Genomic DNA, 66,549 nt, shown 5'->3' on the forward strand with positions numbered 1-66,549 from the left:
CAGACAACGATATACCATCAGAGGGAGACGTATACACATCAGACACCACGAGCACGGACGACGATAATTTCCAGCCATTCGCTCTGCCAGACATCGGAGTTCAGATACAGCCTGCTGATGGCATTCCTGCTGGGGATCTACCTCTTGCGGTGATCCATGCTCCCGTTCCGCTTGCTGCTTTTCCCGTGGCGGATGTACCACTCGATGTCGTATCCGACGTTGATCTGTTCGAGGAGGATCTGCCTGAGGACGACTATGAGGGTGGGGCCCCGATTGATGCTGACGTTATCCTTCCTATTGCTGAGGCACCTGTAGAGGAGGCTTCTCTTGGTTCACCTGTCCCAGATTCGTTGGAGTCTGTGGCATCTGTGTCTCTGCACGACAAGGGTGTGCAGCATCACTCTCCTGACGCCGACCCCGACATAGCGATGTCCGCTGCACCTGGTCCGTCACAAGAGTTTGAGTTTGACCACGAGATCGATGACGATTTTGATCCAGTTTTTCCCCCTGATTTCGATCCTTACCATGACATCGAGTTTATTCATATGGACCAGCCCTTAGAGGCGCCGGTGGCTCCCATTGATCCGTTGTTTGACATTCCTGCTGATTTTGATATGGATCTTGTTGACCCCGAGCCCCACGTTCTTGATGATGCCCCAGCCGTTGCACCACCTGATATGGGTGCACCGGCCATTGCACCTCTTGTTGATGATATGCCCATTGCTGACCTTCCCGTTGTTGCTCCACCATTGGTGGATGATCCTGTTGTTGATGCACCATTACCTGATCCCGTGCCGGCATTGGTTGACCGTGCACCTTTTGCTGCTCACATAGATCCTCGTTATGCTGACACCCGCAATGGGTGGATCGAGGATGATGATGATTACCCACCGTTTGTGCTACCTGTCACTCCTCTATTAGCACCGGTTTGTGCACCCACTGATATTCCATTGTTTCACCCACACACCACGTACGCCCATCGTACTGATCTCCCCATCACGTTCCTCTAGGATATACCGCCACCTCGTCCTGGAGAGGGGTCATCGAGGCAGCCGCCTGTTTCTATTCCACCCGTACTGTCATCACCATTTCCGTTTCTGTCACAGTTTCCTCACGTTGCACCACCTACTGCACCGTCTTTCATACCATCGAGCGAGCCATTTTTATGGACTACGCCCCCTGTTATGCCATTGTCTGACCCGTACCACCCATTTCACGTGGGGTACACTACGGAGGATATACTTGCGTCGCTGCAGCTACAACAGGACACCCTGAGCCGTCGTATTCAGGAGTTGGAGAGAGCTCCACGTCTGCCTTGTCACTGTCAGACCCCCTTTGCAGCACCGCACACCCCACGTCCGCTTTCCCCCAGTTTAGACGTTCGTTTCTTGACATCTGAGCAGCAGATTGCATATTTGCTGCGCGTCTGTCGTGCCTTAGAGGAGGACTGGTTACACATGCGTCGCTTTCTTTTCTCTCGTTATCCTCCTCCTTCTCCTCCGCCATCAGCATAGGTATTTTTGGTCTGATGCAGGTCGATCTTTTTGGTGAGAAAGTCGCGATTGAGCCAGTTTATGAAGACTTTTGAGAGATCCCACCTTTTTATATATGATATGTGTAGACAAACTTGTATTTTTAGGGGTGACGTAGCCCCATGATCTATTTGGATATGTGATGTACTATTAAACATGTAAAACAATATTGTGGTTGTGATTAATGAAGCTCAATGGCAACGTTCTCACTACATGCTTTGTTGAATTATATGTTTAATTTTATAACATGTGAAGTTATGTGATTGATGAATGTTATTACGTACGCATATTATTTATTTACTATGACCTGACCTACATGATCATCTTTTAGAAGATGCCTCCACGACGTGATCCGCGCATGCCTACCACTGAGGCGGAACTCCAAGGAATAATCGTCGCGGCTATAGCCCAGTATGCAGCCTCTCATGCAGAAACGAGTGGAAATGTCTCAAACAACAACGGCAATAACAATCCACCCAATGGTAATGTTAAGTCGTTTGAGATATACTACAATACATTTGGATATTGTTAGTGCATCACGTCTATTGACTTCGTCTTGTATCATGTAATAGAATAGGATAGGTTAGGATTATCAGTGCACGAGGTTCGAGAACTAGAGCTTAGAGGTTAACGTGCTGATTCCGCTCGAAAGGGCAGAATGTCAGTTCGATCAAAATCAAAAACTTCTGATTTCGCCCGAAACCTGATTCCGCTCGAAATCTGATTTCCCCCAAAAGTGTTTGATCATTTGGAGCGAAATCACCATACTATAAATAGTGCACTGTTCATTTCATTTGGTAACGACTTCCGGATTTGCAACGAAGTGCTGCCAAAATCTGTTCAGGTTGTAAACAGTGTTATAATCAATATATGTGACAGATATTATAGTATCAGGCTGTTTCCACGTCCGTTTCACTGATTCCGCCTTTGATACGGATATAAAGCTCTTCTGAACGACTCAGTTGGGTCAAACAACGATCCTACAAGTGGTATCAGAGCACAGGAAGAAGAGTTTAGCTTGATATCATCTTTATTCTGACTTTTACACCTTCTTTTTCAATTTGGACAAGTTCCTACGGTCAAAATGGAATGAAAATTTCACCGAACGTATATAATAGTGTAATAACAAAGCCTTGAAAGTTTGAGACCAAAATACGGACTAAAAATGACAAAAATTGGACAGACACCTGATTTTGCTCGAACGAACATGTTTTAATTTCGCCCGAAATTAGTACTTGGTTCCGCTCCAAAATTTGATTCCGCTCAAATTGGCAATCATCTGATTTCGCTCCAAAGGATTGACATCTGATTTCGCTCGAGAATTAACCTGATTTCGCTCCTAAACATCAAGTTCTGATTTCGCTCCAACGTGTAAAAGACTGATTTCGCTCCAAGTTGCAAAATTTCTAATTTCGCTCCAAAAGTGAAATTTCGTGTCGAGATCATTTCACGTTCACCGAGTGTCAGTCTGTTTCAGTTTATTTGATATTGTCTATACTGATTGTGTTTGTCTGATTGTCTGTTCAGGTTATTTGCAATTTACATCATGGCTGAAGAATTCTACAACACGTTTTTCGATGCATTCACATCCGAATCGTCCGAGATTACAAATGTCACACCAAAGACCATCGCAAAAGCTATCAATGAGAACATCAAGCATGATAACTTTTATGGAACGCACTCAAAGCCACCAACTCTGGAAAGCATTGAGGATTATACATGGTGGAAAGAACGGTTTATTAACTGGGCGAAAGCATATGCGCATGAAAGCTGGTTCTGTTTAGAGTTTGGTTACGAACGACCAAAAAATGATAAAGGCGAAGAACTTCCATTCAAGAAGTTACCAAAAGATGACAAAGCAGAATACGCAGCTGAACTGAGAATGATTGCTTTGATCCAGACAGCAATCAGAAATGATATATTTGCCCTGCTTACTCATGATGGGTTGTCAAAATCAGTCGGGGAAGCTTTACGAGTTAAAGCTGGGGGGGTAAACAGATTAGAAAGAACAAAATTGCTTTACTTAAAAAAGAATTTGATCTCTTTGATAGTCTAAAAGGAGAGACAGTGAGACAAATGATTGAGAGATTCTGTCATCGTAAAATTGAACTTGAGAGATTTGAGATAGTGAAAACAAGAGAGGAACTTATAGACAAAGTGATTGAAGCGTTACCACAAGCTGATCAGTGGCAAACGTTTGTTTTTATTCTGAAAAATGATGCTTTGTATGAAACAATTTCTCTTGATAAATTGTTTGAAAAGATTGAAACTCATGAGCTTGAATTGCAGAAACAGAACAAGATGAGCAGTTCTTCACATCAACAAAATGTTAGCTTGTACTACAAAGGAAGTTTACCTTCAGAGAAAGGTGTGAGTTCACCCAAGACAGCATTTAGTGGTGAGAGAACAAAAGAACCTGAAAAGAGCTCATCAACTTATGATCCGGGTTATCATTCATCGGCTTCAAAAGCTAGTTCTGAAGATGCAGAAGAGATATTGTGTAACATTGCTCTCAAACTAAAGAATTCTCCCGCAATGAGCATTAATGCAGCTAAGCAGCAAATGAGTTTTCTAGCATCTGTTCTAGAATCGTATGAAGGTCTTGTAGCTGGTAAAATTGGAAACTCCGGATTGACCAAAGAAGACTACGACCAGATTTATCTCGAAGAGATGGAGCTCATAGACATCCGTTGGTGTTTAGCTAGTTGCATCCGAAGAGCGCAGAGGTATATGGAAATTACTGGGAAATAATCTCTTGGAGGAGCGTCAACGAAGCTTGGATTCGACAAATCCAAAGTGACCTGCTTCAGATGCAAGCAAAAGGGGCATTCTAAAAGAGAATGCAGAAATTCTGAAGTTGTTGAAGGAAATGAACGTCCTTTCAACGATGACTATTATCGAAAGGCGATATACCACCGAAGCAGAGAAGAGCCAAAGTTGATTGAAGATAAACCAAGAGAAAAATCAAGAGCTTATGCTGTAATTCATGATGATGAAGGTTTTGATTGGTCCGAAATTTGTCCAGAAGAAGATCGTTTGGAGAATGTTCGAAAAACAGCTCATGGGAGAGCTATGACAGAGGAAAGAAAGTTTGTTTTTGTTGCTGAAATTAAAGAGGAAAACAAAGACAAAGATACAGTTGAAAACAAAGAAGAAAATGTTGTTGTTGAAATCAAAGAGAAAACTCGAGAAGAGATTTTGAGTGAGAAGACTTACAGAGAAAGAAACGTGGTTTACAACAGAATGGATGACATGCAGGAAGAGTATGAGAGTGCTGTCAGTAACAGAAGATGGGATAAGAAGAGAGAGTGTTACTACAACAGAGAAGGAGAACCAGTTGTTCCAAAGAAAGACATAATCTTTGATGATGTTCTTCTCATCATTCCTTTGAGAGCTGAATACTATAGTAATGTGATGAAAGATGACACATGTGCTAAAAGGCATGAAAAGGAGATAAGATATGCCATGACATCATGTCTAAGAAAACGGGATAAATAGAGAATGAAGAAGAGTGTTGAAGAGATGGTGAACAATCTAAAGAAGATTGCTGAAGAGGTTAACACAGAAGCTGTTGAAGTGGAGGTTGTGAAGGAAATCAAAAATGAAGAAGTAGAGAAAGCTGTTACTGAAGAACAGCAGATTGGAGAAGATGTGAAGAAAGAAGAAGATGAAGAAAAGAATGAGAATTTGGTAGCTGGTGATGCTGGTGATGAAGTCAGTGTTGAAGAAAAGCTGAATGATGCTGATCAGAAGCAGACAGAGGCAACTGAAAACACCGAAGTGCCAATCACCGAGGTAAATTCTGATTCTGAAAACTTAAAACTGATTGATCAGTGCAAGAAATGCATGGAACCGTGCAGAGCTTGTACTAAAAAAGATGAGCAATTCAGAACAAGAGATCTTGAATTCACTAAAATTGAAAACATTTTCAAAGAGAAATGCAAAGAAATACTAGAAAAAGAAAAAGTTTTTAAAGAAAATGATGAAAAACTATCCGAAAAATGTAAAAAGATAGAAAAAGAAAATGAAGTTTTGAAAGAAAATGTTTCTAAAATGACAGAAGAGTGTTCTCAAAAGGAAATTGCTTGTCAAGAAATGAAAAAGGAATATGCCTCTATGAAATTAGCATATCATATTACAAAAGAGTCATATGAGAAAGTGAAAGATAAAATGAAATATGCTCAATCAAGAATGAATTATCTTTCTGAAACAACTAAAGAGCTTAAACGAATGTATGCTATAAAACAAGATGTTGTTAATTCCTATATTGAGGATGTTGCTAATTTAAAGCGACAGATTGCTGATTTAGAACAGGATAACAACAAGTTAAAAAGTTACCATGTGTCGTCATATGTGCTTGAATGAATTTTCAATATAAAACCGGGAGATGGTGAGTCTAAGCAAAACAAGAAAGGCATTGGCTCAGAGTTTCATCAAGTTCCACCACCAGAAAAGTTTGCATTTTATGATGAGGAAAAGGTCGAAAAAGCTTTCAACATGGTAGACCAATTGCCAGACAATATTGACATAACCTATTCCAAATCTGATGATTCTCATGATTCAGAGGTGGTAGGTAAAGTCGTTGAAAGTGTGTTGAAAGAAGAGTCGGTTGATACATATAAATCTGAATCACAGGATGAAGATGAAGGAAATCTTCATGATGGATATCTGAAGAACACAAAATTCAAGAAAAATTTGAATGATGATTCAAAGGGATTGGTTTATACCATGATTGGATCAGACAAATTATTCTTAGATGTTGTATTCCCGATTCAGAATGTGATTTCAGAAAAGGTTGACAAAGTTTTCAAAATGGTTGAGATTGAGAAGTCTGAGATTTCAAAGTTTGCTGGTAAAGGTCACAAAGTTTCTTATAACAAACCTGGTTTCAAAAAGAAAAATATGAAGGCTGGGTTGGGTTATAAGAAGAAACAGAATCGAAAAAAAAATGAAACGCCAAATTATCAGGCAAAAATGAGTTTTGTTCAGGGAAACAGTTTAGCAGAAGAAAAAGAACTCAAAATGAGACAGTCCAATGATGAGTTCTTTGCTAAAAAGAAAAAGCAACAACCACAGGTCAAAGATGTGTCCATGAGAACATGTTTCAAATGTGATCAAAAAGGACATCTTGCACGCAAGTGTCCAAATCTAAAACTTGTGGATGTTGACAAAAAGAAGATTGATGCTGAGAAACAAAAATCTGAGAATGTGAGACAAAGGTCAACCAGATTTGATTCGAAACAAACTTGGAGGTACAATACAAACAAGTTTGCTTCAAATCAAAAGTGGAAATCAAACCCGAACAGGTTTGATTCAAGACAGACCTGGAATTGTCACACACCCAGATTCAGAACAACACAGAGTTGGAAAACATCAGTTGATATGACAAAACCCCAAGAGTTTTGGAAACCAAAATTTGTTGTTCAAAATCAAAAGGTTCAAAAAGAATCACATTTTTACAAACGTGGCACTCCAAAAGGACAGACATGGAGTGTTAAAAAACATGTGACTTCGGCAAAAGATGAGAAAGTTGAAGTTAAAAATGATGTGAAAGATGACAAAGAGTTTCCAACATTAAATGAGAATTATTGTGTTGAAATGCCTAAGGTCCAACAGACCTGGGCCAAATTGTTCAAGTAATTGAGTTAGTTGAATGTGCAGGTGCTCAACAAATACAAAGACTGTGAGAATGGAAGTAGGAGCAGCCTGGCACAACAAGAAGAGGAGGTTGCTGCTGGACCCTGGTTTGGTTGAACAGGGAGTTTATTTGTTTTTCTGTACATAAATAAACATTATTTTCAAAACCCTAAAAATTTGAAAAATTAAAAACCAAAAATATGTTTTAGTTTGTTAAAATTTGAAAAACCAAAAATATGTTTGTTTTTAATTTTTGTCAAAAATAGAAAATTACAAAAATTTATGTTGATTGAATACGCCGAAACCCTCACGGCTGAACAAACATGATTACTTTCACCAGATTGAAAAACGGTTTTCAAACTGTAAAAATCAATGTATTGTAAATCATGGGGGTAATTACTGCTTTTAGTGTAATTCAGTACACGAGAAGCTGAAAATGGATGGCGAGAGAAAGCTATCAGTATCAGTTTGTTAAAATTTTCTTTTAATGATTTTGCATTTTAGGGGGAGAAAAATTGTCAGAAAATACAAAAACATTAGAAAATTTGAAAAATGCAAAAACATGATAAAATTAAAAAATTTGAGTTTTGCGTAAAATCAGTAGACAGTTACAGTATGCTAAAGAAATGTAATGATTAAATAGTGTTAAACAGTGTCACTGATGATATGCCGATAGGTTTTTATACATTTAGTAAACTTTTTCGGGTTATAAACCTAAGCAAGTTTGAATTTTACTTATTTCGTGGGGAACACTACTTGGATATATAGGTAACCCCTGAAATCTCGTTTGAAAGGTCCCTCTTTCTGAGATACTAGGTCTTTATACTCAGTGATATCTGGGGTATTATTTCGGGACTTCTGCTGAATGGAAGTTCTGACCTAGTCCCCGAATAATACTTTCCGCATTGCTTGAAACATAGCATCGCCCTCAGCAAATTGATGAAACAATAAAATTGATAATCATTGCTGTTGTAAAAAAGATCCTCTAAAGGGGACACACCGAAAAGACGAAGCCGTCATCTCTCTGCGTATACGGAAGTATCGATCTGAGCTCTCACGGCCCCCGCATTTAACCCCTTACAGATATCATCTGTGGTATACTCACCTGTAAGACTGAATATTGGGATCTGGATACGGGAGTATATTCAAGAGGTGGGACACATGAATGAGTTTAAGTTCTTAAAACATCTAATTCGTATCCTGAATCAGTTGAAATTTGTGTGAAAATTTAAGAGGATCAGTATATCGACAATCTAAGTGAATTGTTTAATTCCTAATGTGTAACTAAGCTCAACGGTACTTGTGACTGCCAAAAACTGATATGATCCTCTGACGCATACTCAAACAAAAATATTGTCTGTAAATATGTTTGTAAATATTTCTTTACTGCTTTATATTTTCAGAAAATTCAAAAAGATTTTGATTTCTTCTTTATTTTCGATAAACCGATGTCTGAGTTGCTGAGTTTCAAAATCTAAGTAAGTTGATTGTGTTTCTGAAAATAAAACAAGTTCATTAATTTGAAACTTGAATTAAAATCAAAAATTTCAAAAACAGTTTGTGATATTTCCAAGGTCATTAATTTGGACTTGGATGATTAACTGTGAGGTATTTGGATACTTTTATGGTTAAAGAGTCAGTTTCCGATCCTGTTCGTTGAAACTGCAAATCCTATGTAGTTTGATTATAGGGGAAGTGATTAAATGGTTTAAACTGTCAGAATACGATTTCTGGAAGTTTAAAATGTTGTTACTTATAACTGTATGAGTGTTGCAAATAGTCCAGATTACGATCCCAAGAGCAGAGTCTAAGGGGGAGTCTGAAGACAAGCTTGAAGCAAGGGGGAGCTTGTAGATAAAAGGCTAGGTGTCGATCCCAAAGCACGGAAGATTGACGAAAGGGGGAGCCTAAAGAAGAATGATAAAGCAAGAGCCATGAAAAGATCCTGAAGATGCTGAAGAAGAGAAAGATTAATGGATGCTTACAATGTTACAACTTGAATGAGAAGGCAGAATGATCAAGACTGAAGATGTGTCATGATGAAGACTAGACATTGAAGACTTCGTCAATATCCGAGGGGGAGTCTGTTAGTGCATCACGTCTACTTCGTCTTGTATCATGTAATAGAATAGGATAGGTTAGGATTATCAGTGCACGAGGTTCGAGCACTAGAGCTTAGAGGTTAACGTGCTGATTTCGCCTGAAACCTGATTCAGCCCGAAATCTGATTTCGCCCAAAAGTGTTTGATCATTTGGAGCAAAATCACCATACTATAAATAGTGCACTGTTCATTTCATTTGGTAACGACTTCCGAATTTGTAACGAAGTGCTGCCAAAATCTGTTCAAGTTGTAAACAGTGTTATAATCAATATATGTGACAGATATTATAGTATCAAGCTGTTTCCACGTCCGTTTCACTGATTCCGCCTTTGATACGGATATAAAGCTCTTCTGAACGACTCAGTTGGGTCAAACAACGATCCTACAGATATTTATAGCATGACCGCTAATACCATTTGTAAATTCTAACGTATGTGCAGGGTGCACCTACAAGTAATTCCTCGACTGCAAGCCCGTAAATTTCGATGGCACTGGAGGTGCTGTTGCGTTTGTTAGGTGGGCTGAAAAGACAGACTCTGTCCTGAGGATGAGCAAATGTGCTCCTGAGCAACAAGTGACCTACATCTCTGGAAATTAATGGATCTGGCGATGTGTGCAATAGTGACAAGCTGCGTAGGAAATAATCATGTCATCCAGGTTTAGGAGGTGTGACCCTTGCCTAGACGGGTTACAAGTCTTAAACCGTATTTTTAGTCAAGTATTTTGTTATGTCGTATGAACATGTTTTCATTATGTCATGGTTGTATTTCTTTTTATGTGTCGACTTTTTAAAACAATGTTGTTGTTGTAACTTTTAAAACTTAATGAATGGATGACTATCATGTGTTTTATTTTCATATAGCATTGTTGTGATTACGCTATGATATTAAGAAGTTACACCAAATAAACCCACACTTCCGCAAAAGCCAGGGTGTGACATACATAGCTTAGAAATAGGCTTAGAGGTGTTTGGTGCGCAAAAATAAACTTATTTGATCAACAGGGACTAAAAGCGTCAAAAAGTGCATAAGTTTGCATTTTCGCGCATATCTTACATTCTGAATATATCCGGACATCCAAAAATTTATGAAAGCATTAAAATATTTTATTTTAGTGTTTGGCTTGATAAAATTCCATTCGTCGCGTAATTTGGATCGTTTTTCGCGTCCGTCCGTGTTTCGTCGTAATTATCCGAACAACGCGACCGTACGACCAAACGAACCGACATCCGGCATATTTTTGAGCATGTTTCATGTTCCCTATGTTTATGCATCATTGTAGAGCCTTGAAAATGGTTTAACGGGCCTTAAATATGTCGAAAATGCCATTTATCAAGTGCAGGGACCAAAAGTGACAACATTTGAAATTAATGGTGAGCTGGTGTTGTCCTTACAGACCGTATACATGGACCCATACAGTCCATATACCTTTGCCAGTATCAGGAAACTGAAAACCAGCTTTGGTTTTGCTTCCATACTCACATATCTCAATCTAGGGGCTTGCTACCTGATTTATAAAACCACTATACACTTGTTTTGATCTGGTTATGCATTCCGACACTTGTCACGATCCCGTGCAATCCCGAAAACTATAAATAGAGGTGGGTTTTCACCACTTTCACTCACACCATTTCTTGAATCCTTGCTCTCCTACTCAAATCTGAGGGTCCTGATCTTGGGAACCTCCTTTTGAGTAATCTTCTGTCCTAAGGACCCCTTGTAAGTGTTCCTTTCTTGCTTGGTTATTTTGTTTGGCTCTTAAAGCCGAAAAGTCAAGCGTTTTCGATAAACGCTTTGACTTTTTGCTAGACCTTGTATGGTCAAGCCATGGTTCGCAACGAACATGGCTACGTGATCGTAATTAGGTAGGTATTAAACCCTCTTAAGGGCACCTCCTAATTACCACGTTTACTTAGTTAATTGTCAGGTCAAAGTAATTAAAATAAAAGTCAAACGAGTCATTTTTAAACAAAATTCATAACTAACGTTTTAAAGGCAATAAAATCAGTTTTGTCACTTTAATAACTTGGTAATTATTAATTGAACATGTCTAGGCATGTTCAACCCGACAATTCTAAGTTTAGAATCGGTTCGGAACCGAAAGTCGCAAAAGTAGACTTTTGCTTTGACTTTCAGTTCTGACCCGAATTAGCGTAGTTTAATTATGCCTTAGGGTTCCTTTGTGACCATATTATATGTTAGTATAACCCCCTGAAGTTATACTACTTGGTCCTTTAGAATTAGAGTTCATATGCATGTTTCCGTTATATGCTTAAAGTTGACTATTATGCCATTTTGACCTTAAAACGAGATTTTTGAAAATATGAAAGGACAATAACCTTGTGACTAGGCCTTTTGTGCCACTTTAATATCTTTAATGTTTTATAACTAGGATAAATTATAATGAAAATACTAATTAAATATAACTAACAAATTAACCAATATGGTTTATATTACCATGGTTGATGAATCGTCAAAAATGATGATTCCATAATAACCTCTGAATAAATAATTGTCAATATGTATGTAGCAATCAAGCTACATGGTTGGATCAGATGAGGTTAACAGCCACCCGAGGGAGAATAATGATGCTACCAGAGTTAATATAACTGGTGCGGAACTGCAGGCATTAATAGATAATGCCGTTACACGAGCTCTCGATAGACAGTATGATGAATCAAGTGGTACACATCTATTACTCTATCTGTGGCTCGTAGTAAGCCCCCTTCTAAAATGCATGAGTCAAAGGAAGACGATGTTCATCACTTATCAAATCAAAGGAGTGTTCCGTCTAGACAGGTCGTGCTTCATCAAGAGGCACATGTTAAGACCTGCTCATATAAATATTTTGTCTCCTACAAGCCCAGAGACTTCACAGGAGAAAAAGGGGCCATCGATTGCATGACATGGCTCGATAAGATGTACACCGTTGTTGATATTAGCGGATGTGCAGAACAAGACATTGTGAAGTTTGTTTCGCAATCTTGTAAAGGAGAAGCCCTAGCTTGGTGGAGGTCACTGATCCAGGCTACAGGGAAAATCCCGTTATATAACCTGACATGGGATCAGTTCGTTGCTCTTATCAAAGAAAATTACTGTCCTCAACATGAAGTTGAGAAAATTGAGACTGACTTCTTGACATTGGTCATGAAGGACTTAGATTGCCAGGCATATCTTACAAGTTTCAATACTATGTCTCGATTGGTTCCTTACTTAATCACACCGGAACCAAAGCGTATAGCTCGCTTTATTGGAGGTCTAGCCCCAGAAATCAAGGCAAGCATGAAAGCATCGAGACCCATTACATTCAGGTCCGCGGCAGATCTGTCACTATCTCTCACACTCGATGTGGTCAGAAACAAGGCTGCCAAAGCTTCTGATGATGGAAAGCGTAAAAAGGAGGATGAGGATTCTCATCGCTTCGATAAGAAGAAAAAGGGGAACTCTGACCATAAGAAGAGTTCCGAGTTTAAAAAGGACAACCAGCGGTCATGCGAAAATACCAGGTGTAAAACCTGTAGGAAATACCACCTCGGGAAATGCAGATTTGAATCTCAGCCTCTACCTTGTGGAATCTGCAAGTTCAAGGAGCATAAGACCTTGGATTGCAAGAAGTTGAAAGATGCAACCTGTTATGGTTGCAACGAGAAGGGGCACATCAAGACTAACTGCCCTAGGAATCAGAAGAAGCCTGAAGAGGCCAAGGAAGCAAACGCGTGAGTCTTCCAGATGAACACCCAGGAGGCAGTACAGGAAGATGACATCATAAAAGGTACCTTTCCTTATCAATGATGTGAATGCGAGAATTGTTTGATCATAGCGCAGAAAAGTATATTGTGGACAATAAATGTTGTAAATAGTTGTTCCCGCCTGAATAAGACTCTAGACATATAATGCGGGGTAGAATTGGCCGATAGTACTTTAGAGACTGCTACAACAACTTTAGATAGATACTCTATATCCATCAGGAATCGCTCTTCTCCAATATCCTTATGACAAGCTTTCAAGCTATCCAAAATCATCAATATGATCAAGGCAGATGTGACATTTGATCCTCTGTCAAAAAGGTGATGGACTAGATCTAAACCTTAATTGCCATTGATGGTCTTTTATGGCCTAGGCTAAGTATAATTAATATGTAATTAAATAACATTCATTAAGAATGTTCGTACTGTATTAACCTGTATGGTTTAATGATGCCATGGTTAGTATATGTTAAGTCATCTGGATGGTGAATAGCGGTTGTTGGGTTGCAACTAAATAATTGTTTTACTTGGTGTTAGGAACCAATTATCGAGTATGACAAACTCGGATAAGACAGCCGTTGATCGTGTTATGGATGATACGATACATGCTAATGATGCTACAATTGTGAACCTTAGAATTTCCAAAGATGTTCTTCAGACTATGATAGACGCAGCTGTAGGAAAAGCTGTGAAGAAGGCCGTGAAAAAGCTCAAGGAGCCCAATGCTACTTGCTCCAAATCTCATCCAAGACCACCCTTCCTTACTCACGAGAAGGATCTCGTTCATGCCTCTAATGCAAAGGATGAACTAAAAAGGAAAAAGGGAGGAAGATAACTCCCAGAGTTCTAAGAAAAAGAACAAACAAAAGTCCAACCAGAAACTTGTATGCAAGACCTGCAAGAAGCGCCATTATTGGAGTGCAGGTTCGAACCAAAATCCCAATCACAGCCGAGGGCTTGTGGGATCTGCAAATCAAGGGAGCATAAAACATTGGATTGCAAGGACATGGAGAATGCAGTTTGTTTCGGCTGTGGTGAGAAAGGCCACATCAAGACTACATGCCCTACATCTGTCAAAGGAAGTGCGACTAGGGAAGGAAAGCCTAAGAATGATAGCGCTTAAACTCTCCTAAAGAGTGCCAGTAGTAGTTCACATCAATAATAACGTTAGGTACGTTCCTTAACATTTATTGGAATATAAATGCTAAGAATTCTATTTTAATTCGGATACCAATAAATCCTTCATAAATCGTAAGTATATTAGACTTTTAAAAATCTATCATAAGAATCCTAGATATTAAGTGTAAGGTAAAGCTTACAGATAGAAAATCATAGGAACCATTTCTTCTGTTCCTGTTAGAAATCTTCAATCGTGAAATTCTAATGTACCCTCTTTCCAGATAAAATGCATTCATATGTAATTGATATCTCTTTGATCCCTATTGATTACGAATACCAAATGGTATGACAAAAGCGCCATATGAGGATTGGTGTATCTTAATATGTTCCATAGATTGCTTCCATGCCTGATCAGTATGGAGGTTTAATTCATGGAACCACAAGGATATTCCAATGGTCATACGGTATTAAAGTCATCTAATGGTATTCAAAGAAGATATCTAGAATGGAATTATCCAAGTAAGTATCTCTGATAAAAGAATCTGTGGACTCGTAACATGAATGTGTCACTTATCTGACACAGGCAATGATAGATGAACAGGAGCCTGAAATTTGGAAAATCTTTGTAACCTCCTTGTGTCTTAGTTATCTTCTCCAAAGATTACCCTGTTTACCTCCTGAGAGGCAAGTAGAGTTAAGATTAACATCCCGCTTAGGGCTGCAGCATCGTAAGAACTCCATATTGATTATGGAATAATCGAATCCCTGATTAAGTGAGTTTTAAGATAAAGGTTCATAAAGCCTAATTCATTATTCTAAGAGTTCGGTTTAGTTAATTAAGAAAGACGAATCATCTTGCTTATGCATTGATTACCGCAACCCTAATTAGGCAACAATTAAGAATCGCCGTCAGCTGCCCAGGATTGTCGATTTGTTCGACTAGCTGTGAGGATTAGCTATTCCTTGAGATTAGTTTTAAGCATTGGTTGGAATAACCATCTCACCTTAATAAAGCTTTTCTATAATAGTTGATATGTAAGCATCAAGGTTGCTCCTTTGGGGACCTTGTATAGACGAAATAATAAACATTTTGTTAGACAGAAGATTGGTAAGTCTAATTGTCAGGATCTGAAAGTTGACTTTGAAACAACGAATAAGATAATACAAATCCATGCTCGACTGAAAGTTTCCAGTAATCGGCGGAAAATTTAGGACTGATGAAAGTCGCAACCCTCTTAAGTTCTTGTTAAGGAAAAAGATTCAACAGAAGGTATCACCCACGAAGGGTGTGCTAATTTGTTAATTATCAGGCTAGTTAGGCTCTGAATATATAGAATCATTCGAGGGAAGAGAATGTATCAAGATTAAGTAGCATATAAGCTAAAACCTATTTAAGGAACTTGGCGAAGCTCGCCATGCAGTCCACGCTAATGATTTAAGGATATGTTTTGCCAATAAGTCAAGAAGCATTATCACATAATGATGTGCAGATTTATGATATGATAAGAAACCTGTATCGATTAAGGATCGACAGGTTAAGAAGCTCCAAGAGGATACATGTACCTATAATAGAGGGCATCTTGGGTGCTTAGAGAAGCTTCAGATATGCTATAGAAGTAAAGTCCATTATGCGACAAAAAGTACTTCCAGCATTTTAGCAAATCTTGAGGTCAAGATTTCTTTTAAGGGGGTGAGGATGTAACACCTCGTAAAATCACGTCCAATAATGTATTGACACGTGTAATAAACCCTAATGAAGTCAAACATTGAATTTAAGGGACTAATTTTTCGAAAAATTGAAAACTTTGATTATGAAAGGACTGGAAGTTTTAATATACCTAAAATAAGTTTCTGAGTAACCTCTTACGGTATTTATATTCACAAAGAGCCAATTGTTGATCAAGTGTAGCCGTTTGCGTAATTAAATGAAAGCTTGCGCAATGGAGGGTTAAAAGCGTCAACATGTTAATTCTTACCTCTGAGTGACCTTATAACAAACCGGGAGCTACATGATATTTTATTTTACTCTCGGGAATGCCAATTATTGGCCGTCTAAGGCTTTTATGCCTATAAGTGAAGTTACGCGCAACTTTGCAAGTTAAAGGGACTAAAAGTGTCAATATGTTTAATTATACCTCTGAATGACCTTTCTACGAACCCAAAGCATCGTGATGTTTAATAATACTCTCATGAATGCCTGATATGGATTAGATAAGGCTTCGATGCTATTAAACGATGATATGCGCAAGCTTGCGCATTAAAGGGACTATTTGCGTCTAACTGCAAAAGTATACTGATTCGTATGGTATCGAACCTTCCGGAATATGATCATAAGTTAAACATGCCCTAAATATCCTTTACATAGCTTAGAAATAGGCTTAGAGGTGTTTGGTGCGCAAAAATAAACTTATTTGATCAACAGGGACTAAAAGCGTCAAAAAGTGCATAAGTTTGCATTTTCGCGCATATCTTACGTTCTGAATATATCCGGACATCCAAAAATTTATGTAAGCATTAAAATATTTTATTTTAGTGATTGGCTTGATAAAATTCCATTCGTCGCGTAATTTGGATCGTTTTTCGCGTCCGTCCGTGTTTCGTCGTAATTAGCCGAACAACGCGACCGTACGACCAAACGAACCGACATCCGGCATATTTTTTAGCATGTTTCATGTTCCCTATGTTTACACATCATTGTAGAGCCTTGAAAATGGTTTAACGGGCCTTAAATATGTCAAAAATGTCATTTATCAAGTGCAGAGACCAAAAGTGACAACATTTGAAATTAATGGTGAGCTGGTGTGGTCCTTACGGACCGTATACATGGTCCCATACGGTCCGTATACCTTTGCCAGTATCAAGAAACTGAAAACCAGCTTTGGTTTTGCTTCCATACTGACATATCTCAATCTAGGGGCTTGCTACCTGATTTATAAAACCACTATACAATTGTTTTGATCTGGTTATGCATTCCGACATTTGTCACGATCCCGTGCAATCCCGAAAACTATAAATAGAGGTGGGTTTTCACCACTTTCACTCACACCATTTCTTGAATCCTTGCTCTCCTACTCAAATCTGAGGGTCCTGATCTTGGGAACCTCCTTTTGAGTAATCTTCTGTCCTAAGGACCACTTGTAAGTGTTCCTTATTTTGTTTGGCTGTTAAAGCCGAAAAATCAAGCGTTTTCGATAAACGCTTTGACTTTTAGCTAGACCTTGTATGGTCAAGCCATGGTTCGCATCGAACATGGCTACGTGATCGTAATTAGGTAGGTATTAAACCCTCTTAAGGGCACCTCCTAATTACCACGTTTACTTAGTTAATTGTCGGGTCAAAGTAATTAAAATAAAAGTCAAACGAGTCGTTTTTAAAAAAAAGTTCATAACTAACGTTATAAAGGCAATAAAATCAGTTTTGTCACTTTAATAACTTGGTAATTATTAATTGAACATGTCTAGGCATGTTCAACCCGACAATTCTAAGTTTAGAATCGGTTCCGAACCGAAAGTCGCAAAAGTAGACTTTTGCTTTGACTTTCAGTTCTGACCCGAATTAGCTTAGTTTAATTATGCCTTAGGGTTCCTTTGTGACCATATTATATGTTAGTATAACCCCCTGAAGTTATACTACTTGGTCCTTTAGAATTAGAGTTCATATGCATGTTTCCGTTATATGCTTAAAGTTGACTATTATGCCCTTTTGACCTTAAAACGAGATTTTTGAAAATGTGAAAGGACAATAACCTTTGTTACTGATTTATAAACTTGTCCTAAAAATTTGACATCAGTTTGAGGTCTAGAATGGGAGTTATGCGCAATAGCATAAATTGAAAGCTTTTTATTAATTAAATGACATTTTTGGCATAAACCCTATTTAAACCCAAATTTTGACATCAAACCTTTTACCTACTGATGTAATATAATATTTTAGGATTTTTGGAAATTTTTATTAAATTTTGAGATAATCATAACATAGAGTTCTCGCATAGGCTCGGTAATTGACGATAACGCCCTTTTTGCTAATAAAGTGAGTTTGATACATCCTTTACATGTCAAACCTTTTTCTACTAATTTTATATGATAAATAAGTTATTTTAAACTGTAAAGGATGGTCAAAATCTCAGATTTCCATATTTAAACCGAATATCGTCATATACCGACTTTTATGCGATTTAGACGCATAGTATGGTTTAAAACCATATTAGGCACCTAAAGCTTAATACCTACTGATGTTATGAATAAATTTTTATACTGTAACAGCAAATAAAAGTTTTGAACTCAGATTTCCAAAGTTAACCCTTAAAGCATATATGAAATGACCAAAATACCCCTTCGGTGCATAGTTTGGTCATAAATGATAAATTTCACATATGTGAGATATCTTACTGATATAACTTGATAAAATAAATATTTTTACTGATCATTTTAGACCAGAACCTCAGATTGTCATTTAAACCTCTTTTATAATCATTAAAATGACCAAAATACCCCTACGGGGCATAGATTGGTTTTAAATTCATTTTGGGGCATAATAGAAGGTATCCTACTGATATCACAACATATATAAGGCATATTAACTTGTGAAACATGCTCATGACTCTTTTGGTTACCCGTTATGCATCTTTCGCGTTCGGTACGGTTTATGTAACTAGTTTGTATAAATTAACCGAAACGGGTCAAACCTTATCATTTTCACCTCAAAATCCAGAATGTGTTTAGTTTACCCATATTATACAAGTCTTCGTACTTGTCGGGTCTGAATCACATTCTGATCCGGTCTGCGCTTAATCCTGCGTTTTGAACCGTAAACCTTTCCTGAAAACTACCGGTCTAAGTTTCAACTTAAATAAGACCCGTTAGGAATCTAATAGGTTAATAAAACCTTCATTCCAGATTGAGAGCCCCAGTAGAGGTACTTATGCTTGCTGATTAGAATATACGGCTGAGTATAAATTGTATTTTAGCTCAGGTAAATACTCTTAACTTATTTTCCCTATACGGGCTTGGGATACGGTATTATAATAATACCGCTTGGTCGGATATTGAATGTTTAATCGTATTGTGATTAAATTATTGAGGTAACTCGTTTTAATCTGTATTGTTTGAAATAAAAGCCTTTAGGGGTTAATGACCATGTCCCGGATATCCTTGGCATCATTATAATATAATGGCCACATCTTAAGCACGGGGTGTAGGCATACACCTGACAGTTGCATAAGGGAAACGGTATCTCACTCTCTTGTGGGCCTATACTTGTGGCGTGTCTGTTAATCTTGACTCGGTTTCTACATCGGGCCCTGAATGTATAACGAACATTAAATCTGTATACAAGATTTTTTTTATATAATTGTCCCAAGTTATAAAAAGATATTTGTGCCTTGTGCATTCAAATCAATTTTCTAAAACATTTTCAAAATGAGTCAGTTAATTGTATTTACCAGTGTAAGCTGATGTATTTTCCAAAAAGATTAAGTGACAGGTACTGTACGTAATTGGCTGGGAGCTCAGGGCGTTAATAGGGAATCTTGCAAGTTCTAGATGCCTAAAGTCTGTTGAACTGTGTTATCTTTCTATTTTAGATCCGCCTGTGTATCCATCTTACATTCCGTTGTAATATTTGATATTACTTTTGAATCGGTTTGTAATATATTTATCTTTTGCTTCCGCTGTGCATTAAATTGTGTTGTTTGACTATGACGATATCAACTAGTCACGATACTCCCCACCGGGCCCACCGGTAATACGTGGAAATATCGGGGTGTGACAATGAAGAATCAAGTGTATCAATGCACCTACCTCAAGATGAGTGGGAGTAACTTTACTATACTTGTCCTTTATGTAGACGATATTCTATTGGCAAGTAAAAGTTTAGACATGTTGCATGAGTCGAAGCGGTTACTCTCGCATAACTTCGACATGAAGGATCTCGGAGATGTTTCTTACATCATTGGCATCGAAATTCACCGAGATAGACACAAAGGGATCTTAGGATTGTCCCAAAAGACTTACATAGATCGTGTCCTTACACGTTACAACATGCAACAGTGCAAACCCTCCATCGCTCCAGTAGTTAAGGGAGATGTTTTCGGTTCATTCCAGTGTCCGACAACAGAGGTTGAAAAGGAGCAAATGTGCCAGATACCTTACGCGTCAGTAGTCGGGAGCCTGATGTATGCTCAAGTCTGTACTCGCCTAGATATCGCTTATATTGCTGGAATGCTAGACCGTTATCAGACTAATCCTGGTCTAGATCACTGGAAAGCAGCTAAGAAGGTCCTTAGATATCTGCAAGGGACGAAAGACTATAAACTGACTTATAGAAGAAGTGATCACTTAGAAGTGGTAGGTTATTCTGATTCTGACTTTGCCAAATGCAAAGATGACAAGAAATCCACTTCAGGCTACATCTTTATGTTAGCAGGCGGACCTATCTCATGGAAGAGTCATAAGTAACAGTTAACCACAACTTCCACAATGATAGCAGAATACATTGCTGTTTACAACGCAACCTGTCATGGAATGTTGCTTAAAAATCTGATCACCGGACTCAAAATCGTTAATTCCATTTCTAGACCATTGAAGCTTTACTGTGATAACTCAGCTGTCGTTAGTTTCTCGAACAGTATCAGTTCGACTGGAGCTGGTTTATATCTCGATACAAAATATTTGTTCGTACGTGAACAAGTTGAGGAAAATAATCTTTGTATTGAGTATATTAGTACTAAAGATATGCTTGCGGATCCGATGACTAAAGGTCTCCCACCTAAAGTTTTCGAAGAACATGTATCGAATATGAGACTTACTAAAGACCTTATTTAATGGCATATTGTATTAGCTTATGTTTTAATTAATAAAATTTCCTCAGTTTGATTTTGTATGTCTCTAACATATGTTCTGCCGGTGTAATGACATATATACCAATATAAATACAAATCAGACGCTAAAGGGCTTATAAGTATTTTGATCATAACTATTAGGTTTTAAATTGGGGCTATAGTATGACTAATGGGGGTCCTGAGTCGAATGATAATTCAACGGCTGTATTTCTCTGCTATAGTTTTTGGTTTAAGGCTAAAATGAGTGTTAACTCCTGACCAGGCTGATCTAATACTCATGATAAATGATTACTCGGCTAAGTGGGAGAATGTGAGATTAAATATATTATTATTATAATATTTAATCTTGTAGCCATTATAATCATTTATATTATATAGATCAAAATATATTAATAACCTATTAATAATTAGAGAAAAATGCCCGGATAGTCCCTGTGGTTTCGCCTTTTTTCACCTATAGTCCCCAACTTTCTAAAACTACCTGAATAGTCCTCAAGTTTTCAATTTTTGTTCCCGGATAGTCCCTGGTCTAACTTCAGTTTGTTTTCCCTGTTAAGTGAGTGTGAAATGACCAATTTACCCTTAATGTAAAAACAAAACAATTAATATGTTAATTCAGGTGGGGCCCACATGGTTTATTATAAACATATCCCTTCTTTCTCTCTCTCTCGTTCACTATACCCACCAGCACCCACCACTACCCTCCACCGGAGAACCACCACCACCACCACCGCTGCCGCCTACCGCCTCCAATCATTGCCTCTTCAGCCAATCAACCACCACTTAATCATTGCCTCACCACCGCACTTCATCTTCAACCTCCACCCACCATCACCCTCCTCCACCCTCCACCATCACCACCCACTGTGTAAAACAGTAACACACTCCAAGCAAAACCCTTCCCGCCATACAAAGCAAAACCAGTTTCTTACGAAACCACCCAAACGACACCGTTCCATCTCCACTTCTTCTTCACTCTTTTCTTTTCCGTTTTGCTTTCATCATCATCCTTCATCCCCTTTCCCCTGTTTCACATCCTTTATAAATCACCACACATTTCCTCAATCTCCAAACATTCTCTCAACAATGGCCAAATCAATCTTCATTTTCCCTCTAATTCTCTTTCTTCTTGCACCGATTGGTTTAACGGAGACTGTTGGTTTCGAAAACCCTAGTTTTCCGTCAACTTTTGCGGAGAAGATGATCAGGGAGTTCAATTTGTTTCCGGAACGATCGGTTAATGTTGTGGAGGATGAATCTGATGTGGTGAGTGAGAAGAAACTGGTTGAGAAGCGGTTTGTGTTTCCGAATTTTGTTGATTCGAGTGGTGCGTCTGTTGAAGAGTTGGGGCATCATGCTGGTTATTATAAGATTGAACACTCGTATGCTGCTCGGTATGATCTGGAAACATTGAATTATGTGGTTTTGTTTTGTTTTGTTTGTTGATTTATTATGTTTTTGTGATTATGCTTGCTTGAAGTGTTTTTGATTTTGGATTAAGAGTTTATCTGTTAGTGATTGGGATCTGATATGTATAGGATGATACAATTGTGAATAGCAGGGAAGTTGTTGGGATTTTTATGAAAAAAACCAGTAGGTTAGAGGTGCACAAATCGGGTTTAAACCCTAGATTGGCGGCGGTGGTGGTGGTTCTCCGGTGGAGGGTAGTGGTGGGTGCTGGTGGGTATAGTGAACGAGAGAGAGAAAGAAGGGATATGTTTATAATAAACCATGTGGGCCCCACCTGAATTAACATATTAATTGTTTTGTTTTTACATTAATGGTAAATTGGTCATTTCACACTTACTTAACAGGGAAAACAAACTGAAGTTAGACCCAGGGACTATCCGGGAACAAAAATTGAAAACTTGGGGACTATTCAGGTAGTTTTAGAAAGTTGGGGACTATAGGTGAAAAAAGACGAAACCACAGGGACTATCCGGGCATTTTTCTCTAATAATTAGTTGGTAATTGTTGATGGACCATATTACCCTTATTAACTAATTAGGTTTCCTCTTGAGTGTATATATAAGGAGATTATTAGAGAGTTTATGGGGTTACACAAGTTATACAATTTCACAACCCTCATAACATCACAATCTCGGCTCTCTCTCCCAACCGAAACCCCCCTAGTTTCGGTTCATCACCATCATAATTTTACACCCTAAGGAGGAACCAGATCATCCTGACAAGTATGTCGAACTCAATGGTTGCATCTCTGACTGGATTCTCTGCTGGCCTGTCTGCTGTAACAGGTATGTTATTCATGTTTTCCATAATGTTTAAACAGAACTGATCAACATTAAACACTAAACAAAATCAGATGAGATTTTGTGAGGTTTTACTTAGAATGGAAGAAACTGTCAAGAGCTCAAATGGTTCTAATTTGGGATATCTCCTTAAAAACCAGTCTTGTAACTGGGTTACTGGTCGAATCGGTCGAATCGTTTTTAAAAACCGAATTAAATTATATAATATAGTAAATATAAAGATACAAAATACAAAAAAATATATAATTCACATATAATAATAAAGTTAACTAGCGTTAATAAGTATTGATTTAATGTAATATTACTAGTTTTACAATATGAAAGATAATGAAAGAATAAAAAATGCAAGTTATGTACAATTTGAGACTTGGAAAAGTAAATTTGTCTGCAAACCACTTTTATGATGACCATCCATACAAAAGCATGGCTCAAATCTCTGGGAAATAAAAATTATTGTATATATAATTAGCTGAGCGTTTAGCTACAGTTAATTTGACTTTTTTTAAATCTTACTTTCTCAAATTTTAACACTAACACTTACACCTCCTTCAACTTTTTAAAAACTTTATTAAATGAAATGTCATTTGACCCTCTCGAGTTTTACATGCTTAGTTTTATGTACATGTATCTAAGGGTGTTCAGAATTCGTTTCGAATTCGAAAAATTCAAAATTCGATTAATTCGATTCGATTATCAAGAATTTGTTTCAATTATAAGAATTCGAATTCGATTCAATTCGAGTCAAGTAAATCGAATACGAATACGAATTTATAAATTCAAATTCGATTCGAAATTCGAATAAAAATTATACATTTTTATTTATTATTTTTATATATATAATACATATATATTTTTATGGGCTATACTATAAATTGTTTTCAAAATTTATTTCAAGTATTAAAATTACCCATTACCAAACGCACTACATGAGCCATAACTAAAACCTAAGTAATAAATCTATCAATAGATTTCCAACCCTAAAAATATTAACTTGTAATGTGGAGTGTTTATTCCCGACTTCTCGTTTTCAATTTTAGACTTATGGTACTTTATTTGAAACTTTTTAATGTGATATCGTGTTTTATGGGTGCTTTACAATTTATGTTTCGTTTTGATAGTTTTTAACATGTTTTAAAAGAATCTAAATTAAATCGAATTTACTCGAATTCGTTCGAATTCGAATTTTTAATCGATTACAGATCGGGTTTTTTACGCGAATACGAATTCGAATCGAATTCGATAGATTTTAATCGAATTCGAATTCAAGGGAAAATAAAATTTATTTGGATAATTCGATTCGAATAATTTAACACTTCGATATTTGATTCGTTGAACACCCCTACCAGCTGTGTCAATGTAAATTCAGTTTGGTTTACATTTCGACATAATATTTTTATAGTACATAATACTTTACGTTTCATGAGTTATGTCATATATAACACGTTTTGGTACTTATTTATAAACATTTTGAGTAGTGTACGTTTTGACATTTATGAACGTGTCGATATAAATTCAAATTTGTTTACATTTCGATGTAATAACATTTTGACAACCTCGAGTTTTACGTGCTTAATTTTATATACGTGTTGGTATAAATTCAAGTTGTTTACATTTTGACTTTTTTTATAAAAATAAGCCATGTCAAATACAATACGTTTTTTGTGCTTATTTTTATAGACATTTCCGGTTGATCTGCTTGCTTTTGATCGATAAACCACTAAAAAAATCAGTAGACTCAAATCACGTTAAAAAACAACCCCGCAACGTGGGGCATCAATTCTATTCTGGTATATACAATTAAAGAGTTCCACTAAAAGAAGAAGATGAAGAGGCCATCTACCCTTCTTCTGTGTATCTCTGAGCTTTGAAGAAAAAGACACTATCCTTAATTTCCGACTAGAAATCTGAAAAATTTGAAGGTTTAAGCATCATTGTTGCCACATTCAAATCCCATTTTGGCCACCTCCACGAACCGTCGTTCAACCACCTATCATCCAACCAGATTGCTTTAGTCGATGTCACCGGCCCAACCGCCATACTTGTCGAAATTCCGGTTTGGCCGCCGGCCATATGTTGAAACGGTCTCACACCTCGTACCGGACCGCCTAGGCTGGCGGTCGCCGGTCCAGGATTTAAAACACTAACAATCTTAGTTATTTATAAGAACTTAGACGTAATTAATCACATCATCAATCATATAACATAAATAAACCCGAAGGTATATAAGATTTCGTAGGGGTATGAAGATAGTATATGTGCCAAATGAAATGTCTATGACACCTTCACGTAGTTACCTGGGGCGGGTCTAAGTGTCTGCGTGGGTGAGCGGGCGCACCTTTTGAAAAAAAAGTGTATTTTTTAGGCAAAATACTCAACCGCACGTCTTGAAAATATGTTTGAATTACTCATCCGCACCCCTAACAAATAAATCATGCGCTACTACTACATATATACTTAGATATAATAATATAAAGGATATTACAATCTTATGAGTAAATATAGCAATATAACAGTAACACACTATCCACACATACGACAATGTGTATAAGCAAAGTAAAACATATCTCAGGTAAAGGGGTACACATGTACTAATTTCAACCTTATCAATATCGGTGCTTAATAAAAGAAAAAGAAAAAAAAACTATACATCAAATGTTAAATTGAGCATACCAATTAGTCAGATAACACCAAAAAAACACCATGGGCATTGTGGTACCAGTTATTGAATAATGTGTCTATCCTTGTAACACCCCAAACTTTAAAATCTATAATAATAATAATAATAATAATAATAATAATAATAATAATAATAATAATAATAATAATAATAATAATAATAATAATAATAGTAATAGCAAACATTTAAACTAATATAAACTAGTTTTTTACAAGTCGCGCGTTGCGGCGAAACCGAACAAATGATAATATAAAACAAACATGATTTGAAAATAAAACATGTTGTTTAGAAAGCGAAACCATCAGAACGGTTTAGTTTATCATTGTAGCGTTTTATGATATCAAATAAATACTTTACTTCGAGTATAACTTCGTTTTTAACAAAACTTATAACGGAATGTCGAGGGAAAATCAAACACAGCTACGTACTTAAGTTTTTAGAAAAAAAGATAGAAACGTAAATTTCTAAAAAAGTATCAAATTATTTGATAAATTAAAATATTTTCTAAAAAAGAAATAAGAATTATTAAAAATGGTAAAGGAAATATATGGTTTTAAAAAAGAAAAAAATATGTTATGAAAATTAAATGTAATAATAAACTATTATAATATATTAAATAAAAATAATAAAAAGCTATATATTATTTTAAAAATAAAGTTACAATTATCAAATTATTTGATAAATTAATATATGTTCTAAAAAAAGAAAAAATAATTATTAAAAAATGGTAAAGGAAATATATGGTCCTAAAAAAGAAAAAAATAAAAATATGTTATTATTATATATATCATATTATAACATGCTATTGCGCTAGGAAAGTTTGTGGTTTTTCATTTTTGTTAAAATTAAATGTAATAATAAACTATTATAATATATTAAATAAAAAATAAAAAGCTATATATTATTTTAAAAATAAAATTACTATTCATCGTCCTTTGTTAACTATATATATATATAATATATAATATATAATATAATGGCTAATTATGTTTTTGGTTATATCACTTTAGTATACTTTTTAAGGTTAGGATATAATAGAAAATTTTTGCTAGGAAGGCTAGGAAGTAATATTGACAATCAATTCATTTAATTAAGGGTTAAGATTAAATGAGTGAAATTAAAGAGAGAAAAAGAGGTGCGTGAGTTTGTGTAAGGGCATTCTAGTCAATTCAGGACAATAGTTTCTCTCTCCTCCAATTCCCCACCCCCAATTTTTAAACGTTAATAACTTTTTATACGACATTTTTTTATAAAAATTGCACCAAAAAACGAGCGTTTTTTATCTTTAAAATGAGTATACTATTGCTATATTTTCGAAAAAAAATTTCGAAACCCAGTTGCGTAAAACGCAAAGGAAAAAAAACGTAAAAAGATGACTTTTTTTTTCTAAAACGCAATGCACCAAAAACACAAATAAATGTCTTATTTCTAAAACGCAATGGCCAGAAAACACTTAAAAATGTCTTATTTCTAAAACGCAATGGCCTAAAAACACAAAAGAAAATGGACTTTCTAAATCGCAATGGACTGAAAACACATAAAAACGTGTTTTACCTAAAACGCAATGCACAAAAAACACAAAGAAATATCTTATTTCTAAAACGCAATGGCCAGAAAACACTTAAAAATGTATTATTTCTAAAACGCAATGGCACATTTTCTAAAACGCAATGGCCTAAAAACACAAAAGAAAGTGTACTTTCTAAAATGGAATGGACTAAAAACACATAAAAATGTATTTTACCTAAAACGCAATGGACTAAAAACACTTCAAAATGTGTTTTTCAAAAACGCAATGGCCAGAAAACACATAAAAATGTCCTATTTCCAAAACGCAATGGCATAAAAACACAAAAGAAAGTGTTCTCTCTAAAATGCATTGAACCAGGGTATGTTTTGTCAGTGAATTGTCTGAACCAGTGTTCTCTCTAAAACTGCGACAACTCGTATTTCCAAATCGATCTTTGTACTTTGTGTAACGTATGTGAACGTGTTGTGATTATATGAGCTTTGATTTATTGAATGTTATTATGTGCATGTATGTACGTTATTGAATGTTTGTATTAAACGCACAATGTCACGTCCCCCGACCCCATCCTGGACGGAATCGGGAGCCGCGAGCAGTCCAGTGGTACCGGTGGGTTATTTTGAAAAATATTGCAGCGGAAATTTCATCAGGACCGTGAGTTAGGAAAACATCAGAGTTTAGAAACACCGGATTTTATTTAAATAGATGGAATAAATTCCATGTTTTACAAAGGTAGCTTTTAATAAAAACAATATTTCTTAATTTGATTTAATTAATAAAATAAGCCACTTCTTGAAGTCTTTCAGTGTCGGATCCACTCCTTACTCCAATCTACTGTAATTACCTGAAATGCGTTTTAAAAAGGTTTTGTCAGCGGGAAATACTGAGTGAATCATTCATTTTACTGAAAACGACACATTTGTTATAATTCACAGTGTTAAGATCTTTTACACATGTTTCTGATATCAACCAACTACCCACAGTATTTGTCACTCGACCGGATCTGTGACAGTGGTCATATCACCATTGGCTGCCCCAATGAATGACGTATCACTAAATTTTAGGTTCGCCCACCTAAAAGTGATAAAAACAGTAGTAATGTGCACAATACCCCACATACTGGCTGTAATTTGGTGATCACATAAACTTAATCACTGTATTTATAATTCTGAAAATAATTTGGAGTATTGTAAAACATTTGATAAAAAGAGAATGACTCACAAATCAGCATGCAGGATTGAGTTAACAAACTTCTTGATTCTATTTCTTCCGATAATTAAGCATGCACTTTATTATTCTGGATCTTCTGATGATTTAATAGTTTGTTTGATTGTAAGGGTGTAGTTGGGAGTATTCTTGGTAGTTAAATACATAGTTTAACAGAATGGAATACGTATTGGTGTAAAACCCAAATCAAACCTTAACGGTAGTCATGAGATTCGAACCTTAACGAATTTCACAAAAACCGGGTTAATGATCAATACAGCTTTTACGATAACTCACGAGATCAAATTCTCACAACGAACGACAAAGTGCGATACTTAAACATTCATCGAATTAACGACGAACGACAAAGTATAACCCTAATATGGGCGGCACTTAAACATCCATTGGATATATTGATCGGTCGGAAAATGAATCGTAATAGCGATTGAATGATTTAGAACACCAACCTATAGAGAGAAGAAGAAAGAAATGAGCAAAGAAAAATGAATCCTAAGCTTCCTATTTATAGGTAGATTTATTCCTTAGCTAGGAAATTTCCTTAACCATTAAGTTTCCTTGACTATTAAGTTTCCTTAACTATTAAGTTTCCTTAACTATTAAGTTTCCTTAACTATTAAGTTTCCTTAACTATTTAACTAAATAACTTACTTAGCTTAATTAATCTTGCTTAGCTTAATTAATATTGATTAACTGATTATACTAAACTTAATTAACAAATTAATTAATCTACTCAGTTAACTTAACTGCTAAGTTTGATATACTAGTTTAACAGCTTACTGATTATGAATTCTAATTTCTAGACACAAGAACTCGTATTAGTGTATTAACTCAATTCAACTTTAACGATAATCACGAGATAAAACCCTCACAACGATTTACAAGTGCAATACTTAATAATTCAACGGATTCACAATGAATGACAGAGTATAGTCCGAGTTTGGACAGCACTCAAACATTCAAGTTGAAATCACAATAAATAACAAAGTATAACTCAATTTGAGTAACACTTAGACAATCGTTGGATAGTTATAATCGATCGGATAAAGTATCGTACCAGTGATTAGAGTTATTACCCTAATAACGGGCAGAGTTTAGGGATTTTGAGGGTAAAATCCCGAGCTATAAAAGCTTGACGGAAAGAAAAGAATTGAACAGTGATTGAGTTAATACCCTGATTGCGGCAGCGTTTCGAGGTGTGTGTTTGAGTAGTAGAAGAGGTATAACTCGACGTCAATTTGGAATTTGAGAGTCGTTTTTGTGCCCAGAAGCAAGTCCCGAAGCCTGCTATTTATACACGAATTTGCTCCTGCTTACGGACCGTAAGCCATATCCCTTACGGTCCGTAAGGGACACCTATTTTTCATAAGTCGGCCACGGTTGGGACTAGGCCTGCTGAGTCAACAGTTTTGGCAAATAGAATTTAAACAACGATTTATTAAGATAATCGTAAACTAGGTTTTGCCCCCCTTGAGTTTTAGGGGCCCTGATCCTGATTCCGATTGCTCTGAAAATTTTAGGGTTTATGCAGAATCACTTGGGTGTCTTACTTTGGGTTTCCTTATTGGATAATTATCATACTAAGTATTAATTTTAGTGAGAGTTGTTACACACAACATGATTCGATCGCACAACACTACACCTGATCACACAAGCCCACTTGGGGCCGTATCCATTGTAATCGGACCATAAGGGCAGCCCATGTGTGGGTTCGGCCCATCCTCCTCTTACACGCATACAAGCAATCCCCCTTAGAGTTTTGGTTCTCACTTGTTACAACAACACCTTCACACACAAAACCCTAGTTCGGTTCCTCTCTCTCACAAACTTGACGGCAGCCATCGGAACTTGTGGTGTTCGGATCAATCCTTGCTCTCTCTCCTTCAATTGGTTAGTGTATCATCTTGTCCGTGTGATTATTGATATTATGTTTGCCATGATACGGTGTGTATGAATGTTATACTTGTGAATCGGATATGTATAATCGACTATGATATATTGTTTTCGGATTGATTACATGATAAGCTAATGATGTTATGTGGTTATGTTCATATGAATCGGCTGTTGTAATATTAACTAAAGAACCGAATAGATGCATGTAATCGGCTATGATATGAATCGGTTTGATGTAGATGTTGATCCACTGTTTTGTTTGATAGATTCGGATTGTTAACTTATTATTGTTCTAGTGAATCGGGTTATGATGAAGTAATCGGTTGCATGTTCATGTGAATCATTAGATTATTGTTCATGCCTTGATTAGGGTTCATATGGATTATGTGTCAAGAACTATGATTTGATCGATCATGAAAGAGATAGAAACTGTTGATGTTGTTGATTGACTTTGTGTAAATATGGAAACTGATAAGTGATTGTAACCGATTGCATAGAATTCGGAATGTTAAATTAATCGCACAAGAGTCCTTGGTCGCACAAGGACCCAATACGCACTAGTTGTTGATCGCACAAGATGATCCATACGCACAAGGAAACCTGGTTGCACAAGGTGTTCCTAGTTGCACAAGGCGTATTGGATCACACATGTTGTTAGTCTGATTGGGCCGATCAAGCCCAAACCGGATCGTACAACCCAATCCGGATCGCACAAGATATTTGTACGTTGTTAATTGGGACGTGTATGCTATTGGACCACTTATGTCGTTGGGCCGGGAATTGTTGGATCGCACAACATGTTGTTGGATCGCACAACATGTTGGGCCGGGTACATTTGGGCTTATATCTTAAAACGCACAAGTATGATTATGTTATGCTCTTGACTGTTAACGTGCAATACGTGTTTGCTATAATTTATACGTGCATTACTTGAAGTCAAAACCTGACTTGTGTGGTAACCCTGTTAGGACGTGGTTGACCACCCTTAGTTCAAGAACCTTTTGTGTATCTACCGAGCAAACCAAGGTGAGTTCACACAGCCAAGGCATGGGATTCCCGGGTGGGAATTGGGTTGAAGTTTTGAATTGGATGATTACTCGTACTTACGCTATTGCTAGACTATAGACCATCGTCCTCAGGATAGTCAGGACACTTACGTAAAACCTACGTAACCTAGTATCTACCAATGTCTCCCGGGTCGGGAGGACACTTACGTAAAACCTACGTAAACTAATACCTACTACTGTCTTCCGGGTCGGAAGGACACTTACGTAAATCCTACGTAAACCCCACACGTACCACTGTCCTCGGGGAAGGGCACTCACGTAAATCCTACGTGACCTTGTACGTATTCCTGTTCTCGGTTTAAGAAGAACACATGGTTGCAAATAGTCTAGTAAATACAAACATGGGAAGCCCCCATTAGTAAAGATAAACGAGGGAAACCCCCACTAGTAATACATATGACCACGGGAAACCCCCGCTATTAGTACATACCTGCATGGGAAGCCCCCACTAAATGAAATACGAATTACTGTTACGAACTTACTTTCTGTGAACTCGCTCAACTAGTTGTTGACTCTCTGCTGCATGCCTTGCAGGACCTTAGGTACTTATGGAGCTTGCACAAGGAGGAACAGGTCGTTGTGGGCATGGGTCATGAGCGCTTAATTAAACACTTATGACATTTCATACATTATTATTCATGTTGGGTTTACTTACATGCTTCCGCTACTTAAACAAAGTTTGGTTTTGAACATCAATCATGTCGTGATGAATTACATTATCTACTTTTATTATTAAACGCTATGTTCGATGTGATTGGTGGCTTGATCCTGGTCATGTCACGCCTCCAAGCGGTGGTACTCCGCGGGTGGATTTTTGGGGGTGTGACAGATTGGTATCAGAGCCATTGGTTATAGAGAACTAGGTTTTAATATGGGAAAACGTTTTATTAAAACCAGACTATAACCAGAACAGTGCTCTCAACGATCCACAACGATGCTTCGCTCCACGTGTAAGACTCGACATCCTAGGTAATATGGTTTATGTTTATATTGCCTGCATGCTAGAACTATATAGAACTTTGCTCGTATTACGCCTAGATACACCTGACACTATTGCCTGAGAACACTTACGTGCTTACACTTTTCTGTCATCGCACTACTCGCGAACCATTCTCACTTACGCTACTTTTACTTTGAAGAACATGTCTGGACGAATTAACATGACTCAAGCCCAGTTGACGGCTCTCATTAACGAACAAGTTGCTGCGGCACTTGCAGCCGCACAAGCAGGAGGTATATCATGTAGTCTTAGCACACACTAGGGTCTTTAGATCCTACACTCCTAAACCAACTCTCGTGTTTAAGCTTTGTCCTATTCGTACACAATAGGTCAACCCACACAGCAACCTGTCTGCACATTCAAGAACTTCATGGACTGTCGTCCAAGCACGTTCAGTGGCACGGAAGGAGCAGTGGGACTACTCCATTGGTTTGAGAAGCTCGAGTCAGTGTTCGAGATGTGTGAATGCCCTGAGGCTCGCAGGGTCAAGTATGCCACTGGTACTTTGGAAGGAATCGCGCTAACCTGGTGGAACGCGCAAGTACAGATCCTAGGGTTGGCAGCTGCTAACGCCACACCCTGGAACGATTTTAAGGAACTTATCAAAAGGGAATACTGCACGCGTGACGACATCCACAAGTTGGAAGTGGAGCTTTACCATTTGAAAATGACGGGGTCAGAGATTGAAGCTTATACGAAACGGTCGAACGAACTAGCCATCTTGTGTCCAACCATGGTAGACCCTCCGATCAAGCGTATCGAACTGTACCTCAAGGGTCTAGCCTCAGAAATTCAGAGCCATGTTACATCGGCTAACCTCGACAACATCCAAGACATTCAGCGTCTTGCTCATCGCCTCACGGATCAGGCGGTGGAACAGAACAAGTTGCCCAAACGCATCATTGCTACCACTTCAGCCGCTACTCCCACTACCCCCAGTGACAGCAAAAGAAAGTGGGATGGGGATTCTAGCAAAGGTTCAGCAACAGTTCAGTCTCAAGCTCAGCAGCAAAAGACTGACCACTACCAGAGTCCTAGCCAGCAACCTTCTGGTGGTCATAGACAGAGAAGATATCAGGGAAATCAACCAAAGTGCCACAACTGTAACAGGCACCATAGCGGCCAGTGCAACAAGGGTCGTTGCCAAAGGTGTCTCAAGATGGGTCACGAGGCCAAAGACTGTAGGAGCCCACGGCCTGCAAATCAGAATCAGCAATTCCCACTACCAGCTCCTCAGAACCAACAGCAGCAGCCACAGCGTGGAAACCGGGGGTGTTTCCAGTGTGGGGCAGAAGGTCATTTCAAACGTGATTGCCCTCAGTTGAACCAGAACCAGGATCGCAACAACAACAATCACCAGGGCAATGGTAACAACGGTGGGAACAACAATGGGAACGAAGCAAGGGGGCGTGCATTCGTGCTGGGACGAGGAGACGCAATGAACGATCCCAATGTGGTTATGGGTAAGTTTCTCCTCGACGATATTTATGTTACAGTTTTGTTTGATTCGGGTGCTGATACAAGTTATATATCATTGAAAGTCAGTAAATTGTTAAAACGTGCACCAACACTCTTAACCACCAAACATGTAATAGAATTAGCTAATGGTAAGAGTCTAGAGGCCACGCACATAGTTCAGGGTTGTAATCTTATCTTCGCGGGTCAGACTTTCTCCATCGATCTCATTCCCATAGTTTTGGGTAGTTTCGACATCGTCATTGGTATGGACTGGCTATCTCAACATCACGCAGAGATCTTGTGCAAGGAAAAGATAGTTCGCATTCCTCGTTCTGGTCAAGAACCTCTCGAAGTTCAAGGCGACAAGAGTGGTGTTGTGGTTGGCATCATCTCTTTCTTGAAGGCTCGGAAATGTTTGCGGAAGGGTCACACCGCTATCTTGGCACTCGTTACAGACGCATCAGCAAAGGAAAAGAAATTGGAAGACATTCCAGTTGTACGCGATTATCCTCAGGTGTTTCCTGAAGATTTGCCTGGTTTACCACCTCATCGCCAAGTCGAATTTCAGATCGAGCTCGCTCCGGGAGCAGCACCCATAGCTCGAGCACCGTATCGTTTAGCACCAACCGAACTGGAAGAACTGTCAAAGCAACTGCAAGAGCTCTTGGAAAAGGGCTTTATTCGTCCAAGCTCTTCGCCTTGGGGAGCTCCAGTGTTATTCGTGAAAAAGAAGGACGGTACCTTCAGGATGTGCATAGACTACCGGGAACTCAACAAGGTGACGGTGAAGAACCGTTATCCTCTTCCGCGCATAGACGACTTATTCGACCAGTTGCAAGGGTCGAGTTACTACTCCAAGATAGACTTGAGGTCGGGTTATCATCAGCTGAGAGTCCGGGATGAGGACGTCTCCAAGACCGCATTCAGAACTCGCTACGGCCACTACGAGTTTCTTGTCATGCCGTTCGGGTTAACGAACGCGCCTGCCGTATTTATGGACCTTATGAACAGGGTGTGCAAACCCTACTTAGACAAGTTTGTGATTGTTTTCATTGACGACGTCCTGATATACTCCAAGAGCCAGGAGGAGCACGAGCAGCATTTACGATTGATCTTGGAACTGCTACGAAAGGAACAGCTGTACGCCAAGTTTTCAAAATGCGACTTCTGGCTTCGTGAAGTCCACTTTCTAGGCCACGTAGTAAACAAGGATGGGATCCATGTTGATCCATCCAAGGTAGATTCGATCAGGAACTGGCCTGCACCGCGTACACCAACGGAAATCCGCCAATTCTTGGGTTTGGCAGGATACTACAGACGGTTTATCAAGGATTTCTCAAAGATTGCTCAGCCACTTACACTACTAACACAGAAGGGTGTCACCTACCGTTGGGGCAACACTCAGGAAACTGCTTTTCAGCACTTAAAGGATAGACTTTGCAGTGCACCTATCCTCTCTTTGCCAGAGGGCACGGACGATTTCGTGGTTTATTGTGATGCATCCATTCAGGGTCTTGGATGTGTGTTAATGCAGTGCGACAAGGTCATTGCTTACGCTTCGCGCCAGCTTAAGGTTCATGAATGGAACTACACAACGCACGATTTAGAGCTGGGAGCTGTTGTTTTCGCACTTAAGATATGGCGACACTACCTGTACGGTACCAGGTGCACAATTTACACCGATCACAGGAGTCTCGAGCATATCTTCAAGCAGAAGGAATTGAATATGTGTCAACGAAGATGGGTTGAACTTTTGAACGATTAAGAATGCGCTATTAAGTACCATCCAGGCAAAGCCAATGTTGTGGCTGACGCCCTCAGTCGGAAAGACACTACACCTAGACGCGTACGAGCTTTGCAGCTCACTATTCAGTCCAGTCTTCCTGCACAGATACGAACTGCTCAGATAGAAGCATTGAAACCAGAAAACGTCAGGGCTGAAGCCCTACGCGGCTCACCGCAACGGTTAGAACAGAAGGAAGACGACGCCTTTTATGTAACGGGACATATTTGGGTCCCACTTTATGGTGGTCTACGCGAACTTGTGATGGACGAAGCGCACAAGTCCCGCTACTCGGTACATCCAGGGTCGGATAAAATGTACCACGATCTCAAAACAACATATTGGTGGCCTAGCATGAAGGCCCACATCGCTACTTACGTCGGCAAGTGTTTGACATGTGCAAAAGTCAAAGTGGAGTATCAGAAACCAGCAGGCTTACTTCAACAACCAAAGATACCACAGTGGAAATGGGAGGAAATTTCCATGGATTTTGTTACAGGCCTACCCAGATCCCAGCGTGGGAATGATACTATATGGGTGATCGTGGATCGACTCACCAAGTCTGCACACTTCCTGGCTATAAAGGAAACGGATAAGTTCTCCACTCTCGCAGACGTTTATCATAAGGAAGTTGTTTCGAGGCACGGGGTGCCCACCTCTATCATTTCGGATCGGGATGCACGATTCACGTCAGAGCTATGGCAAGCACTGCACAAATCTTTTGGCTCACGGTTAGACATGAGCACAGCATATCATCCTCAGACGGATGGGCAGTCTGAGCGAACAATCCAGACTCTTGAAGACATGCTTCGGGCATGTGTCATTGATTTCGGCAACAGCTGGGAAAAGCATCTCCCTCTAGTGGAGTTCTCATACAATAACAGTTATCACACCAGCATTCAAGCCGCTCTATTCGAGGCATTGTACGGGCGTAAATGCCGGTCACCTCTCTGTTGGGCAGAGGTGGGGGATAGTCAGATCACGGGTCCAGAACTTATAGTGGACACCACGGAAAAGATTGCACAAATACGACAACGCATGGCGGCAGCACGCGACCGTCAGAAAGCCTACGCGGATAAGCGTAGGAAGCCATTGGAATTTCAAGCCGGGGACCGGGTTTTACTTAAAGTCTCACCCTGGAAGGGTGTGGTTCGTTTTGGCAAACGGGGCAAACTCAATCCGCGGTATGTCGGACCATTCGAGATCATAGAAAGAATAGGCAAAGTAGCCTATAGGTTGAACCTACCAGCTGAACTCGGGGCAGTTCACAATGTTTTTCACGTGTCGAATCTGAAGAAATGCCTGTCAGATGAAACTCTCATAATTCCTTTGAAAGAGCTCACTATCGACGAACAGTTGCACTTCGTCGAGGAACCAGTTGAAATCACGGACCGGGATGTTAAGGTCCTCAAACACAAGAGAATCCCTCTTGTTCGAGTTCGTTGGAACTCCAAACGTGGTCCAGAGTACACCTGGGAGCGCGAAGACCAGATGACAGAAAAGTATCCCCAGTTATTCGGAACCAATGCAACCACTACTGAGGCTGAAGCTACTACTGCGGAATTTCGGGACGAAATTCCAGATCAACGGGGGGAGGATGTGACACCCCAGGAAAACCAGTGAACGATATAACTTACCTAGCTTCCTCAGTGAGTGCATACCAAATTTCGGGACGAAATTTCTTTTTAGTTGGGGATAATGTGACAACTCGTATTTCCAAACCGATCTTTGTACTTTGTGTAACGTATGTGAACGTGTTGTGATTATATGAGCTTTGATTTATTGAATGTTATTATGTGCATGTATGTACGTTATTGAATGTTTGTATTAAACGCACAACATGATCCGATCGCACAACACTACACCTGATCACACAAGCCCACTTGGCGCCGTATCCATTGTAATCGGACCATAAGGGCAGCCCATGTGTGGGTTCGGCCCATCCTCCTCTTACACGCATACAAGCAATCCCCCTTAGAGTTTTGGTTCTCACTTGTTACAACAACACCTTCACACACAAAACCCTAGTTCGGTTCCTCTCTCTCACAAACTTGACGGCAGCCATCGGAACTTGTGGTGTTCGGATCAATCCTTGCTCTCTCCTTCAATTGGTTAGTGTATCATCTTGTCCGTGTGATTATTGATATTATGTTTGCCATGATACGGTGTGTATGAATGTTATACTTGTGAATCGGATATGTATAATCGGCTATGATATATTGTTTTCGGATTGATTACATGATAAGCTAATGATGTTATGTGGTTATGTTCATATGAATCGGCTGTTGTAATATTAACTAAAGAACCGAATAGATGCATGTAATCGGCTATGATATGAATCGGTTTGATGTAGATGTTGATCCACTGTTTTGTTTGATAGATTCGGATTGTTAACTTATTATTGTTCTAGTGAATCGGGTTATGATGAAGTAATCGGTTGCATGTTCATGTGAATCATTAGATTATTGTTCATGCCTTGATTAGGGTTCATATGGATTATTGTCACATTATTTTAACATCCCCACTTCATTCAGTTCTTCTAAACAGATCAACCAAACCCAATCTTTTACAAAAATTCTCATGATGGGCAACACTTAACCCTTTAGTAAACAAATCTGCAAGTTGATTATCTGAATCAACCTTTTCAGTACATATAAAACCAATCGACACTTTTTCTCTCAGAAAATATAAATAAATTTCAAAATATTTTGTTCTTTCGTGAAAAACAGGATTGACTGTTTTAGAAATAGCAGCACTACTATCACAAAAAAAGTTTTATTGGTAATTTACATTCCACTTTTAATTCATTTAACACATTTACAATCCAAACCAACTCACAAGAAGCTGAACACATCGCTCTGTATACAGCCTCTCCTGTAGACCTCGCAATAGTACTTTGTTTCTTACTTTTCCAAGAGAACAAATTTTCACCTAAGAAAACACAATATCCTGTTACAGATTTTCTAGTGACCAGACACTTAGCCCATCCTGAATCGGCAAAACAAGTTAATTCACAACTAACACCTTTCTTAAACATTAAACCTCTTCCCAGACTCAACTTTAAATACCTGAGTAACCTTAAAACAATTTTAAGATGTGAACTCAAAGGACTGTGCATAAACTGACTCAAGTATTGCACAACATAGCTAATATCTGGGCGAGTTAATGACAAGTAAATTAACTTCCCTATTAACTTTTGATAACTTGTAACATCAATTAACTTCTCTTCATTTATACTATTTTTAGAGTTCACCACATGACTTAATTCAATGGACGTTTTAGCAGGTTTACAAGCAAGGTAACCAAACTCATTTAACACTTCCAAATAATATTTTCTCTGGTTCAATCAAATTCCAGTTTTATCATATAACACTTCTAATCCCAGAAAATATTTAAGTATGCCCAAGTCTTTTATTTGAAATGTGTTACTAAGTAAACTTTTGATCTTCCCTATTTCTAACTCATCAGTCCCAGTAATAACAATGTCATCAACATATACCAACAATACAATTAACATGGAATTTTTAGATAAGATAAACAAGGAATGATCACAAGCACTTTGAACAAAACCTACATCAAGTAACACTTTAGTCAATTTTTCATTCCACTTCCTAGGAGCTTGTTTTAACCTATACAAAGACTTAACAAGTTTACACACTTTAGTCTCGTTTTTTGAGTAATAGCCCTCTAGAAGTGTCATGTAAACATCTTCAGATATTGACCCATATAAAAAACTATTGTTAACATCCAATTGAAACAATGACCAGCCATTCTTCAGATATTGACCCATATAAAAAACTATTGTTAACATCCAATTGACAATGACCAGCCATTATAAACAACAAGACTCAATACACATCTCACAGTAACCATTTTCACAACTGGTGAAAAAGTTTCACCAAAATCTAACCCCTCTCTTTGGTTGTACCCCTTTGCAACCAAACGAGCCTTATACCTTTCAATCTCCCCATTGGCTCTATACTTTATAAATCCACTTACATCCTATAGGCTTCCTACCAACAGGTAAATCCACCAATTCCCAAGTCGTATTCCTATGTAAGGCTTCCATTTCCAAGTTTATAGCTTCAATCCACTTGGGATCTTGAGAAGCCTCACTATAGGTACTTGGCTCAATAGATTTATTTAAACTACTAATAAAAAACATATTCTCAGCAGATAAACATGAATAATATATTTCACTAGGAACAGAAGTATTCCTAGTAGACCTCCTAACACTAGGTAAGTTTCCCTCAGACGGGTTGGTCTCAGCATCTAAAGTGTTAGTGTCCTCAACCCTGCCATGACCTTCATCACTACTACTCACTAACTGTAACACTCATCTTAAATCTCTATCATTTTAATCATAAAATACGAGTTTCTTTTTTTTTACAAGATGCATACTTATCAAAACTTAGTTAATAAGTTAAGTTACACATCGTTTAGTGAGTTAACATAAGTAACCATCAAGTCCAAAGTATTCATATCTAATAGAGTTTACAAAACATCATTGTTTAGACAAGTTTAAATTAGTGCGGAAGCTTCAAAAATGGTGTTCGGTTCTTGGTTTCACGCTTGATCGGCATCCGTAGCAAACGAGCATCGCCTATGGTCAAAACCACAATAATCGTTAGTTTTGATGTCTTAATATTAAGTAAAAACGAGTTCAATTGCTTAAATAATGAAAAACAAACAAATTAACTGCCAAACTGTGAGCCACGGTTCAGGACTGTGGCCCACGGTTCGCCCAGCTCAAAACAGAATTGCCAGACTGTGAGCCACGGTTCAGGACTGTGACCCACGGTTCGCCCAGCTCAAACCAGAATTGCCAGACTGTGAGCCACGGTTCAGGACTATGGCCCACGGTTCGCCCAGCTCAGCTTTCTTATGTTAATTAATTTTTTTTTTTGCTTAATTCCCCATAATTTTTTATTTACATATTCGTTTTAGCCGATTCTTTTTCCTATATGTCCGTATTAAAATTACGGATCTAACCATATAAATTTCACTTAACGAAACCCGGATTATGAACGAATGGCCCACAAAATCCTTGTTTCGATTATTCGACCCATTAACTACGTTGCAAATTGTTCGCCAATTTATTCTTTGGCATTCTAATCTTATTTACCCATTCCCCGGGCTTGAAATTGTTTTTGGCGAACCCATACCATTACATGGCTTTACGCTCGTATTTGAATTTCATGCTTGTTTTTCTATAAATTCAAGCATTGCCACTTTATGCAATTCTTGCAACTAGTTTCTACCATTCGACCCAATGACACGGATTCATAACCTTAACTTAGTATAACCATTCTTTGCTAAAATTGCTATCTAGCACCAGCGCAATATGAGATTTTCAAATCTTTATGCGCAAGAATCGATATAAGGACATAGTTTTGACCCGTTTGGTTGACGAGTGAAAATCCTCACTTTAATGTCAAGCCAAACTATTTCTAACCAATATTTTGACCCGTTTAAATGTCGAGTGGGCTTCACCACTTAAATGACACGTCAAACGCATATACTACATTATGACACTATTAACAAGCTAAAACCAAACGTTTATACGTAATGTAACGGGACCAAGGTCACGTACTTGCATAATTCATCAATGTTGATTTCTCACTATAATTACCCATTCCCGGGCTTGTCAACCTTAGCGTATCACTTCAATTCCATGGCTTACGCTTTATAACCCAATGTAACGAGTGATGTTTAAGTCGTTTCAAGCACTACCAATTCGACCATTATTTAACCCATTGGGTTTGTCGTGTGAGTTACATCACTTCATTGACGTTCCAACATGGCTATTTTAAACAATGACATCAACAAGCATATTTATTTAACTAGTTTGACCCGTTTGGTTGTCGAGTGAGTTACACCACTTCATTGATATACCAAACGTCATTATTTTCGCCATATCAATATTAAACATATCTACGACTAGGTTTATCTACATGAATGTAACGAGACGACAAGTCACGTACCTTTAAAGCACCCTCTTCAAACGCGTATCTCCACCGGCTTGTCCACTTGACGATCCGGATTCCTTATCTAAAGAGTTCAATTCAACATGTTTAGAACTCTTTTCTTAGCATATATCGCATAGTTTGCCGAAACTTTACAATTATGCGTTTTAGCTCAAATTTCAGTTTTTAAGCCTTCTTTGAGGCATTTTTACAAACACCTTAAGGGCGTAATTTCTCAAAACTTATAATCATGTTCATGGCTTGTTATTTAGCCAATATTAGCATCTACTAAGCATGTTCATATCAATTTTCACATTATCAATATCTGAATTTACTTCCTAGAATTCAAATTATACTAGAACAACAATCAAATTCTAGTGTTTTACATGCTCCTACAAAACCCACTTATCACCTTCAATGGTGATTATGGAATTCACTAGAATTAAGCATGATTTCAACATATAATTGTCTAGGGTTCACTCCTAGACACTATATTGTTCCTATCCCATCCATATAACATTCATGCAACAACAAATTTTGAATTCTCTAAATTCATCCAGAAATTTAAGTAGAGATTTCTTATAAAATTTGCAGACCTTATGATCCCTTTGATGAGGAGATCATGAAACTAGGCTCTGATTTCGCTTTGGAACTGATTTAATCCTTCAATTTGAATGATTTGTAAGAACTAGGGTTTGGGGAATGAACTCTTGGTCGCCCCCTTCTATTTGATCGACTAGACACACAAATTTTTGTGTGTTTGGTGTTTAAACTTTGTTTTTAATATTATTAGTTTTAGTTTTTAACACCTTTAGTCCCTCCATTATCATTAGGTTCTTTATTTAAGGTGTTTTAATCTTCTAGCAAGTAATTTACAAGTCTCATGACTAACTGGGTTATTTATTCCCAGTTAGCTTGTTCTTGTTTATTTTATACTTTATAATTCTAATACAAAGTTTTATATTTTCGGGGTGTTATACTAACCTAGGTTCTAAGGTCTGACCCTGCCTAGAAGTGGCAGCTGTTGAAGAATGATCAGGCTGCTCACTAAACACTTCATGAGAACCTAAATCCCTCTCTTCATCATTGGGAAGAGTAACTTTATTAGTTTTAGAATCATTGAATGTTAAAGTTTCATAACAGTCAAATAATTCAAATGATTCAACTCATAATTATTGAAAACTTCTTCTTCATTAACAACTTTGGACTTAAAAGGATATACATTTTCATAAAATTTAACATCTGTCTAATAGAATTCAACTTTATAATCTAAGTTCTACAACTTATACCCTTTCTTCAAATTCGAATATCCAATTAAAACACTCTTATTTGCTCTATAAGAAAGTTCATCTGAATCATTCAAGACTGTTCCAAAACACAAACATCCAAAATTCCTTAAGTGATTAAGAGAGGGACGAATTTGATCTTTCTTTACTTTTTCTTTCTGTAGTGGAGATAGGTTTAAAACCATGCAATAATTCATATGGACTTTTATCCTAGAAGCACAGAAGATGGGATCCTGTTAATTAAGTAAACAACTGTTAAAACACAATCTGACAAGAATTTTAAAGGTAATCCTCCTTGAAACAACAATGACCTAGCCATATTTAACAGATGCCGATGTTTCCTTTCCACAACACCATTATGTTGTGGTGTATAGGTACAAGTAGTTTGATGAAGAATACCTTTTTAATTTACAAAAACTATTCATTTGCGAATTAATAAACTCAGTTCTATTATCACTTCTAAAACATTTTATTCTTTTCTTAAACTGAGGTTGCAACAACTCATAAAAACTTGTAATATTTTCAAACATCTCAATTTTATTTTTTAACATGTAACACCAAACTATCCTAGAATAATCATCAACAACAGTTAAAAATTATTTAAACCCTTCTCTACTCAACACTTTATTTGGTCCCCGAACATCTAAATGAATTAACTCACCAACATTTTTGGTTTTATGTTCACTCAAAGGAAATGAAACTCTAACTTGTTTAGCCCTATGACAAATTTCACAAGTTAAATCTTCAACTACACCAATATCAGGATTATCTTTTAAAATGGCTAGGACCTGTTTTGAAGGATGGCCAAGTCTACTATGCCACAGATTAACATTATTCATACTATTAAAACACATATTAGCATAATTACTATTCCTATTGACAAAGAACAGACCATTATGTTGCCTACCAATCACCAGGACTTTCTTTGAACTTAAATCCTGAATACAACAAGTATTTTCATCAAACAAAACAGTCAACTTATTATCCCTTGCAAGTTTATGTACTGACACAAGATTAACAGTATAACTAGGAACAAAGAAAACATCAAACAAAATGACACCAATAGCCAGTTTTATATTTCCTATTTTAGTTACTTTAGCACTTGTTCCATTAGGATGTGACCCTTTAAGATCATACTCAGACACATCTACACAATCATACATATCCTTATCAGTCATTACCATGTGCTGATTAGCGCCAGAATCAATAACTCAATTGTAACTAAACTCATGATTAACAACACTAGAACAATTTACATAACTACTGCACACATTATTAACACATAATTGTTTTCAACACTTAAAGACTTACCTCCCATGTTAGACACAGAAGACTCGGATGCATTTTTCTGTTTCTCATTCACCGGACTAAGAAGCTTGGAAATCTGTTGAGAAGTAAAGGGCATAACAGCAATACTAGAAAATGCATTAGACTTTCCATTATTAAAACGATTATTACCAGTATTACCCTTATTCCCTTGATTTCCAACCCTTCTTTTAAAACCTTGTGGATAACCTATTATTTCAAAACATCTATCAACTGTATGTCCTAGCATGTTACAATGAGTACACTTTAAATTAGAATTAGGACTCGTAACCACTCTTCTTTTAGGATCAAAAGACTGATTTGTCTTTGACACAAAAGAAACATGTTGACCTTTTAATCCACTACTAGACAACCTATGAGACTCTTCTCTGGAAATGATTGAAAAACAACCTTGATAGAAGGAAATGATTCCCTAGTTAACAAATTTGTTCTAACAGGCTGATATACATCATCAAATCCCATAGAAATTGCATTAGTTTATCAAAGTAGTAAAATCATTATAATCTTTTGAAGGATGTACAAAATTTTTGATGAATGTATAGATACCATCACCCTTTGTATATTAGACGATTTATAACACTATCTATATTATAGCCATATGAATAGTCAAAATCTTGCTAATTAGTAATTTCTTTTACTAACAGAAGTCTTTAGTGAGCCCAAAATCTCTAAACATCACACACACTAGTAATCCTTCTACGTTCAATCATAGTCAGCTTTGCAATTGTGATCCATGCGACATTTTTTTTTTTTTGATAATTTAAATTTTGATAATCCTAACTTTGATTTATTTTATTCCAATCATCCTAAACTAACTAAAAGTTAACTCATTTAGTGTCTTTTAAAGTAGACTGCTTATGTGGGAAATTAGATTTTAATAATCTCAATGTTGTCACCACCCCTGCTATCAGTGGGGGACCCAGGAATTTTTCTATGGGGGTGCGAAACATTTTTTAAAATTTTAGACACCTAGGTATATAAGTATAAAAATTGGTTCGTATCGGATCGGTTCGGGCCGGGTCATGTAAAACAAAAGAACATCAAACTAAATTTATATAATCATCAAAAACACATCAAACCTTGTTACAAACATAATTAAAACATCGCCCTACGGGTTTTCATTTTTTGAAATATATCCAAAACATCATTTGAAGCTACTTTCTTAAGCAAGTTTTTCTCTATATAACATATACAACTATCAACTTTTTTCTTAAGAAATCGCGCCATAACGTCCCTACTCATGGTTCCTATCACAAACAAATTGATCCATAAGTTCATCGTTCCTTAACATAATGTTTCAATTTTAATTTTAAACTATTCAAGCCCTATAAATCGTGTATAATCACCCTAAAAATCATCTAACCAACATAATCATCCTAAAAAATCATTTAAACAACCATAAACAACGTCAAAATACACGAAGTTTCAAACCTATTTAAGAATTTTATTACCCTTTTTCTCCTATAATTAAATCATAAAAAAACATAAAACTTACCCTTTATCGGATTCCGGTTGGTTTGGTGTCGGACGGCGGTGGTTCGCAGCTACTGATGACGTGCTGTTGTGTATGCTAATCGCTGGCAGGAGACGACGCAAGAGAGGGAGGGCGAGAGGAATTCTAAGCGACTATTAGGCTTATTTTAATTATTATAGTTTGAACTTAGGTTGATTTTGGTTAATCGGCTAGGAATTAGTGGGCTAGTTATGTTTAATGAAATAGTAGGTTAAGGTATTGGGTATTTGGGTAGTATAAGTTTATATAATTTATGTAGTTTTTTTTTTTTTAAATTAGAGTTTACTAAAAAAATTTAAAATACAAATCGATAACATTTTTTACTTAAGGTGTGCGGATAAAAAATTCCAAGGGGTGCAGACAAAAAAATCCAAGGGGTGCGGACGAAAAAATGCAAGAGGTACGGACGAAAAATTCCAAAGGGTGCGGAAGGGAATTTTCGACGGAAAATAGCATTAAATATTTTTTTCCCGGGGGTGCGCCCGCCCACGTTTGGCTGGGGGTGGGTCCGCCCCTGCCTGCCACATCTGACATCTCTCTATATTTACAACGACGACTAGGATTTAGGTGGCGGTGACTGGTGTGGGGGTTACTCATAATAGGCGTCTATGCGTGTGCAAATGAAAAGGTGGGGATTTAAAAAAATATCAATGTTTTTTCACATAATCAGTCCATGTTATCAAAAAAACTAGCGGGGTTAACTTTCAGTTAATATGAGATCACTATCGTTAGAGGAAAATACATTCAAACTTATTGGGCCTCTCTGTACCCATTTCCTTAGTTAGGATTATTGAATCCAATTTCCTTTTTTAACGACAAACTATATGTAAATATTAGAGAAAACGGAGCCAACAAGAAGCTGAAAATCCTAAGAACACAACGACAATTACATGATTACATCTCTAATGTTAAAATCACATCATCTGTCCCAATTAATAATATGAAACGAGGGATTTTACTTTTAATACACGTTAGTTAACTCTCCATGATAATGGAAATGCACTGCTTATCTAAGTAAGCCCTTTATGATAATCAAAACGCACTAATAGGACAAATCAAATTCGCAAACACACTAAATTAAAGCCATGGATCTACTTCATACGGAGTTTTTAGGGCCAATTTTTAGGTTGATAACTAGAATAAAAAACGTTATTAATCATATAAATCTGACTATTATAACAGACATTTTAATATGATTGTAAATGAGCTCCTCTTTCCAACTTAACTAGACGTGCACAAAGCCTCCAAAGGGGGTGTCCCAGTGGTAATAAAGTTATAGTAAAGACCACCTCTCATCAAAATGATGAGGGTTCAAAGTTCAAACCTTGTGAACGTCCTTCATGAAAAAAAAGGGAAAAGAAAACAAGACGTACATATGTCACATAGATCAAGAGAATCATGTTATAATCATGATACAAATAGATATAAGAATAAAACTTATTTTTTACCTGAGAGCCACTCCAGTTTTAGATACTTTTAGATGGGTGGTAGATGCTCTAGCCTTTTGAAAAAAAAAAAAAAAAAAAAAAACAAACTAGGGTTCAAATCATGACATGAGATATAATCAATATTTATTGGTGTAGCTGAGGAACATGTACAATGTAATCTTTACCGTTCAAAAAAAAAAAAAAACTTAATAAATAAGTAACTAGTTAGTTCACGTAGCCCATTATCATCCCTAGCACTAGTTCACCTACCCAAGATTGACCTCGTCACGCGTGATGGAGGGAGTTGCGGCGCTATTCCCGTATAACCCATCCAACCCGATGTGTGAACCAGCTAACATGGCGGATATAGAGTGTAACAAGGGGTAACCCCCGTTGCCCCTTGATGTTCCAACGGTAGTGTAAATTTTGGAAAAATTTGATGTTTGATTTTTTTTTTTAGAAAATGTTGCTCCTATAATTATTTTCTAGATCTGTCACTGCGTCTGCCAGCTAACAACCCTATCCACCCTAACCTATTAGATAAGGGCAGGCGGGGTGGGAGGAGAATTCCTCCGTGATGGATTTCTTCACGCGTTATAACAACGAACACACCACCCCCACCCCTCAATTTCCACGCGTTAAACTTAATTTGCGTGATAAACTTCACGCATGATGTGATGACCGTTTGAAAAAGGTTGTGAGTGTTGTGAGTGATGGGTATTGTTGGTGTTGTGAGTGATGACCATTTCTACTAAAAAAAAAGTTGTGAGTGATGGAATAATGGTTGATAACATGGCGAAACTTGATTGAATGTTGTGAGTGATGAGTGATCACCACCCCCTCCCCCTAATAAAAATAAAAATAATACGTGGATATAAACAACACCAAAACCCAACAAACCAAATTTGTCTTTTTAGGCATGAGTGATACTTCGATAGTGTGTGTCGGCCAGGTTTTGCACTTATCTTAAAACCCGAAAACGATACTCACATTACCGGCTTGTGCCGACTCGACACCAGAAGCCGCCAACTCTCTCCATAAATACACAACAATCATTCATAACCCCCTCATCCCCAAAAACCCACCAATCACACCGTCACATATGGAGCCAGCCGCCACCACCGCCGCCACTTCATCAAACTCAAAACCCTACAGAGGAATCCGGATGCGCAAGTGGGGCAAATGGGTTGCCGAAATTCGTGAGCCAAATAAACGCTCACGAATCTGGCTCGGCTCCTACTCCTCGCCGATAGCCGCCGCACGCGCTTACGACACAGCTGTTTTCTACCTCCGCGGCCCATCGGCTCGGCTTAATTTTCCTGACTCAATTGGAGAATATGGCGGCTGCTCCGCCGGCGGCTTACACGACCTCTCAGCCGCAGCTATTCGGAAAAAGGCTACTGAAGTCGGCGCGAAAGTGGATGCGCTGGAAAACCAGAACGGCGCGAGCCGGCAGCGCGAGCCGGTGGGGGTTCAAAGGTGTTCGGGTCGGGTTTGTTTGAATACGGATTTGAATGAGTACCCGACTCCGGAAACGTCCGATGAGAATTAACGGTGACGACAAAGGGTGGTTGTTTATACGGGTATTGACGGCGTTAATTTCGGAGGGTGGGGTAGGGTTGTTCTTTTTTTATATACATATTTTATTTTAAATATTGTTTTTGGTAGTTTATGTAGAGAAGGATAGATGGAGAATCCGAAGGGATTATGTGTTTTTATTGTGTTAAAATATTGTTTTATTTTCTCCTTAATTACATAAGAATGAATTATTGAAAATGCTAATTCTGTAAAAAACAAAACTAGTTTTTGCCCCGCTAGCGTTGCAGCACAATAAGCCGAATATTTCTCTCTCATAACATGTATGTCTATGTTTCGGTTACTTGTACATACTACATATAACACGATCTTAAAATAAAATTACATCGAGTCAACCGATTAAAACAAAAACACGGCCATACTTTTACTAAAAAAACTAAAACGATGGAAATATTATAATTTTAAACTGGGAGCAAAATTGTAATTTTTCAGGACAAATGAGCATGTACCAGACATGTCTGGACGAATAAAAATTACACCTATGCCCGCCCGCATTGCGGGGCGTTAAATCAAATATTTCTTAGTTTCATAACATGTATGCATGTATTTAGGTTACTTGTACATGCTACTTATAACACGGTCTAAAAAAATACATCGAAACAACCAATTAAACGAAAACACTACCATAGTTTTGCTAAAAAATTAAAACAATAACAGTTCTGTAATTATGAGCTGGGGGTAAAATACTAATTTGTCAGGACCAATGAGCGAGTGTTAGAAAACTGCTTGACACAATAAAAGTTACATTGAGACAACAAAGCAAAATAAAACAGTACTATAGTTTTGCAAAAAAAAAAAAAAGTAAAACGATGGCAAGATCATAATTTTTAACTGGGGGAGAAATCGCAATTTTTGAAATGGGAGCAAAATCATAATTTTGAACAGAGGGCAAAATCTGTCACACCCCGATTTCCACGTGTTTCACCGGTGGGCCCGGTAGGGGATTACCGTGACGTAGTTGGCAACAATATAGTCAAACCACAATATTTAAATGCACAGCGGAAGCATAAAGATAGATTATATTTCAACCATCGATTGTAATATCCAAGTATCACGAATAGTCGAAATAAATCCACAGGGGATCAAAATAAAAATAGAAATATTGTTCAACAGATATTTGCATCCCAAGCTTGCGAGACTCTAACGATGCTAAGGAGTGGCCAGCCTATTTCGTACAGAACCTGCATTTAATCTTTTTGAGGAAAATACGTCAGTTTACACTGGTAAATACATTCAACCGACACTTTTGTAAAAGGTTTAATAAAATTGATTTGAATGCACAAGGCACAAACTCTTTGTAACTTGGGATAATTTATCAATTAAATCTTGTAAAAGAATTACATGTTCAGTATGCGTTCGGTCGCCCGGGTCGTGCCGGGTTTAAGGTTAATAGACACGCCACAAAGCATAAAGCCGTGGCGGGAAAACCAACGGTTATACCTTTAATAATATAGACACATTGTCGGGTTTACGCCTACACCCGCGTGTTGAGGTCGTGGCCATTTCGTGAAATGATGCCAGGGATATCCGGGACATGGTCATTAAGCTCCCAAAGGCGTAAAGCCAACAAAACAAATTTTTAAACGGGTCACATTGATAATACCAAACTACTAATGAGTTGGGGTCAATTGCCCGACCAAGCGGTATTTTTATATACCATAACCCAAGCCTGTATAACGAAAAATAAGTTAAGAGTATTTACCTGAGCAAGTAATAACCTCAATCAAACAAATGCAAGTATCTTTTACTGGTCTCCTATTCTGGAACGAAGGTTTATAACAACCTATTAGAATCCTAACGGGTCTTTAATTTAGCCTTAGCTTAGACCGGTCAGTTTCAAAGGATAAATACGGTTTAATCGCGTGAAAGGCGAAAACCGGGAATGGAATGTGGTTTGGACCCAACAAGTTTGAAGACTTGTTTTATATGGGTATAATAACCACACTCTGGATTTTGAAGTGAAAACGATAAGGTTTGACCCGTTTCGGCTAGTTTATGTAAACTAGTTATATAAACCGAACCGTGCGCTCAAAAGGCGTAACGGGTAACCGTAAGGGTCCTACACAGGTTTCCTAAGTTAATATGCTCTAAAGAGGTTGTGGTATCAGTAGGATACCTTCCATAATGCCCGTAACGAGTTTAAATCCAACATATGCCCCGTAGGGGTATTTTGGTCATTTTAAAGGTTATAAAAGAGGTTTCCGAGTTCTATAGGAAATCTGAGTTTTCCGAACAGTTTATAAAGTCCAAAATACTCTATTTATTATTTAAAATCAGTAACAACTGGAATCGGGTCAAAATACCATGTAGAACTCAAGTTATGTCCAAAAAGGGTATATTCGGTAATTACCGAACCGATGCCATAACCGCAGGTTATGAGCAGGTTAAAAATGATTAAAAATCTTTAAAAATCTCAAAATATTATTTTACATCAATGTGTAAAAGGTTTGGTGTCGAAATTTGGGTTTAGATAGGCTTTATGCTAATTGCGCCGTTTAATTACTAAAGTTTCCGTAATTGCGCTATTTAGCATAACTCCTATTCTAGACCTCGGATTGACGTGAAATTTTTGGGACATGCTTAGAAATCAGTAACTAAGGTTATTGTCCTTTCACATATCCAAAATTCTCGTTTTAAAGTAAAAAGTGCTAATTGCGCCGTTTAATTACTTTTAAGCATTTAACGGAAATGTGCAAAAGACTCGGACAAACGATGAACCGGTCACAGAGGGTTAAACCATCATGTAACCTGGTCCTAAGAGAGTCATAAGGCATATCTAAATCATACCATAACGGGTCAGAACTGAAGTCAAAGCAAAAGTCAAAGTTTTGCGACTTTCGGTTCCGAACCGGGTCAAAACAGTAAATGGTCGGATCAAACAAGCTTAGACCACTTATAATACTTATTATCATGTTGTATGAGTGTTAAAACAGGTTACACACCATCTACATTACTGATTATGCATTAAATCGAAAGTTAGCATTCTGTTGACTTTTTCTAAGCAAGTTTGACTCGACATTTGGACTAATTAGAGTGAGAATCAGAGGGTTCCCTTTTAAGGGTTTAAAGCCCACATAATTACCAACATATAACTACCTTTGATTCGGCTAATCACTGGACCATTTGTGATTAACCGTTAAGTCAACCGTTAATTACGACGGTTTGACTTTTAAGCTATAACTAAGCAAAAACTTAACTAAGAAAGGTTAAGGGTGCTTACCAAAGTCCTATGCACGACTAGGGATGGCTTGGTTCTGCTTTGGAGCTCCAGAAGTCTTCACAAATGTAGATTGAAGTTGTGAACATAATGTTGCACATGAAGGCCTTATATAGTGCTTATAAGTCACTAGATTGTTGACAACTAAGGCTACATTTGATCATTGATCATCAACAAGTGTCCCTAAGGGCTCCAAAGCATGTAGGGGGCGCCCATGCTGCAGCATTAATGGATCTAAGTCGGTTACAAGGGCTATGGCAAGCAAGAATCCAATAAAATCAGACCAGATAGGCCCTCGCGTGACACTAAGACCCCCCCCCCTTGGGCCTCGCGTCGCGCTAAGCCCTTCTGCACCAGATCTTCAATTTTCTGATTTTTACGCTTTGGTCCTTGGCTCTTCAAACTTTGAATAGGCATCATTTTCTTGCACTATGAGCCCTCCAAATTGATGTTTAGGGGCTTCAAGACATATACCCATTTTGTTAAGTCCCTGGTTAACTTTATTGTTACCCGAAAAGTCCTAACTTTCAACGTTGATGCTTTAATCCCTCGCATACGAATTTGATCACAACTTGCTCATACGATAACGAAACTCTATGAAATTTTTGTCAAGTATTCTAGTGAGCATAACTAACCGTTACAAAGCTTCGGGTTTGTCAAAAGGTCACTCAGAGGTATAACTTATACATGTTGACATATTTGACGCCTGTAGTTTGTAATTCCTCACTTTCTTCCACATTTCGTTCCGTATGATCCGTGATTCATTCGTTTGAAGGTATGAGCATCATTTAGGGTTAATGTACGATATATTTATCCCTCGTTGACATTTTGAACCCTCGGATTCACATACTTTCAATGTTTGTCAACTTTAGTCTTTTAATTAGTATTTATCACCACGTGTAAACCTACGACACGTGTCAATACATTATTGGACGCAAAATTTCGAGGTGTTACAAAATCATAAAAATATTTTGAATTGGGGCGAAATCATCATTTTAAACTGAGGGCAAAATCACAATTTTGAGCTATGTCACACCCTCAAAATCCACACGCGGAGTATTACCGCGAGGCGTGTGACGACCAGGATCTTAGCCACTAATTATTTTGAACGGATTAGTTATTGTTATAAACATTAGCATAACTAGTGACCTAATTAAAATTTTTTTTTTTTTCAAAACATAGTTTAAGTTCACAGCGGAAAGGGGAAGAAAACGCATCGTAATTGAAACCACAAGTTTATTAACATGTTACTTACGAACCACGCACTCCATCCGATTGCAACGTTCGTCCAAAGCTGTATCAAGCAACCTGCAAAGCATGCAGTAGAGTGTCAACATAACGTTGGCGAGTTCACGTGTTTGCAGTTTTCCAGTTTTAATTCCAAAAACTTGTTTTAACCAGTTAATTTACCCGTTTATACATGCCATGGGGAGCTACCCCATAAGTAAGCGACTAAACTGTTTTTCCAATACCGAACACTAGGTAACCGTTTGCGTTTCCGCAGGATGCCCCGATGTCAATGTTCTATCATCATTGACGGATGCCTGAGTACATTAGTTCACGACCGATCCCATACCATGGCACGGTGTGAGGTTGGTAAAACCTAAATAGCGCTATCAACTAATAACCCGTTCGCCTGGCCCCGGCGACTAATCGGTATTATGTAGTAGGGACTTGAGTGATAGAGTTTCGTTTAGTGTTGCTCGTTGCATTCCGTATAAACAGTAATTAACTAAGAGTTCCCAGTAACAAGGGAAGAAAAGTAGGTTTGTATCCCTCACAAGGGATAGTGTTGTTACCCGTATCCCACACCAGGAGATAGAAATACTGTATCCCGCACAAGGAGATAGCAAGCAATTCCAAACCAGGAATAGTTGTTTCGTTCCGTTTCCCAACCACCGGGAACGCATGCTTTAAGTAAAAAGTAGTGAACTCACCTTTGCTTTGCTCGGTAGTCAATTTACTTGTGTTACGTTGGTCAACCATACCCTATTATGGTTTATAAATATTTATTAGGTCCGTATGCAAGTAACATCACGCACAAACTACACGTATCTAGCACATAGCACGAAATTCATACTAGCATACACGTTATTGGGCCTATCCTAGCCTATAAATAGTTAAACAGTAACAGTTACACATTTACAACAGCACAAAGTTCAAAACATCATCTTATGCGGCCCAATAACTAAGCGAGACAGTCCAGTCGAAACCGGGTGGTCTCGACTCGAGATCATGAGGTCTCGAGTCGCAACCAAGAAGTCTCGGGTTGCAATGGAAGGTCTCGAGGGATGCATGCACGAGTCGAAACCTCGAGTCGAGACCAAGAGATCTCGAGTCACAACCTAATTGGTTTCGAGTCCCCTAATGTGCATGCTTGGTCTCGAGTAGTCGTTCACTGTTCTCGAGTCGCAACCGTAGGTTCCGACTTGCAACCCTCGCTGATGTTTCTAGGACCTTCATCCATATTGTACGAACCAATTAGATTACCTTATCATGTTTCATTTTACCGCACACTTATCAAAACAAATCAAATATAACACATTTCAAATATTTCAAGCATTGTTCAAACAGTTTATCATCGAGGTTTTTAACAATAAATCAACGCTGCTTCATCCTAAATTTTATAACATTATTTTCTTTCAAGTCAGGCAAGAATATTAAATCACAAGAAATCATATCTCAATATTATTTAAAGTCACCTATGTCCAAATATCATGTAGGAATGATTTGTTAACAAATCGATCCTTCAAATTACCCTTACAGTTAATATTATTCATCAAAAACTCAACATGTAATTTCCCACATCAAGTGTATGACAAATTTTTATAGTAATTTCATGATCAAAATCATATCAAAAGAACATACACTACTTCAGTGATTCCTAACGATAAAGCACAATTTATGATTAATATCTTCAACATATATATATATATATATATATATATATATTTTCTTTTTTTTAACTTTTATTCCTCGAACAAACAACCAAACAAACGAAAATTCCATCCGTTAACTCGACCACTAATTCATCATTAATGTCTCAACCATACTTTTACCGACTTTATTCACCCTACTTATGTCATAACCACAAGATGTAGCACTTAGTTTATAATCACAACTCCTTAATCATCAAGACAGTGAATAATATACCAAATCAAAGACCACATGAATCCCAAAATAATCAATGGGTCTGATATTATCACAGTAACATCTTCATCCATATAAAACCAAAAAAATCCACAATAACCACAATTGTTCAAACATAGCATATACTGACCGAGAGACCAAAGGGCGAAGGAGGGAAGCTGCCGCCGCTGCCGTGGTTGCTCCCGTCGCCGGCGTTGCTGGTCCGCCAGAGAACCACCACCACCGTCATCCACAATGTCTCGCCTTTCGTGGTTAACCAGAGCTCCGCCGGAAGCTCAGTCCGTCGCCACTGCTGTAACCAGCCATCGTCATCCCTCACTATCTCTTCTTGCCGCTTCCGTACGCCGCCACCAGAGAGGTGGTCGGCCAACCGTTTATCCGAGGAACAGGGAAGGTGTGGGTGTGTAGAGGGTGAAATCAGGGGTGGGGGTAGGTTTATAAGGTGAAGAGGAGGGTGTTTGCCGGAGGAGAAAGGGGCGCCGGAATTACTGCTCCGGTCATCGGGACAGTTGGTCGACAGAGAGAGGGGAGAAGGATGCGGAAGGTGGGTGTCGGCTGAGTTATGTAATGTTAGGGTTTTGGGTTTTAATTTATGTGGGGGTGGGGTGTTTAGGATTACTATGAAGGGTAGGGTTTTTAGATTTAGGGAGTGGGGTTGGGCCTGGCCCAAGTGCGTTGATCCATTTAAATGACTACTTGCCTTGCTCAAACAGATTGGCCCGATTATGATTAACTAACACGTAAATAATTAAAACTCTCATCGCGGACTATTATAATGACGATAATATCAATAATATATATATATATAATAGTGAATACGAGCATTAATAAAATGCTCGTTTCTCGACGATCAGAATCAAGGGTTCGAGTTGTCACATTCTCCCCATGTTACAGGAATTTCGTCCTCGAAATTTAAGCTAAGACATACCGTTCGCTCTAATAGACTCGCTGATAACCTAGTGTCGTACGTTCATACACGTAGTTCACAAAATTTCACAAAATAAACATATAAGCCACGTAGCACATAAGGTCACATAGCACGTACATAGCACGTAACATTCACGTAGCACAAGATCCACAGAGTTTGTACGTATTTCACATAGTATAGAATTTCACAAAATTAATTAATGCGCAAGAAAACCCGAAGTGTCACATTATCCCCAAGTTCAAGAAATTTCGTCCCGAAATTTTAGCACGCAGCCACTGACAAGCTAGTGTGTTTAAACGTTTTCGTAGGGCTTTACATCACCCCCTGTTGGTTTGGAATTTCTTCCCGAAATTTAGCGGTAGCCTCAGTGTTGGAAGTGATGTTTGTAAACAACTGGGGATACATGCGCATCAGCTGGTTTTCCCGTTCCCAGGTAAACTCTGGGCCACAGCGTGAGTTACAACGAACCCGTTCTGTTGGTTACACTACGCTCGAGGGTTTTGATTTCTTGATCCTTGATCTCAACCGGTTTCTCAACGAAGCGTAGTTTGTTGCTGATCACGAGTTCCTAAAAAGGAATAACGAATGTTTCATCTGACAGATACTTCTTCAGATTGGGCACATGAAAGATGTTGTATACCGCACTCGGCTCTTCAGGCAGGTTTAGTCTATCACAACCTTACCGATCCTCTCGGTAAATTTCAAACGGTCCAACATATCGCGGATTAAGTTTTGGCCTGCTTGTCAACACGTACCACACCCTTCCAGGGTGAAACTTTAAGTAGAACTCAGTCTCCGACTCGGAGTTCTAGAGGTTTCCTACGCTTATCCGCGTAGCCTTTCTGACGGTCTGGAGCTGCCGCCATGCGTTGTCTGTCCTGGGCAATCCTACCCGTTGTGTCAAGTGCAAGTTTTGGGCCAGAAATTTGGCTTCCGCCCAACATAGGGGTGAACGGCATCGGCATCCGTGCAATGCCTCAAATTGTGTTGCCTGAATGCTAGTGCGGTAGCAGGTTGTTGGAAGAGATTTCTACATAAGGGAGGTGTCACTCGTATCCCTGGTCAATACACATGTTCTCAACATGCCTTTGAATGTTTGGATGGTGCGTTTGGCCCGACCATCAGGTTGCGGGCGATAAACGGTGCTCATGCCTAACAGTGAGCCAAAAGTCTTTGTGCGCAGCCTGCGACGAATCGGATGCAAAATGTGTGTTTCGGTCAAAAGCGATAGAAGTCGGCACTCTGTGCCCAGCATCTACTTCTTATCAAGTAGATGTTTGCAAGCTCAAGGGCTTGTCGGTTTCTTTGGTCGCATGCCATTACTAGCAGACATTTCATCAATGTCTTGGGCAGGATAGAATAAAATAGGAGCACATCATAGATTATCTTTCAATTACCGGAGTTGCGGATCGCTGAGCATCTCTCTTAAAGCCAGATGATGCTCTTTCGAGTCAAACTCGTGAGGGGTTGCGTACGGTCGAGAAATGCGAGCGTTGCGACGTTTAAAAGTCGTGTGGGAAACTTAACGCAGGCGGTTGAGTTGTAGAGGTGCCAGGGTAGAGCCTAGGAGTCGTCCTGATTCCCACTGGTTCTCGGAATAGGTTCGGACGTCGTCAAAAGAAACAAGTGTCGAATTCTGACAGGATAGAATAAATTCGAGTGTCGTAACTAGGTATTAATCGTATCGAGTTCGATGAACAGTGCTTGCCATACCCGTTACCCCCGGGGTATCCTTGGCTCGTTGCTTCAACGGGTAACATTTGTAGAAAGTAATTTGTCCGAACGGAGATTTGTGCAGAATAGAGTAGGATAAGGATCATGGAATCCGTGTAACATGGAACGAGTAGCGAGATAATGCAAGAGGGGTAGTCAAAATTGGTGCGTCCAACTTGAGACAGAACACAAAAGGCTTTGAGGTCGGCAATAAGGATTTACCTGGTGTCGATGAGGTAGTTGGTCGTACACAAGCTGTGGGCGGTTTGGATTAAGGAACGTCGCTTGTCGATAAGGTGCATTACGTCGATGTGGTTAGCACCATAAGAAACGGCTATAGAGGGATGATCGTCGTGTGGGTTTGTAGGTTTAAGGGTCTACTGAGACATATGGCAAGAGGTGACTCTTCGAATCGGTAAGAATCCAAGTTCGAGTGGATTGTTCTAAGTCGCGCGAATGAGTTTGGAGTAGCGCTCGCGTCGTCGAGGGGGTTTCGATGTGAAATTGCAAAAACAGGTTTTCGAGAAGTACGATTGAAATAACACGTTGCTGAATTTCAAAGGCTAAAAGTTTGTCGACTGAAGGTCGAGGTTGTTGGATTCACCAACTGATGAGAGATCTGGTCAAGGTTTCTACACGAATAAACATGGATGTCGTGATAAAGAAACGATAGAAGCGGGGATACCATCTGAGCAATAAACGCGGGTTCGTACGAAAGCTAGCGAAAGGATTCACCGAATCAGAAAAGTCGTCAAGGAATACGGTTCTGGCAATTGGGGGATAAGGTAAGCATCGGGATCACCGTAATCGTTGGTGGGTTGACTGGCTCGTATCGTCGTCTAGCTACGCCTTTAAATACGCTGGTTTGTAAGAAAGATGTCACCTTGCTGGGCTTTGGAGCGTGTTGTGGTATAGGGTTCAACTTAAATAAAGAATAACCATGTAACGAGGAATTAGGGGAGATAACTTCGCAGTCGATGGAAAGGTGATACCATTGCGGGCACCACAATAAGAAGCATACACCATGCATGCTTTTCGTGTTCGAGACGTGCAAACAGAAACCCGAAAAGTGTAGACTCACTAGAATGCTTCTAGAATTCAGATAGTCAGTCGTGTGAGGGAACAAGTCCCACTACTTAAGTTGGGAAAAGAAATACGCAAGTAAAAAGGATGCGAATGACGTCGTCATTCCTACTAATATCCCCTGCTGTAGGGGTGGCTCCCCTTCGTCGATTCGTTTTTGTAACTTCTCTATGCGCCTCGTAGCAGGCCCGTCCTGGGCAGGTCTATCGAGTGGACGTCCCTCGCGTCGATTTGCTGTCCAGGGATGATATAAAGAAATACGTGGACGAGGGCTTGGAATAACTAGTTCCTTGCCCTTAGTGTGTCGTAGTTTCGAATTAGGTTTAGGAGGACTCACTCCTGTTTAACACGTAACATGCTAGCCTAGCCTTCGTATGATCCACTGCATTAATTACTAAATATACGCACATATATGCTAATTATACACATACACACATGCGTGTTCACACACATAAGTTATGCACAAGTAAATGTCGTTAGCCTACCATTACCAGGTGAGTATCTGAGGTTGACGAACTTTGCAATCCGAAGTGTGCTGTAGTTGTGGTTTCCATTAAAGAACGGTTATAGTCTGGTTTTCTTATAAAAATATTTTATTTCCCAAACCAAAATATTTTATATTTAAAACCTAGTTCGCTATAACCAATGGCTCTGATACCAATCTGTCACACCCTCAAAATCCACACGCGGAGTATTACCGCGAGGCGTGTGACGACCAGGATCTTAGCCACTAATTATTTTGAACGGATTAGTTATTGTTATAAACATTAGCATAACTAGTGACCTAATTAAAATTTTTTTTTTTTCAAAACATAGTTTAAGTTCACAGCGGAAAGGGGAAGAAAACGCATCGTAATTGAAACCACAAGTTTATTAACATGTTACTTACGAACCACGCACTCCATCCGATTGCAACGTTCGTCCAAAGCTGTATCAAGCAACCTGCAAAGCATGCAGTAGAGTGTCAACATAACGTTGGCGAGTTCACGTGTTTGCAGTTTTCCAGTTTTAATTCCAAAAACTTGTTTTAACCAGTTAATTTACCCGTTTATACATGCCATGGGGAGCTACCCCATAAGTAAGCGACTAAACTGTTTTTCCAATACCGAACACTAGGTAACCGTTTGCGTTTCCGCAGGATGCCCCGATGTCAATGTTCTATCATCATTGACGGATGCCTGAGTACATTAGTTCACGACCGATCCCATACCATGGCACGGTGTGAGGTTGGTAAAACCTAAATAGCGCTATCAACTAATAACCCGTTCGCCTGGCCCCGGCGACTAATCGGTATTATGTAGTAGGGACTTGAGTGATAGAGTTTCGTTTAGTGTTGCTCGTTGCATTCCGTATAAACAGTAATTAACTAAGAGTTCCCAGTAACAAGGGAAGAAAAGTAGGTTTGTATCCCTCACAAGGGATAGTGTTGTTACCCGTATCCCACACCAGGAGATAGAAATACTGTATCCCGCACAAGGAGATAGCAAGCAATTCCAAACCAGGAATAGTTGTTTCGTTCCGTTTCCCAACCACCGGGAACGCATGCTTTAAGTAAAAAGTAGTGAACTCACCTTTGCTTTGCTCGGTAGTCAATTTACTTGTGTTACGTTGGTCAACCATACCCTATTATGGTTTATAAATATTTATTAGGTCCGTATGCAAGTAACATCACGCACAAACTACACGTATCTAGCACATAGCACGAAATTCATACTAGCATACACGTTATTGGGCCTATCCTAGCCTATAAATAGTTAAACAGTAACAGTTACACATTTACAACAGCACAAAGTTCAAAACATCATCTTATGCGGCCCAATAACTAAGCGAGACAGTCCAGTCGAAACCGGGTGGTCTCGACTCGAGATCATGAGGTCTCGAGTCGCAACCAAGAAGTCTCGGGTTGCAATGGAAGGTCTCGAGGGATGCATGCACGAGTCGAAACCTCGAGTCGAGACCAAGAGATCTCGAGTCACAACCTAATTGGTTTCGAGTCCCCTAATGTGCATGCTTGGTCTCGAGTAGTCGTTCACTGTTCTCGAGTCGCAACCGTAGGTTCCGACTTGCAACCCTCGCTGATGTTTCTAGGACCTTCATCCATATTGTACGAACCAATTAGATTACCTTATCATGTTTCATTTTACCGCACACTTATCAAAACAAATCAAATATAACACATTTCAAATATTTCAAGCATTGTTCAAACAGTTTATCATCGAGGTTTTTAACAATAAATCAACGCTGCTTCATCCTAAATTTTATAACATTATTTTCTTTCAAGTCAGGCAAGAATATTAAATCACAAGAAATCATATCTCAATATTATTTAAAGTCACCTATGTCCAAATATCATGTAGGAATGATTTGTTAACAAATCGATCCTTCAAATTACCCTTACAGTTAATATTATTCATCAAAAACTCAACATGTAATTTCCCACATCAAGTGTATGACAAATTTTTATAGTAATTTCATGATCAAAATCATATCAAAAGAACATACACTACTTCAGTGATTCCTAACGATAAAGCACAATTTATGATTAATATCTTCAACATATATATATATATATATATATTTTCTTTTTTTTAACTTTTATTCCTCGAACAAACAACCAAACAAACGAAAATTCCATCCGTTAACTCGACCACTAATTCATCATTAATGTCTCAACCATACTTTTACCGACTTTATTCACCCTACTTATGTCATAACCACAAGATGTAGCACTTAGTTTATAATCACAACTCCTTAATCATCAAGACAGTGAATAATATACCAAATCAAAGACCACATGAATCCCAAAATAATCAATGGGTCTGATATTATCACAGTAACATCTTCATCCATATAAAACCAAAAAAATCCACAATAACCACAATTGTTCAAACATAGCATATACTGACCGAGAGACCAAAGGGCGAAGGAGGGAAGCTGCCGCCGCTGCCGTGGTTGCTCCCGTCGCCGGCGTTGCTGGTCCGCCAGAGAACCACCACCACCGTCATCCACAATGTCTCGCCTTTCGTGGTTAACCAGAGCTCCGCCGGAAGCTCAGTCCGTCGCCACTGCTGTAACCAGCCATCGTCATCCCTCACTATCTCTTCTTGCCGCTTCCGTACGCCGCCACCAGAGAGGTGGTCGGCCAACCGTTTATCCGAGGAACAGGGAAGGTGTGGGTGTGTAGAGGGTGAAATCAGGGGTGGGGGTAGGTTTATAAGGTGAAGAGGAGGGTGTTTGCCGGAGGAGAAAGGGGCGCCGGAATTACTGCTCCGGTCATCGGGACAGTTGGTCGACAGAGAGAGGGGAGAAGGATGCGGAAGGTGGGTGTCGGCTGAGTTATGTAATGTTAGGGTTTTGGGTTTTAATTTATGTGGGGGTGGGGTGTTTAGGATTACTATGAAGGGTAGGGTTTTTAGATTTAGGGAGTGGGGTTGGGCCTGGCCCAAGTGCGTTGATCCATTTAAATGACTACTTGCCTTGCTCAAACAGATTGGCCCGATTATGATTAACTAATACGTAAATAATTAAAACTCTCATCGCGGACTATTATAATGACGATAATATCAATAATATATATATATATAATAGTGAATACGAGCATTAATAAAATGCTCGTTTCTCGACGATCAGAATCAAGGGTTCGAGTTGTCACAAGCTATGAGGGAAAACATAATTTTATTTTGAACTGTGGGCAAAAACGTAAATTTAAGTTGGGGGCAAAAGCGTAATTTTGAGGTAGGGAAAAATATGTTTTTATTTTGAACGGGGGCAAAAGCGTAATTTTAGACGAAGGGCGAAACCGTAAATTTAAACTGGGAATAGAATTAGAAATGGTTTTTGAACTGAGGGCAAAAGCGTAAATTTTGAGCCAGGGCAAAAATATAATTTTATTTTGAATTAGGGGCGAAAACGTAATTTTAAACAAAGGACGAAACCATAATTTTAATATAGGAATAAAATTAAATTAAAAATTGGTTGGTTCAATAGGAAAGTGCCTACCCTTTTAATTTTAATATACACGTGGCATATGACGCTCTTCAAAAACTTATGTTTTTAATATATTTGGTCTAATAGGGAAGTGTCTACCCTTCTCATTTTAATATACACGTGGCATATCACACACACTGTTCAAATAGTTATGTTTTTAATATATAGGGTAATTAAAGAAGAATGAATTATTGAAATGCTAATTCTGTAAAAAAAAAAAAACAAAACAAAAGTAAAACAAATTTTAAACCGGGGCCTTTTTAGCTGTCTGGTTTACGAGTGGCTGTGTCAAAATTGGGTTAATGGTTTGAAAACCTGGAAAAAACATTTATCATTTTTAACGGCCAATGAATCTTGTAAATGAGCTACTATCGAAACTCAATACATTGGAATACACTTATCTCCGAATCGGAGGAAAATTCAAAGTGTTTAATGCGTCAAGGAAAGTTGTTTTGGCCTATTTGGTTTGCCCTTCTTTCAATAATAAAGTTAATGGTTTGAGTTAAAATTTTTGCCTAGGTAGATTGCACCTAGAAACAAAATGATCATATACCATCAATGGTTCTCGATTTCACTGGCCAGTGTGTAGGGGGCGGACATAGTAAGCGTTTGGACGGGCGGGCAGGCATATACCTTAAAAAAATTAGTGTATTTTACACTATGAAAATTTAGTTAAACCCCTTATCCATACCCTTTAAGAATATTTCCATGGTACTAATTTGAAAACTATGTAAAATGATTCCATTTTTTCGTTTATTTTATTTCTCTAATCCTATTAAGCAAAAAGTTGTTTTTGAATCGGATTGACAATTTGACATCTCGAAAAATTAAGCAAAAAGTTGTTTTTAAATCGGATTGATAATTTGACATCTGGAAAATAAATTGTATAACAATTTAAATTAGTAGCTTGTACAATTAGTAGTTAAAGTAAATAATAGGGGAAATTACAAAAATGTTGTTTGATCAACATGATTTACCAAAATGTCACCCTCATGCGTCCTCGGAATGGCGCCTCAAGCATGGGATGCGTCGATATGTCAGCTATTGCGTCAGTTAAGGTGGTGCTGACACGTGTCAAAGGCAAAAAGGTGGTTGATGCGTCGGGTTGACTCCTCCTAGTGGCTTTGCTGACTCCTCCTAGTGGCTGATGCATCGGGCTGACTCCTCCTAGTGGCTGACATTTCGTTTTGGCTAGGCTGACTCCTTAAATTTTATTTTCTTTTTCATATTTCTTTTTAATTTTATTTAATTTAGATATCTTATTATTTTGTCGAGTCTATAAATACGCAACCTTGTTGTTTGGTCTTAAAAAACAGTTTTACAATGGTGGCTTAAGATGCATCAGCTTATTTTTATTATTTTTTAAAGCTAATCACAAAACTAAAAAGTTAATATCAAAACATATGTATGTTATTATGCTATTTAAAAATACTGTATATAACTTTTTAAAAGAAAAAAGTAAAATAAATTAATGAAGTAACCTTTTAAAAATAAAATAGATCAACTGAATTAGGGTTGAGGCGTATCTAGTTTATATATCTAGAATTACACTATCAACCATAAAAAGAGTTCGACGCCGGACATTATTTAGGAGTTGAAGGCACTTGGTTTCCTTTAGAACTGGGACCGAGCGAAGAAGATTCAGCTAGATGAGCACAAATGGAGCATATTCAATTTTGATTAATGTTTTGTTCTTGTTTGTTTTGCTCTTCCTTGTATGCTTGTTTTTGTTAGCTCCTGACTAGCGTTTCTAATATAATGCCGCCGTTAAAAAAAAAGAATTACACTATCAAATCTTTTCAGTAGAGTACGCAAAGGCTATCATTACATAGCTAAGTTTCGAGATCACATCACTACTAATAAACATTTTTATATATATTTTTGAAAAAAAAAATCGCAGCTATGGAAATAAAAGTATAGCGGATTTTTCATTTACTTTGGAAAAAAAACGACGATTTTTTCGTTCATATCGGAAGAAAACGTCTCAAGCCAAATAAAAAGTTTGCGTATTTATAGACTCCCCAAAATAAAATGGTATCTAATTTAATAAATTAGTAAAATTAAAAAGTCATGTTGAAGAATAAAATAAAATTTGAGGAGTCAATCAAGCCACAACGAGAGGGTCAGCCGATCCACAATGATAAGTCAGCCAAGCCACAACGAAGAATCAGCCAAACTAAAATGAGGAGTCAGCCAAGCCACAACGAGGAGTCAGGCAAGCCACAAGGTGGAGTCAGCCAAAGCCAAAAGACTAACGCATCAGCTACCTTTTTGGCTTTGATGCGCCAGCGGGGAACTCATCAAATATTCTAGATACGTGTCATTGTACCATTCATCGACGCATCCAATTGTGAAAGCCCCATTCCAAGGATTCATAAGGGTGATATTTTGGTAAATTCAAACATTTTGGTAATTTTCGTTGTATACAAATTAAAATCAAGTTGCAGCATCATTGGATTTACTTCATGTGAGATATTTTGAGTTTTGTGCTTGATTGTATTGTATTTTATATAAAATCTAAAGTTTGATTTCAAACGCTGACACGTAGTAGTCAGGATGATTTGCCGTACTCGATTGCAGTGAGTCACGTGTCTTAACATAAGTCGTCCATTTCCTTTAATCATTAGAATCCAAAGCACTGAAACATGGTATTTTTTCGAAGAAGATATCTTCCTGCATGATTTTTCTATTTCTTCTATATAAAATTTAAAATTCAGATAAGATTAGTTACATTTAATAAACTTAATATATTATCGTAAACATGACAAGTCAGCTAATTAGTAAAAATAATAAACACCATTTTAATAGCTATTTCTCAAAATGTTTTCATGATTAGAATTAGTGGCGGAGCTTGAAAAAAAACTTGATAAGGCGGGATTCAAAATTTTATAATACAAAAAAAATCAAAAGTTTTTGGTAAAATTAACACCACGAACAAAAGATCGGTGGGGGCCGGAGCACCCCCGGGCCACCATTAATCTCCGCGCCTCCGGTTAGTATTGCAATGGGAACGATTATCATGATAAATAAGAAAGACGATAACAAGTCATTTTTTGACTATATAGAATTCTCTTGATAGATAGTTGTTTTATGACCAATATGAAAGCGAAATAAACATAACCCTTTATCCACATACACCACTTCATCCCAAAATGCATATGATTCATTGTTTCCACTAATAACTTCTAACAAAAGCAATCAAAAGCTTTCTTGAAATCTTTTTTGAAAATTAGCATAGGTCAATTATCCTTCTATTTAACCCTTAGTAGTTCGTCGGTACAAAGACACTTTCAAGAATTTGAGGACCTTTGAGCTAACAATCCTATTAGTGAGCTATGAGAATACATTGTATATTAGATTGGAAATCCAGTGGGTCCCTAGTTTGGGAACGGAAAGTTACGAAAGAATGACTCCATCCAAACGAGATAACAAAATAATCAAAGAAAAATATGAGAAACCGAACCAACTTACAAATGATGTAACA

The 66,549-nt window shown here is 38.1% G+C and overlaps 1 protein-coding gene across 1 annotated transcript; it reads left to right on the forward strand.

Annotated features, from left to right (window-relative positions):
- The first annotated feature begins 48,355 nt into the window (after positions 1-48,355).
- Positions 48,356-49,173, forward strand: LOC110936115 (ethylene-responsive transcription factor RAP2-10). Its single transcript, XM_022178448.2, has one exon. It carries the CDS (start codon positions 48,494-48,496, stop codon positions 48,941-48,943), a length of 450 nt encoding a protein of 149 aa, XP_022034140.1. The 5' UTR covers positions 48,356-48,493; the 3' UTR covers positions 48,944-49,173.
- The last annotated feature ends 17,376 nt before the right edge of the window (positions 49,174-66,549 follow it).

The sequence above is a fragment of the Helianthus annuus genome, chromosome 4 (genome assembly GCF_002127325.2).
Source record: "Helianthus annuus cultivar XRQ/B chromosome 4, HanXRQr2.0-SUNRISE, whole genome shotgun sequence".
Taxonomy (NCBI): Eukaryota; Viridiplantae; Streptophyta; class Magnoliopsida; order Asterales; family Asteraceae; genus Helianthus; species Helianthus annuus.

Coding starts and splice junctions, on each gene's coding strand:
- LOC110936115 (XM_022178448.2), top strand. CDS start 48,494: ATGGAGCCAGCCGCCACCACCGCCGCCACTTCATCAAACTCAAAACCC.